Source organism: Phodopus roborovskii, unplaced genomic scaffold (assembly GCF_943737965.1).
Source record: "Phodopus roborovskii unplaced genomic scaffold, PHOROB, whole genome shotgun sequence".
NCBI lineage: Eukaryota > Metazoa > Chordata > Mammalia > Rodentia > Cricetidae > Phodopus > Phodopus roborovskii.
In genome coordinates, this window is record NW_026126550.1 from 1645668 (window position 1) to 1717756 (window position 72089).

Consider the following 72089-nt stretch of genomic DNA (forward strand, 5'->3'; position numbering starts at 1 on the left):
GGGGCATCTAGAAAACAAATTGTTGCAGCAGACATCCTTTCTGGCTCTTAAAGTCTTTTTGTTACCCTCTTTATGTTCACTGAGTCTCAACTGTAAGGGTTGTGTTGCAGATGTATCACCTGGGGTTGTGTGGCCGTCAGTTATACTCTGAAATTTGACCAGTTGAGGCTCTCTGTAAAAGACTTCGGCAAAAGAGGCTTCTTTGATACGGATCAAGCTACACATAACTGTAGGTGTAACTATTCAGAATACAGTTAGGGCCTATACTGGTTTAGGAAAGTGATAGTACTATTCAGACCTCAGGAGCCACAGGCAGTTGGCTACATTCACATTACCAGGCATAATTTCCCTCTTGAGATCTTACATCCAATCAGATAGCTGATGATTTGGTTATTGCCAAGATTTAAGTGCCACTCTTGTACTTCAGACAGTACTTTCCATTTTCATATTTATTCTTAAATCCATAAGCATAAGAGACCTTCCATCTTTTAGTATCTTCAAGTTTTTCCTTCAGTGTTATGAAGTTTTTGTTGTAGAGGTTTTCCACCTTCCTGGTTAGGTTTATTCCTCAGTTATTTGGGATTTTTGAAGCTCTTATGAATATTACCAACTTCCCACCCCAAGATTCTTTCAATGAATTCACTACCAGTATGTAGAAAAGCCCCCCCCTACATTAATGGTCACCACAAAAAAACAATCTATTGTTTTGTTATCCTTATCTGGTTCTGGTATCAAGTTCATGTTAGGCTTGAAGAATTTTAAAATGTATTTTTCTTACGCTGAGCATGGTGGCACATGCCTATAATCCTGGCACTGGCACTTAAGACAAATGCAAGAAAACTGCTCCAAATGTAAGATTTGCCAGGTCTATATGGTGGGACACACGATACTTTGAGCCACATAATGAAACCTCCTCTCAAAAACAGAAAAAAAAAAAAAAAAAAAAAAAAAAAAACCAACCAACCAAACGCTTGGCACAGTGACTATCCATGGAAAGGGGGTACAGTGTGACTTGTCAGTCATGCATATAGTATGCAAGGATCAGACGGCCATTGGTGACACTAATACACAGACTTTGTTTCTGCTATGAATATTCAAAATCCTAACAGTTACTTTTACATAGTCAATTTTTTTTTCTAAGTGGTTCTACTACATCACTAGAAGTTAGCACTTTTACCCAACTATATCCATGACTTAAATTTTCTCTGTTCCCAGAAGTGTATGTACATTTTGCTGTTGCATGTTATGATGTTTAGGGTTTTTTGTTTGTTTGTTTTTGTGTCAATGTGACACAAAGCTAGTCACCAGAGAACAGTGAACCATAGTTGGGGAAAATGACCCTACCAGACTGGCCTGTAGGCAAATCATAGAGCATTTCCTTGATTAATGATTGATGTGGTTCGGTCCAGCCCACCAAGGGTGGTATCATCCCTGGGCAGATAGTCCTGAGTCAAAGCCATGGGGTCAAGCCTGTGAGTGTGTTCCTCAAGGCCTCTGCTTCAGTTCCTGCCCTGACTTCCCTTCACGAAGGACCAGGAGCTGTGAGGTGGGATAAACCCTTTCCTCAAGTTGTTTTTGGTCATAGTCTTTTTTCACAGCAGCAGAGAGCTAAGACAAGTATGACTTATCCTACAAGTGTCAAGCAGACTCTGTCAGCTGTAGGTGGTGCTGTTCTCCCAGATCTTTAATTAAAGGGTTGCTCAAGTTTCTCAGCACCTTTTACTTCACGTATTTTGCAGGTCAACATCTGGTGCCTGCTGTATGGGATTCCTATCTCCTCAATGGCCTGCCTCCAACCCCTTGTGAGATGATGCATGTGCCTGAAATTCTAGATACAAGAGGCTGACACAGAAGGATGGTGAGTTCAAATTCAGCCAAAATTATGCAGTGAGATCTCACCTCATGAGAAATACAAAGAGCAAAGGGCAGAAATATAAAAATATACAACGCTCCTTTCTTCTGAAATGTGTTCCACAGAGGATTTTTTTTTTTTCTCAGTAAGACTGACTGCCAATCTACTTCCCTCAAGTTCTTGCCTAAAACACTGCAAACTTCAGGTTAGCAAACAAGAAAGAACAAGTCTCTTGGTCTGGTAAGCATCTCTAAAACTCCATCATTAAGATGAGACAGCTGATGTGGTCATTGTAGCCATTACTGTAGCAGAAACTTACCTGCTACACAGCCTTTTCCTCTCCCAGAGCCGGAAGCTGAGAGGGCAACAGGTTTCCTCAGCCCTTCTGTCCCCACTCCATGCCTCATACCCTCCCAACAGCCACTGCTCTCCAGTCACTACCATCCTACCCCTCTAGAGAGAGACAAGACTGAGGGGCTGCTATTCGGGTTATCTCTGCAATGCCATTATTTCCCATCTCAAAGTCCCAAAGAAGGAAAATGTTGATCTCAAGTGTGAAAATTCTTAAAGCAATCAGGAACTCTTTCCAGATCCAAGACATCCATGAGCTTAAGAAAAAGAATGAGCACATAATGATTTAGTTGGCTTTCTCTTTTAATCAAAAACATACTTTGTTACAGAGTTCTCAAGAAAGTTTCAACTTTTTTTTTTTTTTTTTTTTTTTTTTTTTTTAAGCCACAGACTTCAACCAGGCAAAAGTATATAGAAAGGAAGTAACTGGTGCTTCAGCTGACCAGGTTTTTCCTAAAAGCACAAGCTGAGTGACCCCAGAGGAGCAGAGAGCTGGAAGTACCTCCACCAAATCTGTCCCCAACCCCGCAGCCACTTCTGCAGTACACCAGTTTTTATCCCCTCTAGGCAGCCATGCTTTTCTCTTAAGTCACATGTCCGATGCATTGAACAAAAAAATCCTCCATTTGGAGGAAGTTTGCCAACTCCATGTTTAGTTTTTGAACCACTCCAAACCTGTGAGCCCTTCTACCAATGACAAGCAGCCTTAGCAAGAGCAGCTGGTTTCATCCCTCTTCACCAGCTACCACAGAGCCAGCCTCTACCAGGACTCCCCAAGCCCCCACCCCCGAGCCCACCCCCTAGAAAGGTTCCCAGGTCCTTAAAAATAACAAACTCAGTTATACTCATCCAAGCAGGCTGGAAGAGAACTCTCTGAAAGGAATGATCCAGCCAAAAGTTATCTAATCAAAAGGATATAAAAGAGGCAAAAGTAAAGTGAATCATTCACTGATACTGTTTTCCATAGCATCAATTAAAATATTGATAGAATTCTGAAAACCTTCCTGTTCTGAGCAGAGAAGAGTTAAGCAACTCAAGATCCAAAGGAAGGACCTCTAATATCACTAGGCATTAACAACAGTGTTTCAATCTATTAGGAGGACAGTGTCACACACACACCAACTTCAGAGTCAGAATGTCATGACTTAGAAGAGCCTTTAGACAGGCCTCAACAGAGATGATGGCAAAATGAAATGAAGGCCCCCCCACCCCGGGTGTTTATGTTTTACACTGTACTTACTGCAGCCCCTAAGGTGGTGCTAGGCCTTTGGTTAAAAGTAAGTCGTAAGGACATATGTAACTACTTGTCCACAGAAGAACAGATAATGAAAGATCAAGCCTAGTCTCACTGAGTAACAGAGAAATAAGCAAGAACCCCCCTCAAACAGCAGAACACAGGTACAGAGCGAATGCCATACTGCTACAAGGTGGGCAAGGTCACTTAGAAGCCTGAGCTGGCAGGACAGTCCAACCCCTCATTTCACAGGTGAGGCAGCTGAGGCCTAAGAAGGGAAACGACTTGCCAAGAACATACTAAATCATGAATAAAAGTGCCACCATCTGAGTCCAGAGCCACACGTTTTCAGTTGAACAGGATCATGAACTCTGAACCTACTGAAAAAAAAATCTTAAACTGTGAACACAGAGAAATGATTGTCTTCACCACAATTCTCTTCAATCCTTCCCACATTACAAAAGCAATAAAAAGCTTCATCCATTCATTTCAGTCCAATGGTAAAATCCCTGAAAACATCAGTCATTACATTAGCTACTCCTTGGGACACGGTATTAGACTCTCAATTCTCATAAAGGCACCTATAGGTAAGAAGTATCTATAGAGGAAGGTGGCCAGAGTGAGGGTCACCAGGACACAAAACAAACAAGGATGTTTTCTAAAGAAGTTGTGTGTGGTTTATTGGTGACGCTAGAAAACAGTACAGCTTTTCTGAGTGAATTAAATGGAAACCAATCTTTTCAAAAACACTGGAGGCTATGAGGTTCTGAGTATGACTTAATTCTTTCCACAACAACAATGTAAAACTCATCAAGAAGCAATCAAATCAATGCTAAATAGCAACATACCAAAGTCCTTTTCAACCCTAACAGGACCATGTCCTGGGTAAACACTAATAATGTGGTTCCCTCGACTAAGTAGTTAGAAACAAAGGATTTGAAAACACTAAGAAGAGGCACACTAACAAACCACTAAAGAACTGGTAGCTGTCAAAAAGGAAGATTAGGAAAACTCAAAATGAAAACATCAAAACTACAGCAATCTTGGGCATTTAAGAAAGGCTACATAGTGCTTTCTATCTCAGAGGCCCAGTGTCCACAGAGACAGGAGAAAGAAAAAAAAAAAAAAAAAAAAAAAAAAGAAATAGTATATCCAGTATATTCTGATTTCCTAATAGTTCCCACCAATAAATGGCTAATTTTTAAAAAACGTTTTACTGCTTCATAAGGCAAGATGATGAAAACTTTCATTCTTCAGTAACACCAGATAAACCATCTCGCCGCATGGAAAGTGCTAGGGCGGAGGCTCTGCCAAGGACATGCTATGAATAAGGCCACTGGCTTTTTACACACTTCTTAACATATCACAAGAGAAGAAACTGCTTGTTATTAGAAGGAAAAATGGCAAAGGTTTGAGCAGGAGACTGCCAGCCTTTCTTTATGACCATGCAAAGGAGGATTTCAGGGGCTATGTACAGATCACTATGAACAGATGAGTTCGTCTGTGTGCACATGTGTGCACGTGTGTGTGTGTGTGTGTGCGCGCGCGCGTGTGTGATACCTGCTAGTTTCTACCAGGCCCCACATATGAGAATGTTCCTTGAAAGGATTCATGTAGTAATCTAACCCACATCCTTACTACTTTATCATTAAATAAAATGACAATGATGAAGACAGCAACCTATGGGAAACTACCAAAAAAGAACTCTGGCCAACTCCAAATAAAACTGCTCCTTCTAAGAGGTCTCAATTAATGGGACAACAAATTTTAAAAAAACAAAACAAAACAAAAAAAAAAAACAAACAAAAAACCTGAGTGACAGTTACTAGCAGACCAGGAGCAAATACATTTAACCTCTACAGATACTTCACAAGCATTTCAGAAAGATTCCCTTCTCCATACTGTAAAACCTCTGAGCTTACTTTGCCTTCAAAGCTGCTAATATAAACCCTGCTGTTCCCCACAAAACTGGATTTTTAACTTTGAAATACAGCATAGCCAATCATATGTTGCTGGATTTTCCAGGCATGGCCCCTAAGCCAGCTAATCCTATCTGTGAACCTGCACTGTTTACAGGGACAATGGGTTAGGACAATACAAAAAGATGGTGTTTGTGGAAAGCAAGTGCATGGCAGTGGTTTATCATCATCTTTGTATAGCAGGGGCAGTAAAGTAGAACAATTAAGGTAAACTCTATCCCACAAAAGAATCTACTTCCAAGCAAATAAAGGCAATACCATTAAGGATTCCCTTTAATCATGCACAGAAAGGCACAAGACGAAAGTAGAATGGGTTTTAAACTGGGTGGGCCTACCTCATCTGTCACTCAGCTTCTAGTCCAATTCGATCTTAGAAGACTCAAGCTATGAATCAGAGACCACCACCCAGAACCATACCCACATTGCAATCAGACTCTGAGAACTACAGAAACTACTTTATCCTCAAATGGACACAAATTTTTTAAGCTTAGGGAAGTTTTCTAAAGTCTTACTCATCAAAGATGGCAACTTCTAAAGAACAAAAGGAAACACAGTTTATAAAGGCATAGAACAGTCAAATTACAAACATTATCAATAACTACAAGTAAATTGTATGGCTCTTAGTAAGAAAACCAAGACAGGTGGCTTGGCTCTGAACAGATACTTCTTAGCAAATACTTCCCACATACTTAATGAAGATGATTAAACATGGAAATGTTTCCATAAGTAGAAAAGGAAGCATCAAGTTGTACCACTGCATGGACAATGTTCTAGTCAGATAACCTGGATTTCAAAAAGTCTGTTATACTAAAACTCTTCTTCCCTGTCACACCTATTCCCCATCCATAGTAAAAGGGATCTAAAGACAAACATTTCTAGAGAAGGTATCTTTTTATAATTCTGCCAATACAACACCTTAAAAAATTTACCTTAAACTTCTACAGACAGTAAAAGTATCTGTAAGTATTTAAGAACTGGTAAAGAAGCTATTTAAAAAGACAAGGTGTGTAAGTTGGACTGAGATTTCCACTCCTATCATAGCAGCATTCAGTGGCTTCTGGAACCCTCTGAAGCAAGCTGCGGGGACTTGTTGATTACTTCAGCACAAAGACTGCTAGGCAAGGGTTTCCGGAGCCCAAATGCCTACTGCACTGTAAAATTCACAGAACTCTCAGAGCAAAGAATAAAAGCATCTCAATGATCTTGATTTTATTCACACTATTCATCCCAGGTCTATTTTTTGCTACAGTAAAACAAAAGTTCAAAAAATATCCAACTCTACACATGATACATAATGTACATGGGAAAGTCCTGGTAGAGTGTGAGGGGAAAACCAGAGCTGTACAATCCAACTGGCTGTTGCCTGTCATTTAGTAGAAGGTGTCTTGCCACTGAGATTGGACTCAAAAGTGCAAAAGGAAAGCATTTTAAAAACAAACCTAGAATTCAACTTTGCATATTGAGACTCAGTTTTATTTACGCTACTAACTAGGTAAAAAGTATACATGTTGTGTCTGTGGTACAGTCAACGCATCTGCAACTTTTCTACTTAAGTCTCTATACAAAGTCACTGCCGACTGATCGATGATGTCAAACAAAGGGCTTAGAATAACCAAAAGGTATAAAAAAGTTTGCAGTCTTGCCCCAAGATACAAAAACTGAATTTTAAACAATGTCAAAACATACATGATTTAAACAGTATATGAAAAAAAGTCACACATCAAATCAAGTACAAAAATATCCAAACTACCTATTACGAACTGCAATGTTTCCATTATTCTGCACAGTATTTAACATAGAATTCAGCAGTTTCCAAAATATTCATTATTTTAGTTGAAGCACTGCCATCTTGCAGAACAGTGAGGCGTTAGGCAGAGCAACACTGCTTTAGTGTTTTTATAAATACAAAACCTTCTCCCTGTGAATTAAGGGAAAGAAATCCGCCCCCCTAGGCTTTTTTTTTTTATATTAATAGCCAACCATATGCCTAGAAATATAAAAGAATTCATCTACTGTTTAACAGGGCAAAAGTACACATCTTGATAATGGTCATCCATTAGGGCTAAAAAATGTAATTTTAAATGGCATTTCTTTGACTGATAATTGTAAGGAATTGTCACTAATGCACACAGATTAGTGTTTTGTCTTGGGGAAAAAAACCCTGAAGTCTGCAAGGCAGTATGAATTTAATTCACCTTCACTGTTTAACTTGCAAAAAACCATTCTGGATAAAAGGTTGATAAAAGACTTTTAAAACATAGTGAAGTTGCTTTCAGTAAAACTGACTCACCCATGTGGCACTTGAACACAGTGTGTTCAACAATAACTTGCTCACTAAGTAACAGGTGAGCTAACTTTGAGAACTTCTCAGCCTTAAAATCAGCAACACTGAGTGTGCTCTGCAAAGGAACACAACAGCATCTGTGTGTAAGTAGCTCACACACACCTAAGGGGCTGAGTTCCCAGCACTGGATGACTCCTTCATACATAACAACCCGTGAAGATTTAGTAAGAAATGGTTCTTCCTGATCTTCCAAGCTCTGAGCCATGCCTGAAAAGTTCTAAAATAGAAAAAAAAAGTTTCAATTCAGTTTCTGTCTGCTAAGAGCAAGGCAGCAAACACATCTTTCAACCCTTTATGAAAAGACAGAGCAGAACAAATATGCAATAGATCTTCAGATTATAAACAGGATTATATTTCATAGTCCACCATCCTGAAAATGGCTAGGGCATCCATGGTGAGAGCTCTCAGTCTAAAGGTTGTGGGTCTGCAATGGGCATGGTGTGAAGCACTTCATCAAGGAGCTGGAGAGCACGGTGGAGGTGGATCTCGATCCAGCATGGTGTTTCCTTGATGCTCTGTCTTGGGTAATCCGGGCCCCAGCCTTTCACAAAGCTCATCCTGAGTATGCACAAGCGACGGAGGTCATCTACACCAATGCCGGCAGCAGCAGACAGACCTGACAGAAAAAGTGTGGGAAGTGTCAGGGAGCAGGACTATCTCTTCCCACCCTCCCTACACTCTGCCTTCCTTATGTGTTTTCCTCAGCATACGACTTCTCTGTCAGTGTCAAAAGTAACTGCAGGCCTAAACCTTATCAACAGGACTGAAAATTTGGTTAAGACAGTTCATATTCCACATATGTATTTTAACTACCAGAGACCAAATAAATTCCCACAATCTACCAATATTTCACCCGTTTTCCTCTTTAGAAGTAGAGATATAGGAGGAATAATCAACTTCTGTAATAGTCAGGGCATATCATGGTTCTAAGAACCACAGTGTCTAAACTGCCACACCAGAATAAGCCATGACTGATAATCAGACAGTCATCTACTTGGGCCCATTGAAACTTCTCAGTTGATTTGTGTCTGTCTCTTAGCTTTGAGATCATGGGGGTGGGGGATGTGAAGTGGGGGAGAGATATATAGATAGAAATAAGAAATGCAATGCTAATCTGACTTCCTAAGAAAACAGAACATGTTTGTCTATAACACTAAAACTATCAAATGGTTTAGATCCCCATCTTTTTTAAATGAATTAGTGGTTATGTCTTATATACACCTAAATGGTAAACTCCTGAAGATATGTCACAACAGACTCTGTATCTATTTTTTCAATCAGAACATACAGTCATATTTATCAGCATTACCATGAAACTAACGGGAGAAATTTGCAATGTGCTGTGGTGAAACCTGCAGGGCCAGTGCAGTTTCCTTAGCCAGTGTGATTTGCTTACCACACTGAAGAAGTTAAGAACAGGGGTTGAATGAATCACTAGTTATGCCTTCAGACGTGGAAGATGGGTGCCACGTGTTTCCATCATAAAAGTCTATAGTCGGGAGTTTAACTCTGCAGTAAAAAATTCCCATCAGTGTGAAGCCTGGCACAGTTCGATCTTACCCTAAAATTAAAAACTCTACCAGTTATAAATGCCACCCTCACTTAGTTCTCTGTGTTCAGCATACTGTTTCTAAATGGAGGTGTCTAATTCTGAAGCTGTGATAGCTGTTCCAATCAGCACAAAGCCTAACACTCAAGGATTTAAACCCCTGGCTGGTGAGGCAGCAACTATAAGCACTGACCAAGGAGAGGAGACTAAAGTATGACAACCCCCTTTATCAGCTAATGCAAACAGGATCCTATCCCAGGCAAAGAAAAATTACTACAGAAGAAAGGTTTTTACAAAATCAAATGTTATAACCCAGTAAAAAAAATTTTAATTTCTGTTATTCTTTAAAACAATTGATCAACTGAGTGAATCAAGATTAAAAGCCACTACTATTACACTTTGAACAGAAAAATAGAAAATAAACATACTGATTGCTGGAGCTATTCCACCTACGGATCCAGGACCAGGGATATTTCCTGCCACAGCTGCCGCCTGGGCAGCAGCTGCAGCTTGTGCAGTGGCTGCCTGCTGCTGCATCTGCCGGTGACACTGCCGCAAATCAAAGACCTTTTAAAAGAAAAAGTGTAAGTTTAATATATGAGTCCAGCACCAAAGATGACACTGGTCAAAGCCAACATGTAATATACCAACAACTCAGAATTCCATTTGCCTCTCACAAGAAATGCACTAATTGTGACCTTTGTAAATTTCAGGGCTTTTCCAAAGTATCCAGGTTTGATCTCAAAACTGATGCCCTCTTCTAGCCTGTCAACAAAGTCTCCAGACACTCATTTGGTACATAGACATGAAGACAAAGCACACAGACACATAATTTTTCAGAAGTTTTAAAAATCTTTATGCACACTGCACAGCTTAGAGACCATCAAGAGGCACAGCTCACTGCCTAGAAGGACCTATGTAGGCCAGCTGTTCCTACTTTGTGAAGAGACACTTCTCTGTCTCTAATGAACACGAAAGATATTGCCCATTCTTTCAGAGCCAAACTATTAAGTATTCTTTAGGGTAGAGGGAATAGCTTTGTATATCTGGCCAACATCTTTGACAATGCTTGCAATTTGGAAAAGAATAACAAACTGCATTGTCACTATATAGGAAAACATTCATATTTTAGTAATTACATTAGAAAGATTTTGTTTGTGTGTGTATGTTTCTGTGTGTGTCTGATCCCTGTTGCTAGAGTTACATGGGATGTGAGACACCTCATGTGGATGCTCAGAACTCAACTTGGCCCCATGGAAGCAACAAGCACTGAACCATGGAGCCATCTCTCCAGGCCCCAGACCCACATCTTTATGGGAAGCATACTTTAGCACCTATGGCACAGTATCAAAACTAAGGCTCCCTTTCAAAAGTTCCAGAGAAGAAAAAATTTTTTTAAAGGGTAAACCAAACAATTCCGAAAACATGGCTACTTTAAGTGACGGTTATATGGAATTTCATGAAAATTGTTTCTATTTTCAAGTTTTAAAATGTTTATAATTTACCACCAACAAATACATGTGCTGTTCTTAATGTCCTCAGAGCCTATCCATGAAATAGGAATATTAAATACACATATTTTCATAGGGGAACTATACAGCTTGCTTTTAATAGATGTTATTGCTTTGCTTTAGGCCTTCCTAATAGTCATTTTTTTTTTCACAATGAATTAAGGACAACTTAGTAAGTCATTTCTCCTCAAGAAGAGAAAGACTAACATAATAAATAAAGGCTCAGGGCACTTTACCTCCTTTTTTTGTGTAAGTACTGGGATGCTATTTCAATAATCAACAACTTACAGGTAACAAATCACCTCTTTACCAGAGAAAAAGCATTTCCATTTTAAATTTTACTTCCCAAAATAATACTCTTGCTGTGGAAAAGTCCAGAGAAAGAGTGCCAGGCTGTGAGAGAGAGGGGACCAGGAAAGGTAGGAGTAAGGCTGTGCACTGGATGGCTTTAGCTTCTGAACTGTGTAATTTGGCTCCTATTTAAAACATAACTAATTCTTTAAATGTGGAATGCAGATAACCCAAGTATGTACTACTCTATCACTGAAAACAAGAGCAATCAAAATGTACATAACTTTCTACTCAGTGATAATAGGTTTGGGACCAACTCCATAAATTTTCTGATGTTTAAACTGTCTTAACCATGGCATTTAAATGCAAATTATAAAGACACACAATAATACAATCTCTCCAAAGAACAAACTGTCCCTTAACATGGTGCCACTTTCTAAAAAACAAGAAGCAAAACCTTTCTTAATTGACACATCTGAAAACAGACCCAAAAGCACCCTTCCAGAAGACCTTGACAAAGCCAACTACTAGGATCAGAAATCTGGCAATGCCCAGAATAGAAATGCTACTTTCTGGAGTTCCCAAAAGTTTCTTGGACTCTCAACTTTTCCACTGGGTTTTTACAAGACGTTAGACGTTAGGAAGCAAGTTCAAACCTTTTCCTATCTGAATAGCTCTACACAAAACGGATTTTGAAGAAAGGAACTGATACACTTCTTACAGCAGTTTTAGGTTCACAGCAAAACTGAACAAAAAGTTCAGAATTCCCATCTTCACACACATCATTTTCATTTGTTGTGATCCATCGATCTACCCTAAGGTAAGCAATATGAACAAGTCAACACTTAACCTTTAGGGCTCTTGATAATGTACATTCTATAGGTTTGTTCACATTCATCACATCACATTGCTACCATTGTCACACATCACAGAGTATGTGTATGCATGTATGTGTGTAGGTAGGTAAGTGTGTAACACTGGGTGATTTCCTCAGATTCTCAATTTTTTTTTTTTTTTTTTAAAGTTTACGGAGACAGGGTTTCTGTGTGTAGCAGCCCTAGCTGGCTGTCCTGGAATTCACCTTGTAGACCAGGCTGGACTTGAACTCAAGGAGATCCGCCTGCCTCCACCTTTCTAGTGCTGAGTGGGACTAAAGGCGTGCACCACCATGCTAAGCTCTCTAGCTTATTTTTTGAAACAGTGTCTCTCACTGAGCCAAGTTATCTCTACTTCCTACCCTATAAACTAGTCTTAATAAAGTCCAAATTACCAACTGTTTTTACAAATCAAGTCTTTGATGGTTATCTAGGTTTAAGCCTCACATCTTATATATTTTTCATAGTTTTGTGTGATTTACATTACCCACATACAGTCACTTTTTAAAATGCCATCACTAATCAAGGATAATATACATAATTTGGGGAGGGGATGTAGCTGGGAAGGATAGGTCTCACTATGTAGTCCTGGCTAGCCTGGAACTCACTATGTAGACCACATTGGCCTGGAATTCAGAGATCTTCCTGCCTCAGCCTTCTAAGTGCTTGACTAAAGGTGTACATCACCATGCCTAGCCCATGTATAAATATTATTATCTAAACATAAGTTTAAAAAAGGCTCAGCACCCTTCCCTGCCAACCATGAGTCATTAAAATCAAATAATCTTCACATATGGGCATAGTTCAATTATGTTGTAAAATATCACATATATAACTGAATGCATAGTATACCAGTGGAATGAGTATTTCAAGAAACCACAAAAATGAAAACTAATGACATGAATCTGAAGATAAATAAATATGCTGCACCAGATACCTCAGCAAACGTGTTCCCATACATCATTCATGTACTATACTATTAAGACTGAAAAACAAAATTTTCAGTCAAGCTATAAAACATTTATAAGACCTGCATTGTTTACTGGCTTCACACAGTAAAACGTGTTCCCATAGATCATTCATGTACTATACTATTAAGACTGAAAAACAAAATTTTCAGTCAAGCTATGAAACATTTGTAAGACCTGCATTGTTTACTGGCTTCACACAGTAAATGGCTGTCTATATACACAGCAGATCTCTCTTAGTAGTGAATGGTAAAGTAAGTGCAACCATTGAAATGGAACCATCCTCCATTCACAATCACCTAAGTTGTTGGTTGTTGTAAATAATCTTTATAGCATAGATCCAAAACAGTATTTTTGACCCATCATAACTCCTAAGCTAATGAGCAACTTAATTATACTTTCATTTATTTATGATGTCTTCCGTAGTTACTCTCATGCAAGTTTATTACAAAGTCATTGCATAACATATGTGAGTATAACATCTTCAGTGTATTATCTTTCAATAAAGAGCCAAAATCTGAATTTTTTTCATTAAGGCTCAATTATATTCTGCATCAGCTTGAATTAACATCAGCCTGAAAGGAGAAACACACAATGGTGTAGTATGTACAACACCTGAGTATTAAGATTTCATAAAGGACTTACTAAGTTATCTGACCTAAAGATAGAAATCACAATATGGCGCTGGAATGGTGCGGTCCTTTAAGAACACTTGTTAGTCTTTCAGAGGACCAAGGTGTACCCACATGGTAGCTTTAAACCACCTGTAATCCCATTTCCAGGTAGACTCGACACCTTCCTTTGACCTCTGCAAATACTAGGAACATGTGCACACATACATACGCTGGCAAAACTAAAGAAATGTTAACAAAAAATATGCAGATGTTGGGAATAAATTAAACTTAATAGGTTTATAATGCTTTTCAACCTAGCTCCACATAAACAGCTTTTAGTTTTAAAAGCATCTACTGTTTCTTTGCCCCAATATGTACATATTTAAAAACAAACCTGATTCAGTATCAGAAATGCTAATAAAACTGCAATGGGATTCCATTTCATACCCACTAGTGCTAATGAAAAGCAGATAAACTGGAAACTTCACACACTTTAGGGGAATATGTGTTTTTTGTAAAAATGTTTTAGCAGATTGTCCTAGTTAGGGTGATAAAAGACCATGACCAAAGCAACTTGGGAAGTTGTTCCATGTAACAGTTCATTTTCAAAAACGAGGGCACAACTCAAGCAGGGCAGGAACCGGGAGGCAGAGGCTATGGAGGAGTGCTGCTTACTGGCTTGCTCCTCCTGGCTTGCTTAGCCTGCTTTCTTAGAGAACCCAGGACCACCAGCTCAGGAATGGCACCACCCACAATGGGCTGCTCCCCTCCTCCCTATCAATCACTAATTAAGAAAATACCCTACAGGCTTGAATGCAGCCAGATCTAAGGGAGGCATTTTCTCAGACACACCAGGCACACATGCAGCATACAGGCATTCAAACACACATAAAATGAAATATAAAAAAATAAACCCCGCCCCCACACCCCCCCTCAAGTGACAGAACAAGGCCACATAAAAAAAAAAAAAAAAAAAAAAAAAAAACTTGTTTCATTTACATTTTAAAAGCCAGTAAAAGCCAGGTAGGTGTATTAGGGCATACCTGTATCCCAGTGTTCGTGATTTAGAAGAAAAAAGATCAGGAATTCATGGCCATCTATTGCTACATAGCAAATTCAAGGCCAACATAGGATATATGAAAGTCTATCTCAAAAACCAAAAACACTAATGAATTTGTTTACCTTGTTTGAATTTAACAGGGAAGTGTCTCTCTGTGTGTACATTTCTCAGTGTGTAGCCACTTCCAGGGTTTCACAATATTTGTATACAATTCACTCTAGAAGCATCATCCCTGGTGAGAATCTACCTGGACAACAGTAACTTGAATATATCCCTTTTTCACTGCTGCCAAACCAATTAGCAAATAAGAAAGTATCAGTAGTTCAATTTAAGGTTCACTTACACCTGTCTAATAAATTATTCTCAAGAACATAAAATAGTTGTTAAAAAGAAAGAATTCTTTCCAGACATGGTAACTCTCACCTCTAAGCCTAGCACTCAGGAGGCAGAGGTAGGTGGATCTCTGTAGTTTGAGGCCAAACTATTCTACATAGTGAGTTCCAGGATAGTCAGAGCTACATAGTGAGACCCTGTGTAAACAAATAAATGACTTTTGAAATCTTGAACAGCTAATAGGACAAAGTAGAATGTTGCCGTAATGCCAAATTTTCTGTCCCACAAGTTACTATCTATACTTCATTGCAAAAATATTTAGATTAGAATAAAAATCTGTTCATTATGATGGAATACTAAAACGATTTACCAAAACTTAACCACAACTGTTCAATAAATGATCCAGGCTAGCCAAAAGAATCAAACTATCAACTAATAAGAAAGAAAGCCAAAAGAATCAAACTATCAACTAATAAGAAAGAAAGAAAGAAAGAAAGAAAGAAAGAAAGAAAGGAAGGAAGGAAGGAAGGAAGGAAGGAAGGAAGGAAGGAAGAAAACCTCACAGCAGACAGCTAAGACTGAAGGCAGAAGCTACCACTGCCAAGACTGTATGTAAGAGAGTAAAAAAGACAGGATCCAATTGTTCACAGTATGAAAAGGGACAATGGGCAAACTCTCAGGGCAACAACTAGGTATCTGAAAATGAATCAAGTACTAACGAAATAGTTTGACAGTCAGTTCAGATAGGAAGCAAATAGTACCCACAGCAGAGGTATCAAAGAAATGAGGCCAAGAGAATTTAATCCTGTGCATACTCAGATACAGGAACTAGATTTCCCCCCAAAAGACAAAGTTTCCCTACCTCCTAATTATAAGATGTGGTTCTAAAACGTGGATTCTAGTGGCAAACAAAATTGCCCTATAGGGAAAAGTAATGATAGGAAATGTATCTGATTGAATGTAACTGACCTCAAGCTCATAGGGAGCAGCACTATTAGGAGGTGTGGCTTTGTTGGAGGAAGTGTGTCACTGTGAGGGTGGGCTTTAAGGTCTCCTATGCTCAAGTGACAGTATAGACAGACTCCTTATTGTTGCCTGAGGATATAGATATAGAACTCTCAGCTCCTTTGCCAGCACCATGCCTAACTGCATGCCACCCACCAAGATGATAAGGAACCTCTGAACTAAAAAACAAACAAACAAACAAAACAAAAACAAAAACCAAAAAACCAAAGAAAACATTTAATTGGACTGGCTTACAAGAGTTGCTATGGTCATGGTGTCTCTTCACAGAAATAGCAACCCAAACTAATACAGAAAAAATTTGCCTATGAAACAAAATGAAGTAAAAATCATATAAATCCAATGCCACTAACAGATCAGACAGATTCTAGCATCCCATTAAACTGGATGTAGTGACTCAGGCCAGAGCAAGGCAGAGGGAAGAAGATCAGCAGCTCAAGACCAACCTTGGCTACTTAACAAGTGTAATGCCAGCCTGGGCTACATGAAACCCTGCCTCAAAACAAAACAAAGATTAATATAAATGACAAAATATAAAAATTCCTTGTAGAAAAGTTATAAAATATAAACAAATTTCGAATGGAGTATTCTATGAGCAAACTATACAATGATGGAAATGTTGTAAAATCACCCCATGCCAAAACTTTAACAAAGTGTGGGGGAGAAACAAAGACTGGTAAAACCACAGTTGTCAAGGTCCATAAGAACGTGGGAGTTCAACTAACATTTTGAGCAACAGTGGAAAAGCTACCATAAATGCTCTTCCCTGATAATGAAAGATGTAGGGAGCCGTCCCTGCATTCTCCATTACAAGATGGTGCCTGCATCCGGCTGGCGTTGAGAGTAAACAAGTCAGTGCGCAGGTGCAGGGTGATTTTCCCTCCCTTGGCCTCTGCCTCTCCCGTGGCGTTATATGGGCCGATGGGCTGCAGCCAATCAGGAGGTGACATGTCCGAGGCGAAGGTTGTAAACCTATATAAGGGTTGGGTTTTGGATGTTTGGGGTCTCCGCTCTGTAAGCTTATGCTCTCCCTCTCAAGATGCATTAAAGCTTTACTGCAGAAGGATCCTGAGTGTGCGCCATCTGGTAATGGAGAATGCAGGGACGGCTCCCTACAGAAATTGACGACTACTTATCCATCATCATAGAGCCCTCATCTAGTAGCTGATGGAAACAGAAGCAGACACCAACAGCTAAACACTGAGCCCAACTGGAATCCAGATGCAGAGAGGGAGGACAAGACCAGGCTACAGAAACCCACAGAGGCAGCTGACCTGAACAAGGAGGAGCTAATGGGCCCCCAGACTGATAGCTGGGAATCCAGCATGGGACTGACTCAGACCCCCTGAACATGGGTCTCTGTTAGAACGCCTGGGCAGTCTATGGGAACTCTGACAGTGGAACCAGGATGTATCCCTGTTGCACAGAAGGCCTTTGGGAGCATGTTCCCCATAGAGGAATACTCCCTTAACCTAGAGGCAGGAGGGAGGGCCTAGTCCCTACTCCAAATAACTTGACAGATTTAGATGACCCTTCCAGGAAGGCATTACCCTATATGTGAAGTGTGTGTGTGGGGGGGGGGGGGTGGAAGGGCAGGGGGATGAGATAGAAAGGGAACTGGGACTGATATGTAAAATAAGAAAAATAAGTAAATAAAAATCTAAAAGAAAAAAGAATGTGGGAGTTGTCATTTTCTCTATAGCTGGCATGTTTCTAAGCATCACAAAAAGGGCCAGGTGGTGGTTCACATGTATAATCAGAATTTCAAGGCCAAGCAGGGCTACACAGTTAAACACTGTATCCAACCAACCCTGACACCACACCAGGCACTCTTTGACTAAACTGTAACTGAAATGATACAGAGTCCTTTCAGAAGGACTCAACACAGTAATACCATGCATAACAGCTGATAAGGAAGGTGCTCAAAGGCTGAAAAATCTGAAATTGAAAATATACCTAAGCTCACTGGGCCTATTTTTGTCTTCCCCAAAGAATATATGTTAAAAATAAAATTGAGACGTGTTAAATATGTAATAATCAGTAAAAGCTATCTCCAGCTTCTTGGCATCTTAATTTTCAGTTTTATGAGGGGTTGAGGACATAGCTCAGTGGCAGAGCAGATGCCTAGCACTGAAAAAAAATATTCCATCCCTTGGAAAACTATTAACCTTAGAATTCAGAACTGTTTTCCATAAACCTTTAAACACATGCTAAAGTGAAATTCTAGAGTTTGATTTTCACCAATTTAGTGTAAAAGAATATGAGTTGGGAGGTTTCATTCAATATTTTCAAGAATCTGTGTATCACTCTAAATGACTTCACAGACTTGAAAACACTAGGACATAAAAGTAACCACAAAACTAAACAGCTGCTTACAATAATAAACAGATCTCCAGAAAATGTGTCTTATATTCAAAACACATGCATACTCTGTTGTAGTGGTACTTTTGTTTGTTGAAATACGGTATCATTAGGCAGCCAAGACTGATCTAAAATCTACCACGTATACAGCTCAGAATGGCTTTGAACTCACAATTCTCCTACCTCCTCCTACTGAATGTTCCCATCACAAGACTGTCTCACCACCTCTGATCAAAACATACCAACATAAGACAGATTTCCCCTCCTCTCACCTCCATTTTCAGGCTTCAAGCAACAAAGAGATTTTTAAGTGTAAGCATTCAAATATAAATGCAACTGACCTTTATATATGCACTTGGGTAGATCTTATGAACAGCATCGCCAGGTGCTCGCCCAGCTTCTCTGTCCAGGTAGTAACTCTGCACAAAGACTGCATGGTCACTAAGGCACCTGACCCAAACATCACCTTCACCTTTGCATTCCAGCTGCACACCTTTGCCTATGTGCAACCTTATGAAGGAAAGACAATTAATTACATTTCATCTTATTTATAGAAAGTTTTACTCAGGTACATAGCAAGAATAAAAAAAATATAATACCCAAATTTCATTTAACCCTTACAATTCAATGAGGTAAATTCTTTACTTTTAAAAAAGATTTTATTTTTATTTGTGCACATGTATGTGTGCATGTGCACACCTACGTGTTAGGGGAGGTGCCCATGCAGCTCAGAAGTCAGCATCAGATAGACTCCTTGGAGCTAGTTACAGGCAATTGTGGGTGGTGGGAACTGAACTCCAGTCCTCTAAAATAATAACAAATGCTTTAAATGACTGAGTCATCTCTCCAGCCACATATAATTTCCATAGTGTCCAAATCAACAGCCACTAACAACACACAGCTATTTAAAATACAATTAAAATTCAGCTATTCAATACATGAGCCATATTAAGTGTTCAAAAAACACGTGTGGCTAATGGTTACTGCATGGGATAGCACAGACAGAAGTCATAAAAACACAATGTAAATGCCTAAAATTGAAATGGAATGTTTACAATTTATGATGACTTTAATCCTTCATATTTAAGTCTCGTATACATAGAAAAATAATAATCTTGAAGAAAAGATACTGTACTATTCAATCTTTTTACTCTTTAAACATACCTTGCTCTCTCAATAGCCTCTGTCCTGTGAACATTGGAGAGTTGACCCAAGCAAAATCGATCTCCTCCAGAGGGATCCACATATCCATCCACAGTTACAATAGGGCAGCTTGAAGGAACCTTAAATGTCTCTCCTACCTGAACATCCATTTCAAAGTAAGCAATGGAACACCAATACTCAGGAGCTATAGGAAATACATTAAAAAAAAAAAAAAAAAAAAAAACCATCCATGTAATAAAAAATATAGGGAGGGAAGTACTTTCACCCATGAAACAAACCTAGACAAAGTTGAATAGACAAGGAATTAGTGAAGCACATAAAAGGATTGGATTAAAATAATGTAATACACTTAAAAAATAGTGATTCCATATCTTATTTGCAGCCAGTACTTACACCTTGACACTCTAAGGACCAAATGAACTGAGAATTTAAAGAACACAAGAAATCAGACTAGCTGGGCAGTAGTAGTGCACACCTTTAATCCTAACACTTGGGAGGCAGAAGCAGGGGGATCTCTACAAGTTCCAGGCCAGCCTTGTCTACAGAGTGGAAACCCTGCTTCAAAAAACCAACCCCCACAAAAAAAAAAAAAAAAAAAAAAAAAAGAAAGAAATCAGACTTTAAAATAAACTATTCTATCATGATAGTTCATTTGATTGCACATCTGTTCTGTTGTCTGAACTTTCCTTTTTAAAAAGTACACTAACCCTAAGATGTAGTCTATGTCTGATTTTACAGACCCTTAACTAGGACAAAATACCTAAACCAGCTGACATATTCCCACTTACACTTATGCACAGTTGTTTTACAGATTTTTAATTGTCTCTCAAACATCAAAGAGCCAATGTACATACATCCTACATGCACAAGGCATATTTTAGAAGTCATTTTAGTGAACCAGTACAGTCTATTCATTTGAATAACAATAATTTTAGATGGCTAGCAGAGGAGGAATGGGGAGGAGAGACAATACTCAGATTGCAAATACCATGATTTATTTCTGATTTTTGCTTCCATTATTTAAAAAAGTTCATATACATGTAATTTGTTTAACAGATATATACAAACATCTAGGGAATTATTTGCAAAGCAGCAAACAAAACTGTTCATAGTCCCTCACAAAGGTACCTAAGCAGGTACAGAGCAGGCAAATGAGCAAACAAATCAATATGGAACACAGGTCATGAACAACACTACAAAGATAATTAGAACAGATGAGGAAGACAGGGACTGGAGGATGGGGTAGAGGAGGAGGAACGTTATAAAACAGGACACTGGAAGAACACTTCAGCCTAGAAAGCTAAGGAACATTCTGTCTGATAACTCAAGACCTAAATGAAAGCCCTGTATTGGCTCAGAGGAAGAACTTCTGAGAGATTAGGAAGGGTGTTAAGGGTTTTGTCTGCAGATTTATTTCCATCAGGTGTTACAAATTCTGTATAATATGAACCAAAACTTTCAACAATCTGAAATGATACTTAGAATGATACAAACCAGCCTGCATTTCAAGTTCCTCCAGGAAAAAAAAATGAAGTAGTGACACCTAAAACTTAAAATAGAATACTCAGGAATCAAATTCTGAGGAGAAAACTTAACAGGAGTAGTGAACACACACCTTTACTCCCAGCACTCGGGAGGCAAAGGCAGGTGGATTTCTATGTGTTCAAGATCAGCCAGGTCTACAGAGTGAGTTCCAGGACAGCTGGGGCTATGTAGAGAAACTGTCTCCAACCCCCACCTCACCCCCCCAAAATAAAAGAAAAAAAAATTTAAATAAGCTAAAAAAGAAAAACATTTTACTGGACTGTGATATCAACTGACTGTCAACAGGACCTATACTCACCCAACAGACAAAGTTCTGGGAATGTGTGTAACAGCTTGGGTTAACCAAGACAGGAAGGCCCACTCTCAATGTGAATGGTGGCCATTGATCCATACAGACAGCCCCTTTGGGTGAACAAACAGGAAGACAGCAGAGCATAGATCCTGTTTCCTGACTGCAAATGCAATGTGACCCACTCCTAATCCTCCTGCGATAATGGCATCCCGACTATGTAAAACTGTACCCCAGCTGAAATTAAAACTGCCTTTGTTTTGTTTTGTTTTTTGAGACAGGGTTTCTCTGTGTAGCTTTGGAGCCTGTCCTGGAACTAGCTCTGTAGACCAGGCTGGCCTTGAACTCACAGAGATCCTCCTGCCTCTGCCTCCCGAGCACTGGGATTAAAGGTGTGCACCACCAACAACTGGCTTAACCCTGCCTTTTTTATATCACACACTTTCTCACAGTAACAAGTAAAACAGAGACACAGTAGCAAGAAACAGGACGGCGGCCCTGATACACTGGCCCTGATACACTCAACTGTGTGGTTCTTAAGTCTCTGAAACTAAGGGGGGATGGGGGAACTTAGATCTAGAGAAGCCCTAGAATGCTGTTAAGTAGAGCTAAGGGGATTATTCTGGTATGAGTTTGGAAAAGGAGAATGCAGAGAAATTCGGACAGTGGAGGCCAGGTGTTTTATCTGAAACTAGGTAAAGGTCATTCCTATTAGAGCCTGTCTAGACTCTGGCTGGATTCTGCCTGCGTTCTGGAAAATTGAGTGAGACCAAACTTGTAATGGGCTAATGTGCTAGGTGGATGAGATCTCAAAACTGATGATTTTATCCGTGTCATAGTTACTGCTCATGGCTCTCATCTGGGTCTAAAGAAAAAACAAAAACTGGAGCAGGAAAATATGAAAATATGCTGCAGTTGGGCAACAACAACATGAATTTGAACTTGCAGACAAGTGTCAGCAGCAGTAGTCAGTAGTCACCAAAGACATCTGTCACTCACTTCTCTGCAATGGTGAGCTATATTCTCACCTGTGAGCCAAAATAAACCCTTTCTTCCTTAAGTTGCTTTTTTCAGGTACTTTGTCAGAGCAATGGGAGTAGCTAATACATAAAAATACCTAATTGCTTGGCAAAAATCTGTCAAGCAATTGAGCACTTTCCAATGAGGAATTAATACGGCACACAAAGGCATGTGAATGAGGTCAGCCTGGGCTGCATAGTGAGTTCCAGGCCAGCCTAGGCTATACAGGGAGACTGTGTCTTAAAAATACTTTTTAACAGCAATCCAGTCAAATCAGTACAAATGTAATTCTATAAATATATTTGTTTAGGAAATAAAATATGCCTAAATGATTGCTTACAACACCAGTTTTGACATTTGTGAATATTCTTTTGGTTCAAGACAGTTTCTCAGAGATCAGCCTGCTTCTGCCCACTTAATGTTGGAATTAAAGGCGTGGGCCACTACCATCCATCTGTGAAGCTATAGTAAAAATCTTTTTTTTTTTTTAGATTTATTTATTAGTATTTTGTATGTTTGTCTGCATATATGTGTGTTTATCATGTGTGCAGAGCCCACAGAGGCCACAACAGAGCACCAGACCACCTTGCACTGCAGTTATAGATGGGTAAGAGCTGCTACATGGATGCTGATGAGAGCAGCTAGCCACTGCTCCTGACTGCTGGACCATCTCCCCAGCCCCCTGTAAGTAAAAATCCTTAATGAAGGAATCATATCATGTCACAAATAATTAACAGTCAGCAAACAAGCACTTTCACCCACCTTAGTAGCCATCTCACTAGCCTCTTCCTGGCTTTTTAAGAGACAGGTTTGAAGCTATTCTACTTAAGCTTAGTTTCATTCTGCTGCATATTTATGTATTCAATGCAGAAACCTGACAATTCTGTACTTAGTATCTCATTTTAAAACACAATTTTTACTTTCTTTCATACAGTGTGTCCTCTCTATGTCTCTTTACCTCTTTTTTCTTCCCTTCCCCCTTCCTCCCCTTTCTAATAAAACTTCTCACTCAAAAACAAAAAAAAAGAATTAAATATAATTTATGTGTGACTATCAGCTACTTTTAAACAGCTGATTAAGTCATAATGAATACTACACTGAGTTTAGTTGCTCTGTAATATAATCCCCTGGCATACATGTACATAAAAATCTACATATAGGGAATCAATATTGAAATATACTTACCTGGATGATTGGAAATGGGAGGCTGGAATGCAAGTTCATTGTGAACTGGCCCTAAAGAAAATATAATAAAAATCCTGTTTTATTATTAAAAGTTTTCCAATGCCAAAATGTTTAATAAACTTTAAATATAAATATCAAAAGCCTTAAGACTTGTCTATATCAAGTTTAGCCATGTCCAAAAATTTAAAAGCTTATTTCCTGAATTTTTTTTGTGATACTAATAGCTAACTTTGAAGTGTTATTGATGAATACTATTTAACAATTTACAAGGTTATACATGTAATATTTAATGCAGATTATAAATTATTCATGTAACACACCAGTATAATTTACAATGCATTTATAATGATTTAAATTGCTAATCTATTCTAAAAATAAGTGCTTATGCTTATTAAGTTAGGAGTATTTGTATATTGGAGCGATAGCTATCATAATTGAAAGTTTATTATTTGTTAACACATTGGACTAAAACCCTTACTGAATTACTAAACTCACTTCTTACAATGTTGTTTCAAGCAGATAAAATTACAATCCTGAGGCTTAATAAGTTTAAATAAGTGACCAGCAATCATAGCACAAACCCAAAACCCTACACACTGGTCCAGGCAGTCATTCTCTGAACATTTGGAAAGATAGTAATGTAACTGATACGTAACAATACGTAACAACATATCTCACACACACAAACACGCATACCCATTTATATGAATGGAAGGAAATAATAAAAGTGAATATGCCCAGGTTATAAGATTTTAAGGAGCTTATCATTTATGCCTTTTTTACATTTCCAATATTTTTGGTACTATTAATCTTAAAATGAAAGGAAAAGGGATTTTATATTTACGTGTGTGTGTGTGTGTGTGTGTGTGTGTGTGTATTCTTTTTTTTTTTTTTTTTCATCAACAATGTTCCTATTCTGTCTGAAACTGGACTGTCTGTAGAGTATCCTTCCCAATCACACCTACATGGAGAATTAATAGGTTCAGCCCCTAAGTATCTATAGTATCTACTGCATTGATTCTATGGTGATGGAAACCTTGAGATCACAGTACTCAAGGGCTTCAGTAGACTGTGGGTGGATAACACACAAGACCTAAAACCACACAGAAAACAAACAAATGGATGGAAATCAATGTGGTGTTTATGAACCATCGGCAACAGAGAAATGAATGTGCTTAGTGAACTTTAGTGCAAAAGAAACTATTTACAAAAAAAAAACAAAACTGAAAAAGTAAACAGCACTCATTATTTAATGAAAATAAATTGTAAGATGAGTAAAAGATGCAAAACCATTTTTTAAGAAAACAGAAATCAAAGTTCTAGCTAGAAAAGAAAAAGGCCCTGCTTACAATGAAAACGAGAGCTTACAGTAATGTCCAGGATGGGGCGGCATAGGCGGGTGGTGCTGAAGATGGCCGTTTTGGTGGTGAGGCAAATTAGGTGTGTATGGTGCAGTCCTACTTCCAGTCCAGGTGGTAGTGCTGTCTAAAAATTAAGGCCCATATGCATTAATTTGCTTTTATAAAGGCTGCCTGTTTTTTTCTCAACTACTCAAAGGATTTTAAAAAGCATGTACATACTATGATGGTAAGTAGCTGGCTGACCAGTAAATCCGTTCTGCTGCTGTCCTGGCTGAGGCCCTGAAGCTATCTGCAACAGTCCTTCACTATGGCTGCCTGCCAGAATACTGGCCGGCTGACCTAGAGAAATAAGAAGACATTAACATGGCACATGCAAGTTTATGCTCTTATACAAAAATGAAGGTCTAATTATGTCTAGTAATCCACAATTATAAAGGTGGGCCAAAAGTGGAGCTCACCCATTGCCTATCAAATAAAAAAGCTAAAAGCGTTTAAGAAACCTTCAGAATTGCTCAAGTTACCCTTTTCTTAAGAAATGTTTTCCTGGGGCTGGAGAGGTGGCTCAGCAGTTAAGAGCACTTCCAGAATGATTCCCATCACTCACATGGTGGCTCACAACCATCTATAACTTCAGTTTTGGGGAATATAATGCCCTCACACAGACATACATACATATAGGTAAAACACCAATGCACATGAAATGAAATTTTTTAAAAAGGAATGTTTTCCTAATGTTAATGGCCTCTTTCTTCACAGATCCTCTTCAAATGCTAAGGAACACACTACCTGTCTAGGCTATCACAACAGCTTTAGAAGCATTGGTTCAATCCCCAGGTATTTTACCTGAGACCACTCTGGACTTTCCTGATTTGTATCCCCAAAACCCAGAAAAGAAAATGTTGACAACAGAAAGTTAATTAACATGGCACTGGTGCTGGTAATGGCAGGACAATGGCGTATAACAACAACAACAAAACACAGGAGGTTAAGTATTTTAAATGGGATAGGATGGCAAGGGTAACAAGTGAACATAAAACAACTAGCTCCACTGCTGAACTTGGTAAAAAAACAAAAAGCTCTATTTTGAATCTCTTCAAGTCCTTTTAAAAACATCAGAACCATGTCAAGAATGTCACTGTATGCCCAGATTTGTATTAAATCAGCTGCTCCTTCTGTAATGCACCAACAAAATGGTTTCATTTGGCTCCTATTCTGTTCAAAATATATTCCATTATGTTTTATTATCTGCCATTTATCGGGTTTATTTTATAAGTGGAAAAAGGCTATTTCTTAAAGCAAGCATTAGGTCATGTTTATCCCATTTGGAAAACACTGGAATGTTTTTACTATTATTTGTCAATGACACTTTTCTCTTAAATAGAGTGCAATCAGATGAAGATACTTAAAGTCACTACAATCTAAGCATCAAGAGGAACTTGCCAGGCACAGTGGGTATGGCCTCAATCACAGCAGGAAGAAAGCTAAGCAAGAAGAACTCAAGGCCAGCTCAGCTGGGTTATAATGTAATATTTTTGCCTCAAAGTAAACAAACAAGAAAATAAAAATTTCTCCTCCCTACACAGCATAAATCCTTAAAACAAGGCCCTGCAAAACCACAGCACTCATTTATACTAAGAACTACCACAGACTCAGGAAAAGCAGATTTAAACAATGTAAAATCAGCTCATGTAAAATAACCTTCCCATTCCTCTATTTTAATCTAGTTTCTTTTCTTTCCTTTAACTCTTATCCACATATATTTTTAGAAACAAAGAAAAATTTCACTGCATGTTCTAAAATCTACAATATCTACTTTAAAAAGTATTAAGACAGAATTGGATATATTTCATTCACATCTTTTTCTGGCCTTCCAGCATACTCCCTGCAGGGCGGGGAGGAAAAAGTCAAAACAAAGTCACTTTGGAAATAACTTAACAAAGCTCAATATTCACAGAATACAAACACAAGTGCTTGCCTGGGCTCAGCAGCCATTTACACTTTTATTTCCCATCTCCACCACTTCTGTCAGCTGTACTCCAAGTGAGCAAATAGATGCACAATAGGTGTCATGCTGCATACATGTAATCCCAGCATTTCAGAGGCTGATACAGGAACACCAGGAGTCCAAAGCCCTCCTGGCTTATGGAGTGAAATCTTGCCTCAACCTCCTTTGCCCCTTCAAACCTACATACATACACATACATGTCATATGTGCCCACAATTTATCTGTGCTAAGATTGTGACCACTACAGTGGTGGAATGGACTAATGGAAAATTCTGGAAACAATTCAGGGGTCAGGCACATAGTTCAATAGTAAAGTGCTTGCCTATCATGGCTTGGATACCCAGCATTAGGGAAAGGGGTCAGGGGGTGAGAGCAAAACAATTTCAGAAATAAATCTTCTATTTACCTCAAAGATTAAAATTTCAATGTTGAGTCTAAATTGATACTAACATAGATACTACATTGTAGGTAGTAACAAATATCAATTTGTATCAGTCAACAATCTCTTGACAATACAGATTTTAAAATAATGCTCTTAGTAATTAAATGAATCAATACTATTTGTATGCTCTACAATGTTTAAATTTATAAACAGTAATAATAATTGGGGGCTAGGAAGATGTCTCAGTGGATAAGGCACTTGCCCTGCAAGCATGCAACCCTCAGCTCTAATTCCCAGAATCCACATAAAGCTGGACAGACACAATAGTGTGAATCTGTAATTCCTCCTATGAAATGGGAGGAAGAGACTAGAACCCCCAGCCTATCAGACAAGCTAGCCTGGCATATGTAACTGAAAACAATATGAAACTCTGACTCAAACAAGCTAGACAGAAAGGACCAAAGAGTCTGTCCTCTGACTTCTACATGAATACTACAACATACACATCACACATACATCATACACGTTAATTTTTTTAATTTTTAAAATAAGCAAGCAAATTACTTGTGAACAGGTGGCTGTTCAATCTTTGGTATTGTAAAATTAAATAAATAAATAACAACATAAATTGTCTTTATTAGGCTCTGAGAAAAACAGATCCTGGGCTGGGGGTGTAGTTCAGTGGTCAAGGATTTTTCTGGCATGGGAGAGGTTCTAGTTTCAACTGGTATGACCAAGAATTAAAGACAGGAAAAGAAGGAACACAGACTGAGAACCTCCTATGACATAGTGGAAAAGGTAAATCTTTACCACAAGAATCCTTTTCAAGGATGTGGATGTTAGCTTTATACTGAAACTGGTTAAAATACTTAATGTCTACCTGGGGGCAATAAATATTAAAAGCAAGTTTGTTTAAAAGCCCCTTTTCCAAGTAGTCGTAATAGGAAATTGAGAAGATTATTATAAAGTTACCCTCTCAGATAAAATAATGGTCTAAAAGAAAGGTTTCAACTGCATCAACACAGATTTTTTTATAAACATCTTGGTTCAAAGCTGTTTGTTGGACCAGTGAGATGGCACAATAGGAAAAGGTTCTTGCTACACAAGGTCAGTGACCTGAGTTTGGTACTCAGAACCCATGTAAAGATGGAAGGAGAGAATTGACTCCACAAAGTTGTCCACTATTCTCCACAAACATACAGTGGCCCGCATGCACACACACACACATATGCACGCTCACGCACACACAATTACACACTCACACATACAATAATAAAAAAATTACCTCGACAAGTACTTAAATATTTCTCTAAAATCTATCTAAAGAATATAGGAAACTTCTTACTTATGCATGTAATAGCAAATAACATCTCAAATTACGATTATAACCAAAGTCCTTACATTTGACTGCACATCAACATTAGAAACTTTAAATAAACTGCAAACACCATTTTCTCCAGAATGAATTCACATACCAATTTAACATGTTTACCTACATTTACAGCCTGAGTGATGGCTCAGGAGTGAGAATCCACCTAGTATGCATTTGGCCCCAATACCATACCCAGCACCAGAAAAGACCACAACAGCTTAAATATTTACTTACTTGGGTTTCTCCAAGTGATTACACATAAATATTCAATGTTTAGGAAAACTTCCGACTACATCAGACTGCATAACTCACTTGTGGAAGCCACAGGAATGTTGGGGAAGTTGGTGGTACTGGTAGCATTAGACTCAGACGGGGCTAACAGAGCTGGGGCGCTGTATGTCTCCGTTGATGCACGATTACTTGGTGGATGTTGGATGGTCTGAATTGAATGTCCTTCAGTGGGTAAGGATGGCTGTCCCTCAAAGTCATGAACGTATTCATCCTTCACTAACATACTTGGTGGAGCTATACATTTAAAAAAAAAAAACATTTTTTTATATTCTTCTACAAACACATATACAAATAATATAACAGCATCTAAGATCAACTAAGGTATAAATAATTCAAATTCAGAAATTTTTCTTATTACAGATAAGCATACATTTTATCAGCTATAGCTAATTTAGAGATTTCTATCAATTTGACTCACTGAAATTTGAAGAGATATTCTTCAATTTCATGACAAGCATAGAAGTACATCTAAATAGGTAAAAACAAAATGCCTGGCAAAATGTTCACTCAACTGTGAAAACCAAGTACTCCTCACGGCACACTGAGACTGAATACTGAGCTCTACCTTTCTGAACTCCACAATGTAGACATGGGTGGGACCTGAAAGGCACTCAATGCCAAGACCCAGTATTATTTAACATATTATTTGAAATTGCTATCCTGAAATGTCCCTTTAAAAGATCAAACTGAAGCCAAATGTAGGGTTTTTGCCTGTAATTCAGCATTCAGGAAGCAGGCCATGAACATCCCAAGTCATCAAAAAAATTTTTCTATTTGGAATTTCAACCTATGTAGAAATGTTTGATAAGAATACTCAATAATTAAATTTTTTTCAGTTTAAGGAGCAATTCTAGTGTCTAGGCCATGTAAATGGTACCTTTAATAAAACAGGGGTCGATTTGCTTTGCTCTATTTTTTTTTTAAAGTGAAACTGAACTGTATTCCTATCAGTTCTGAACAGAGAACCTTCTCGAATAGTCTTAACCCACCATTTTGGGTTCTTCTGTCTATTTTTAGTAAAACCATCATTTACTCTTTCTGAACTAATGCTTATAACTACTCTAAAGCTTTACAATCAATTGAATTCTAGTATTAGGTATCTTCTTAGAGATGTCAAGTTAAGGCCACAAAGACATTCTCTTCAAGTGAAAAACTAGTGTCATTTTCCTTATCCAGTTTTTCAGTGAAGCGTGACTTCTAACAATAGAAATATTCCATATTTGCTCAGGCTTTTGTATACAACATTTTTTGACTTCTGAAACATGAAAATATTTGTAAAACTCCTATGTGGAGTGGAGAGATGGTTCAGCAGTTAAGAGAACTGCTTGCTTATACCTAGTTTGGTTCCCAGCATCCCATGTCAAATGGCTCAAAACCTTCTATCACTCTAGGTCCAGGGGACCCAATACACCTTTGGTCTCCATGGCACCAGCACATGTGCACACACCACACAGGGACACAAAAACATATACACAATCACAATAAATAAATAAAGTAACTTCTACATGAACCAATACAATAAAAAAAGATGCTTAACACATTATCATGTATCAGTATGATTGCAAGATATAACTGGTATAATAGTGGCACAAATGTTTTGGGAGTAACCAGTCATTTTTTAAATTGGATTTAAGGCCCGGGTATGAGATGAGTCCCATACCTGACATTGTTAAGCTAGCCAAAAACCTGAGACCAGATAGCTCATAGGCCCTAGAGAAAAACTTGACTATTATTCTACTAAAATAACAAAATTATTCCTAATGGCAAACTGCTATATTCATAGACCAGTGCATCATTCAGTCCTTATCAGAAGGGAATTAACAGACTCACAAATGGATAATGTGCAGAATGTGACTCTGGGGCACACAAAATGAGCATCCTAAATAAGATGTCTTCATCAAAACCCTCCCCTAAAGGCTCGAGGAACCCAAGTGAAGGCTGAAAGACTTTAAGAGCAAGAGATGGTAGATGGCCCCAAGAAAACAAGTGTCTTCCAGAAACAACAGGATAATGTACATATAAATTCAGAGACTGGGGCTGGAGAGATGGCTCAGCCATTAAAGGCTAGGCTCACAACCAAAAACATAAATTCAGAGACTGGCAACAAACATCAGACCTAAACAAGTTCAGACCAAACAAAAATCCTAGCACTGAGAGGAGGAAGCAGATAGGATTCTCCAATGGAGTATCACTGAGTATATCAACAACACTCCTTTCATTTTAATGGAATCTCTATCTAATGAACAATTAGGGTTTATTGTTGAAGTGACTGATATCTTTTTACCTACTGGCATTATCAATACAAAAGGAAACAACTGTGAAATTGACAGCTGCCTGGGTGATTGTGACACCCAGAAGAACCAACTGCTCTCTACTTTAAATAGCTAGGCCTAAATTTTCTTCCCTTCATATGTCAATTAAACTTTGCTAAACAGAAGTTTGGAACTTGGATTTTTCAGCTTTCCAAATCCTCACCTGTTTCCCGGTTTTTCCTGTCTGCTGCATATGTGTCTGCTTGCCCCCAATAAACACCTTTCTACAACCTGCTGGTTCTGTCTGCTGATGTCTGCACTGCCATCTGATGCACTTGACTTTTTCCTGTCTTTGAATTCTTTAACTGGCAGGGAAAAAGAACGTAATCAAGACACCCAGACTGTCCTTTTGGGACCTCACCTTGGGATTTCTTCTAAGGATCACAATTCATCAAGGGAGAACATGAAGAAAAAGTTCCCAGTGCTGACTTCAGCCCCTCCATCAGACACAGATGTCTCTATCCCCTTCACTGGGTGAAGAAGAGTCCTGCCTCTCCAGGAACCAAAGTGTCTGTGCACATCACTGAGAACATCTTTATAGGCAAACTCTGAGTTCCCAAGTTTAACCTTATGTCAACGCCCTTGGAAGCGACTCTGTAGTCAGACTAACCTGAGACAATGCACCTCAAGTCACATACCTCATAATGGTGGCGCATGCCTTTAATCTCAGCACTCAGGAGGCAGAGGCAGGCAGATCTTTGTGAGGCCAGCCTGGTCTACTCTACAGAGTGAGCTCCAGGACAGACAGGGCTACAGAGAAACTTTGTCTTGAAAAACTGGGGGGGGGGGGGGAGTCACACACCTCAGGAGTCTCCCATGATTACTAAGCTAAAGATACCAAGTCAGGATATGAACACACACTCAGTCACCCAGTCTCCTCCATCTCCCCATAGTCTTGAGTCACTTGAAGCAATAGTGTAATCCTTGTGATAAAATATCACTTGGAGTAGAAATGCTGTCTTTGTACATTAACCATTGGGTTAATTGTGACAGGAAGGATTAATCAACTTGTTTTTGATATTGCCCAGCTGTTTGCCAAGTATGAGCAATAAAGGTCATCACAGGACCTGCAACATCAACACTAATGCTGCAGAGACACAACCATCTCCATTTGAGTACATCAGAACAACATGGAGCTATGGACCACAGTAGTCATGTTTATTCTATTCCCAGCTATACAAAGGCTAGAGAGGCCAAATAGGAAGCTCCGTGTCCTCAGTGGGTAACAGGAGACCATTTTCCAACATCATAGTAATCCAGGGCTTTTTCAGTGGCCACTTGAGTAGGAACCAGAGGGCTTTCCATAAGTTGGTGAGTGCTATTCCGGGGGGGTGGGGGGGGACGGCGGCAGGAGCAGCTTCAAGAAGCACTGGATGAATACAATCAAAGACTGGCAAAGGGTCCACAGCAAAGGCTGTGATCCTGTCCATAACCAGGAGAACTGATCATTTCTGAAACAGTCCAACTCCAGTCAAGTCTAATAAGTTCAAGAAAGAAAGACCCCAAGCCTGTCATGCAAATATGAGGGCTGTGCCTAAAGGAGACACCACATTGGGGAAAGGGAATGTGATAGGGCTAAAAATTTAAGAGGAAGCTAGTTATGCTTTGGATTTTTTCATCAGCTGTGTTGGGTTGTCACCCCACATTTTATTCTTCAACTAATATGACACAGGAAGAAAGCATACCTTCCTTAGGCATGTGAGAGAAGACTTACCTCAAATGATCCAATTAAGTAAACGTCCCTCACAGGTGTGCCTAACCACTTGGGTTTTTAGTTAATTCCAGATATAATCAAGTTGACACTCTACCCCTTGTCAACATGACACACAATCAAATCTCATTATGCATGTTTAATTTAAAAATAAAAGCAATAACCAGGTCATAATTAGGCTTAATGTGATACGTTATCCCACTTAAAACCAAATGCATTACATATTTTAGAAAAGGTGGTAATGTTTTCTGAAGGACATTTTTATAATATCCCAAATACAATTAAGCACTGATATTATCTCAATTGAGGAGAATACAATTACCCTCTACTAAAAGATACACTACAGGATAAAGTAAAAGGAAACACAAATATAAGAACAAACACAATCTTAACAAATATGACAGAAACATTCATGTCAGTTATAAACCCCATTTCTGGTCACATGGCCTTAGAATTCAGTAGACCACTAGGGGTGATAGTGAGTGGTACTATTCCCTTTCCCACCCCTAAAGGACTGGACCCGTGAACCCTGGCTATGGGAGACATCATAGCATAATTTGATCCTGATTCAAAGCATATGCTAAAACCCTGCCCTAGCCCTCCAGGCTACTGTCACCTAACTGGCACTGCACTGTAACTGTGTCTTCAAAAGGCTGATCCATCCTACTATCAGGCCAGCTGCTCCAGGATGGTGGGTAACAAGGTAAGACAAGAGGATTCTGTGGCCATGGGCCCACTGTCACACTTCTCTGGCTGTGAAGTGAGTTCCTCAGACAGAAGTAATACTGTGTGGATAACATGATGGTCGATACAGCATTCTGTAAGTCTATAGATAGTAGTGTTTGCAGAAGCATTACATGCTGGAAACTGAAATTCATAACCAAAGTATCCATTCCAGTAAGGACAAAGTGCAACAGCCACCATGCTATTGGCTGGTCACCCCAATGAATGGTGCCATATCTGAGGGTCAGTGTTAATCTCTGCTGCTGGCAGATCTGACACTCAGCAACAGCTGTCGCCAGGTCAGCCTTGGTGAGTGGAGTCCATGTTATCTCATCTACACAGCCTCCATCTCTGCCACATGGCCACTGTGTTCATGAGCCATTGGGCAATGACAGGGATGGCTCGGAAAAGAGGTTAACTGTCCACAGAACAGTTCATCCTATCCACCTGATTACTGAACTCCTCTTCTGATGTCACCTTTTGATGAACATTACATAGAACACAAGTATCCAAGTATCTCCATATTTGTTGCCCAAAGAGAGTGATTCACATCTTCCTCAAATGTCTTTCTCACCAATTTTCTAACCATGCTCTTTCCAACTCCCCGACTATCCCATCAAACAATTGGCTACAACTAATGCATCAATAAACACTGGTGTATCTGACCATTTCTCCTCCAAAGCAAAACTACAACTATGTGTAATGTCTGCAGTTCTGCCCACTGTGAGGATTTTCTTTCACTGGCATCTCCTGGGTGGTATCTGTATAACATACCAAACCATCAGGAAATCATGACTAGACTTCTCTTATCCAACCATTCATAAGGCACACCCCTGAGCCCTGAAGACATCTGAACAAGAGTAGAAACCATAGGCATTTGGACAATGTCCTCGTGTAATTTGCTTATACCCTCAGGAGCTGCTCACTTCCATTTGATAATGGATTGCTACTGTGCACATCCTACTTTAGGGCTTGGTGGATCAGACAACACCTAGTTTATGATGTACAGCTCAGGTCACAATGGTAACACTGTGGCCCACTGTCAAATATTCAGTTTCCCCTAAGGCAAAGATCTGACTCTCAGAGAGAGTCTGAAGATGAAAGTAAAACTTTGCTCTAAAATCCTAAGGATCTCCTCTGTGACTCCCCTAGAGGAGTCTGTCAAACCCTCCAAACAGCATCCCATCTGCAACTGACACCTGATTGCATGGTCCAAGTGGCAGAGCAGCCTACATAACAGTCTGGACCTGTTGAAGAGCTTCACTTCTTCCAGGCCCTACTCAAAGCTAGCAGCCTTCCAAGTCATTTGGTATATGGGCCAGAGTAGCACAATTAAGTGAGGAATGTATTGTCTCCAGAATTCAAATAGGACTACTAAACACTGTGCTTCTTTCTTGGTGGTAGAAGGGGCCAGGTGTAATAACTCATTCTTAATCTTAATACCACTGAACTAAAAGTTTCACTGAAGGCCCTTAAATTAAGCTTGTATTTATTTCACATTCTCTGATGTGCATATGTGTTACCAACGAATCCAAAGTTGCCTCCTGCTCACTTGATTCAATCACCACAATGTCATCAATGTAACAGACCAGTGGGATATTCTGTGGAAGAAACAGATGATCAAGAGCCCTCAAACTAAGTTTTGACACAGGGCTAGAGCATTAATACATCCTTGAGGTCAAACTGTCAAGGTATACTTCTGGCTTTGCCGAATGAAAGCATATTGCTTCTGATGATCCTGATGGCCAGATACCTGGAAAAAGCCATCTACTAGATTAATATCTGCATACCATATACCAGGAGATGTGTTCGTCTGTTCAAGTAAGGACACCACATCTGGTATAACAGCTGCAATCAGTCACTACTTGGTTAAGTTTTCAACAGTCAACTCTCCTCCTCCACAATCCATCTGCATTCTGCACAGATGTAATTGGAAAGTTAAAAGGAAATATAGCATGCCACCCTTGATCTTTCAAATTCAATATTATGAAGGCTTTGGTTTGATTTTTCTACAATGTGAACTCTATGGCTGCTGAAGAGGAAATCTTCCAAGGAACACTTATAAATCTTCAGGCTATGCATATCTGGAGCTGGTCCCACTAAGTTCATTCTTTTCTTTGGCCACTGTACTTTGAGATATTAGAAGTTGGTTAATTTTATCCACAAGCTCATTTTTTGTCATTGTCAATTTATGCAGAAATGCTAGAAGCAACCAGCCAGCATCATTATTTTCCTTATTATTCCACAAATTGTCAAAAGTTTTATATACAGATCCAGTGAGGATGGTGTACCAAAAACCAGAGGCCTTGAACCAGACCAATGACTCATTGCAATGGATAAATGGATGGGACACACAGTCAGGCTGATGGGACACACAGAAGCCTCCAGTGCCATCAGGATGGAGAGGTGACAAAGAGGCAGTAGGGAAGGAGTGAAGATTTTGCTGTTTCAGGTGTGGGGTTTTTGTTCTGTTTTGATTTAATGGGTTTCTTTCTTTTTGCTCTTGCTTTTGTTTGCTTGCTTATTTTGTTTTGTTTTCTTTCATGGGGGGGGCAACAGGGATAAGGGAGTTATTTGGCAGAACAGAATTGAGGTACATGATATGAAGCCTCCAAAGTTTCAATAAAGAAGTTTAAAAAAAGTTTTATATACAGAATCACTAAATTCCCTTTCCATACAGCAAGACTTTTCAATATTTCTAACCATGGGTTTTGAGAGTTCTCAACACTACCAGGAGAATCTTTAATAATTGTAGGTGTTGGAACATTGCCAAGCCTGTTCCACATACTTAACAAAGTCCTCCTTACAATTGTTTCCCTAGGACCACAAACTGTTATAAGTCAGAGTTCTCTAAAGGAACAGAACTAACAGAATGACTGGGGGGAAAGGGGGTAGCTGGATATATATGGCTTTATCAGAGTGGCTCACAGGCTGTGGTCAAGCTAGTCCAACAATGGCCATCCTCCAAAGGAAAATTCAAGAATCCAGTAGGTGTTCAATCCACAAGGTTCAATGAGTCAGCTGGTCTTCAGTATACATGACTGGAATCTCCAAGAAATAGGCTCTAATACCAGTGAAGCAATGAACTTGCCAGCAAGAGTGAGGCCAACCAAATCTAAAGTTTTCTTTTTCTCTTCTTCCATGTTTTTTAATAAATCTGTGGTCCAGATTTAAGGTCAGTCTTCCAACCTCAAGTGATCTAGATATAAGATGGTTCATCCTACCTCAAATGGTCCAATTAACTAAAAGTCTCTCACAAGTGTGTCCAACTGCTTGTGTTTTTAGTTAATTATAAATGTAGACAAGTTGATAACTAAGAATAGCCAGCATGGATACCAAATTGTAAAGTACTTCTCTTTCTGGGTTTATATTCAACAAATTCATTTACTAAAAAGAGTATGTACTAAATACACATGTTCTACATACTGTTTTAACAAATGGAATGGATATATCAATAAAAACAAATACGGCTTGCTCCATGGAGCCTAAGTTCTTTATGACACTTTTCTATTGTTTAATATTTCATAGCACACCAACATTACTCCAACTCCTAGTTGAGCATGATCCTTGATCTCTAAGGATCTCTCTAAGTTAATGTCTCCTAACCTGGAGAAGTAAAGATAATCTCACCTACCACAGAAAAGCATTAAGTGGACAATGTAACACAATAATTACTGTGGTAGTCAGAATAGAAATGGTCCCTCATAGGCTCATGTATTTGAATGCTTGGTCATTAGAGAGTGACACTACTTGAGAGGGATTAGGAGGTATGGTCTTGTTGGAATAAGTGTAGCTTTGTTAGAGAAAGTGTTTCACTGGATGACCTCTGGGGTTTCAAAAGCTCAAGCCAGGTCAAATATTGTTCTCTTCCTGCTGCTTTTGGATTCTAAGCTACCATGAATGCCTGCATGGTGCCATGGTCCTCATCATGAGGATAATGGACTAAACCTTTTAAACTATAAGCAATCTCCAATAATAAAAGTTGCCATGGCCGTGGCTTCTCCTCACAGCAACAGAACACTGACTAAGACACTCATGAATCACTTAGCTCAGTACCTTACACAAAATGAGCATGCAGTAATTGTTAGATATTTTGAAGAATATGTTTAGTTATAAGATAAAGTTTTGTATGAGAGGTAAAAATTAAATTCTCCATAGGTGACAAAGAATAAACTTAAGTCACAGGGCATTCTGTCACTGCCACAGGCAAGCCACTTCCCCGATAGCATGCCACTCTCTTGCTAACTTTTTCTTTCCTCCAAAAGACTGAACTGTGAATAGAAGAAACATGCCACATTTTTCTTAACATCCCTAAACCTTAGTACAGTACCAGGCAATAAAAAACCCACTAAGTATTTGTAAAATGAATACATGGAACACCATGGCCACAGAGTTTCAAAGAGATGAGCTATGCTAGAAATGACAACCACAAGATCCCAACGACAATGACAAGTAAAGGGAAGTGTTTCATTTTTCTCAACTTTTCATTACCTAGGCTACTATTATTTTTCTTGTCCAACTCAAAAATGAAATGTGAAAAATCTGTTTTCCAAGCAAATAAGCCAGGCAAGAGTCTCTACAAAACTACCACTAGAGGGATCCACAAGGCCTTAGTGTCCCTGAAGGAAGAATCCACACAATCCCTATGGGGGACCTCTCAACCACCCATGTAGGAATTCTGAAATTATTCCTACAGTTTCCTAAACCCTAATTTCCACTGAGTAAATGTATTAGTTCTTAAAAATTATGAATGGAAAATGGTAACAATACAAAGGACATTTGTTTACAAGGTATCCTGTGTTGGCAGAGGCAGAACTTTCAGCAACCCTAAAGCTACTATTTCCAGACATCACAGCTCCCACCACCATCAACCACAGTTCTCAGAAAACTGTAAGCCAGAATAACAGCATGCTTCTATTAGCAGGCATTTGGAAGAAAAGTTGAAACTAAAGCCAAACAGCCTATTACAAAATTTTAAAGTCATATGGTTATCTCCGACCCACCTCTAAGATCCTAAAGAATGAAACATACTACTACTAGCTGTCTGCAGAAGAGCTCACTGTTTACGATGAATCTGGTATCAGAGCATCTCTACAAAATGTTATTTTTTTTCAGATTTTAGTCTGTTAATAGGTTCTAGTTTATCAGAGCTAAAGATTTAAAGAATTCCATTTTCCTATATACCAAAACCCCAAAATTAAAAACCAAGATTTTCACACTTCAAAACATTTTAGCCTTTTGTTTCATTGAAATACTTTTTAAAATATTAATATGCATAATTTTAAAACATCATCAGTATTATCACTCATGAAAGTAAATCAGAGTGAAAATTGGAATAGATATTTTTGTAAGATATGGTACACACAATTCCAAATTATCACACTCCATGGTTACTGAGATCCATTTTAACTGGCTGATTTTCTTACAAAGAGTTGTTTCTTTGTCAATTAAAAACCTGTTAATGGGTGGTGGTGGTGCAGGTCTTTAATCCCAGCAAAGGCAGACAGATCTCCTGAGTTTGAGGCCAGCCTGGTCTACAGAGTGAGTTCTAGGGCAACCAGGACTACACAGAGAAACCTTGTCCCCAAAAACAAATGATCAAACAAACAAAACCCTGTTAAAACTGAACAGTAATTAGACTGTGTCCTCGTGTATTCATCTATCACACTTAAGAGAATTTTAGCTCACAGGTAGCAATTCAAACCCAAAGAGTCCAGGACAATTTAAATCTATCATTAGGGAGCTCCAGAGATGGTTCAGCAATTAAGAACACTTGCTGTTCTTTTAGATGACCCAGGCTCAATTCCCAGCACCCACAGAAGTAGCTCACAGGTATCTGTAACTTTGCTGTCAGGGGATTTGATGTCCCTTCTGACCTCCAGAGGCACCAGACATACACGGGAGACAGAAATGCATGCAGGCAAAACACTCAAATGCATAAAACAAATAAATTGAATAAGCCCAGTTTTAAATGTTAATGTGCATCTCCCTACAAAATTCACATGTTCAGAGTAGCAATTATTTTCTTGTTAGTGTCACTAGCTCCTATACAAACCACTTGTTTGAGAACAAAAAACAAACAAGACATGATAAAAGAAAATAGAAAGTTACAAGAAACCAGGTACTTACCATTACTCTGCAGTGTTAATCCTGAGAGATCTTTTTTTTTTTTAAGGGAAAGAAAATGAAACAAAAATCATTATCATGAAAACTTATCTTCCATTACATATAGAACATCAATTTAAGCCAGAAATTGCAAAACTTCATGAGCCATTTCAACTTAAAAGTAGGGTAAATCCTAGCTATATATGTTGTTTAAATTTATAATACTTCCCACCTTTTTTTTTAACAACAATGTACAAAGTAGGCAAAGTATCAATTTTATATACTCAGTTCTAAAAGTCAAAAAACACAAATTTATTCCCAAATTTGTTCAGACTTAAGTATTTTCATTTCATTTAAATTATCTGAATCTTGAGCAAAGCATGATAGTGCATACCTCTAATTCCACTGCCCAAGAGGCTGAAGTAGTAGGGTCAAGATTCATCCTTGGCTACATAGCCAGCTCTTGGCCGGCCTGGGACATGAGACTTTGTCTAAAATAAAATTTTAATTCTGATTCTTTAACTTTATTTGAAGTCTTGCATTAATTTTCAAATACAAGCTTTAAATTAGAAAAAAAGACCTATTACTAGGGTCTTTTCCCTTAATATATCTACAAAGGTTCTGCAATGACAGTCAACTTACCAATTCCAGGTGAAACAACTCGTTCATAGTGATATGGATTCACACAGACACTATCACATTTTAAGTCAAATGCATACTGGCAATATTTAACATGTTTTAGTTCATTCTTGTGTAGATCAGGCCACCTCCATAGACGGGCATATATGACATGAGGAAACCCTTTCCGACCAGCCACCTGGGAAAAGAAACAATCACTGATTAAGTATCGGTTTTGTTTTATACATTACACAAAGAACTTAATCTACGTCCTCATTTAATCTTCAAATTCTACAAAGTCAGCAACTGTGATACTGCAAAACATACACATGGTTTGGCTCATATTTCCTTTCATACAACTAAAATCTTTAAAACTGTATCTTTTTTCTGAGATATGACTTGCCTGAAGGCTACAGCTCCCAAGTATCATCAGAATGGAGGTTGGTCACAGGAAAGACTAAGGCAGAAAGAGGAGGCTGGAACTTTAGCCACAACCTCTGTAGAAGGGAAACGGGCCATTATGTAGAGCTGATCACAAGCAATGACTTAAAATTGTATCTAGGTAATGAAACCTGGATTGGAAAAACAAAGAACAGTGTTTGGGAACTTTGGGGTAGCTGAGCATGTAGAGGTCCCTTGAAGTTGGTCTACCTGGAGAGGACATGGAGGTTTACTATGCCTATGCAGCTTTCAATCTGCACCCTTTGCAATAATCCTTCATAACGGCAAACAAGGTTTCCTCAGTTATGGGAGATGTTTGAGTAAATTAAGTGCACTGTGGGTGGGACTGTGGGAACCCTTTATAGGCAACAGAAAGCACAGGTAAACAACCAGATGATTATGATTGGCATCTTCGAGTAGACTGGGTCAGAACTGAACTGAAGTAGAGGATGCTCAGGAACATTACCTGCAGACATGCTTATTTATTTACCGAGATAAAAGAAACCTTCATGCCTTTTAAGGTCACCAGAGATACGTAGAGCGTACAGTGGGAAAAACTGGTTTGAGAGTCTCACTCCCCACCTACCTCCACTGCCAGTGTCAGATTATAACCATCATTCCATAGATGAGAAATCCAAAGTTCAAAATAACTAGAGCAAAGGAGTACACACCTGTAATCTCAGCACTCAGGAAGCTGAGGTGGAAAAATCCTCAAGTTCCAGGTCAGGCTAAGATACAAAGAGTACATAACCTGGCCATGGTCACACAACCGAGCAAGAGTTTGAACCAGTTCAATTTCTAGGTCTGCACTCAGGTTTTTTAAATGCAAAAAAGTATGATTTTTGTCATAAACTATGCCTAAAATGTAGAGATAAACTTTTAAAATTCTAACACCCCATTTCTATACTTCTTTATACAAATGATACTGCTTTACAAGAAAAAAAAAAAGTGACCAAAGAATGTTTCATACCAATGGAAAATACAACATGCAGAAATTACAGGAGTCCAAAAAGGTTGGCAGATATGGGGAGTGTGACCTAAGTGATGAATGCCAAAGTGCTACAGGTATTTCTCAAGATATGGGGCTTCTCATTTATTTTTCAAATTTTCTTCATTGAATTGTTTTTGAATAAGAATATTTTTAAAAAACGCTATTAAGATCCATCTTTGGAGTTTTCTCCCACATACTCTCATCACACATACACACACACACCAGCAATAGATGCACAGTATGTCAAGAGGCAGAGTTATGGAGCTTGACAGATGGCCCAGCATTAAGAATACCTGGAGCTCTATTAGGAGGAGCACAGGTGGATCCCAGCATCTGGGAATGCTCTTCCGGCCTTTGTACATACACATGTACAGATATATACATAATAAAAAGAAATCTTTAAATATATGAAATAAATATACAAACAGATGGAACTCGTGTTAAATTAGCAGTAAATTAGGGGGAAATTTAGAAATATCTATTTCTCTTCCACCACAGAAGACACACAAGACTATAAGACTAACCTGAAGCCGTCCATCCAGTGTTCTCTGTATGGTGACACATTTGCTAGGATGAGCTCCATTTGTAGTTATAGCTGTTATTAATGAATCCAATTCATCTTTTTTCTCTTTCAGCTTCTTTACCAAACTTTCAATTGCTCTTTTTGCAAATGTTTCGCTTTCTCCACCTTGTCTATGACACATCAAACTATGTACAATGCTCAGACAGGCGTCATTACTTGTCGGTGTATTTGTTATAGACATATTGTCCATTTGTTCAAGTTTGTTCTTTTAAATCAAACTCTCCAGTTTCTGGAGTAATTCTGATCTTGTGAAGGCAGTGAAAACCAATGGCCAGTGCTGCAAGAAGAGCTGCCCGACATCTGGTGAACAGGGTAATCTAAGAGAGAGGGGGAGAGAGAGAGAGAGAGAACAATGTATTTCACAAGGGCAAAAAAAAAAAAAAAAAACCCGAAAAAACTTCCACTTAAGTCAAAGGGCTCAGTGCTCATAGTTTCAAAAATGTTCAAAGTTTGAAACAGGTTAACTATAAAATGTAGCCAGTTTTGATAACCCCAAATCATTTTTTTTTTAAAATCAGCCCTTCTCACTAATGCAAAGACACACTAAATCGAGTCTTTCCAAAAGTAACATTACCCCAAACCTTTCCTTAGTTATTTCTGTACCCTTTCTATTTTCTACGCCACTGCTGCAATTTTGAGCCTTCTTGAAATTCATGTTAATCATTGGTATTTAACATTTACTTCCTTTAGAGCAGTGGTTCTTAACCTTCCTAGTGCTACAATGGTTTTAATTCAGTTCCTCGTGTTGTGGTGGCCCCCAATCATAAAATTACTTTGTTGCTACTTCATATGCTACTGTTAGGAATTGTAATGTAAACATCTAATATGTAGGATGCCTGATATAGACCCACAATGAAAGGGTCATTCATCCCTTAGAAGTCCCCAACACCTTGCAGTCCTTGACTGTGGTGGTTTGAATAAGAGCGACCTGATAGACGCTTATATTTATATACTTGGTCCCCAACTGGTAAAACTGTTTGTTAAGGACCAGAAGATGTGAACTTGTTGAAGGTGTGTCACTGGGAATGGGCCATGAGGTTTCCACTTAGTGTTCTCTTGTTTTTCCCACAACCAGTCCCTTCCCCAACACACACACACACACCACCTGTCATAGAACAAATTTAAGCTTGCAAGCAAGCTTATTTATAGCCCACAATTAGTGTGAATTTGTGTCAATGTATAATTTAAGTATTTGCATTAATTTGTATTAATATTAGAGGTCATTCTTTGTTAAACTTAAGTTGTTTGGGCCATGACAATATTGCAAAGGTTGTTTTAATTATAAGTTTCTTTGAATACAAAAATAACAGTTTTCTTAAAAACAGCCTTTTCATATCTTGGACTTTGTTGTATTTCTTGGATCATAAGGATCTTAAATATAATTTAGAAGTTTCTTACAAGAAAATAATATTGGCAGGGATATGTAAGTGTATTGCTGTATTATATGGCTTTGGATTATGGAAATGTGATAGGCATGGGCAAATACTGACATGATATAAATAAAACTGTATGTTCTAATTAAAGTTCCAGCAATATACATGATCCTTCTATAAAATGGGCATAATATCTGTCCTGCCCACACTATATAGACTACCTGATTAATAAAATGCAACAATGTATATAAAAGCAAAGTAGGAGCCATAATTGGCCAAAACAGCCTATCTACATTTTCAAAAGCTCTAGGTAGAGATTAGTAGGCATGTATCAAAAAGTATTCTCTCAGACCAAAGTCCCATTTCTGTAACAACTCAGGGCACCTCCTCTAATGGCTTGAAATTAAAATACAATCTATACATTTGAAGAAATACAACTACTTCCTAACTTTAGATAAAGGAGGAAAAGACTCAAATAGTAAAATCTGCATTTCAATGTATTACACACCAATCAGAAAGTGTAAATAAAGAATTTAAGAGCCAGAATGTAGCTCAGCAGAATATATTTTTAACATGGGGTAAACTCTGGAACCCAATTCTTTTTTAAGGAGTTAAGATGCTTGCACTTTATATAGCCTCATTAACATGAGTTACCTATCCAGATGTCTTAAGACAAACATGTTGGCACATGTTGGTAACACTGATTTTCCTCAAATGGTGAAAATAAAGCTCCAAAGAAAAAGTTTCAATTTAAAAAAATTGAATTGCTATAATTGAACTATACACTAATTATGTTTTCCTATGGGAAATTTTAGGACATTTTCAAGTCATGTAAGACGAAAAGAAAACTAACTCTTCACTGCCTCTTGTGGAAAGCTCTCTCTTAGACCCCCAGCTACAAAAACCTCTCACAAAAATCTCTACAACATCCTTTAAAGAGCATTGCTAACTTGGTAAGAACTACTAACTTTGCCTGGGTGTAGTGGTACACACCAGTGGCCCCAGCTAAGATAGGAAACCACCTAGCCACAGTTTCTCAAACCGTAAGTTGTGATCCCACCTGGGGGGGCCTGTAATTAAATGTGGAAGTCACAAAAAGAAAAAATAAAAAAATAAAAATAAACCAACAACAACAGTAGTAAGAGGCTTCTGAGTCCACACAGACACAATAAACTCAAGGTGTTTCTGGCTCTCCATACTCAATGTGTGACTTCAAAGCAGCCAGCCAGATTGTGGACAACTGTTATCAACTGTGGGTTCTTATTGCAGTCTCCAGCTCTTACTAAATGGTTTACAGAGGACAGAGGACAAAGACTTAAGACTTCCCTACTAGTATTCTTCAGCATGTATCAAGTTAGTGTAACTTCAGATTACATTATATTAGAATGTTTGATTTTAAAAACTGTCAGTTGCGTGGCTAACCTGAGTTTTTCTTTTACTTGCTTATTGAATTTGGGTTTAGGGTTAGGATTAAACTTCCAACAATTTTGAGATGGCTCTAAACATACGTTCTTCCAACTTGTACTGTGTATGCATGGGAAGCAGTGTTCTCAGCACTGTTGATCACAGGATCAAAACACTGACCAATTCTGGAAAATGGTGAAGATGTTCTATGTCTAGCAGCATCAAATATTCAGCAAAGATTTAATTCTTTATGTAAAAAAAAAAAACAACAAACATTCTTCCTATTAGTACACATTTACTTTGATCTTCAATAAATGGTAAATTTTATGTATAGCAAAAAAATTTTAAGTATGTTTTATTAGTAAATGTTTGTTTTATATATGTATTTTATATGCTTATATATCCAAATCAAATAAAAATGAAAAGCTTTTTTTTTTTTTTTTTTTTTTTTTAAGAGAAAAAATTTCTCTTAGCTGTCCTGGAACTCATTCTGTAGACCAGGCTAGTCTTGAACTGAGAGACTGTCTCTCCTGAGTGCTGGGATCTAAGGTTTGAGATAGTGGTGAAATGTGCACCTATGTTATATGAAGTAGTGAGTTCAATCCCTACAGCATGTGTGTGCACAGCAAATCTAGAAAACCCAAGAATATTACCAAACTAAAGAACTAAAAACAGGTATGAAGTGAATGGAACAACAGAAAGCTCCTATGTCAAGTTATAGTTATAACAGACTCCCCAAATACCTACAGTTTACAGATTTATTTTGCTTAAGTTCTTCAGTTATCACAAATCATATGGTAGTCCTATCTACTGCCCTATTTGGAGACTGACAGAAGCACTATCTTTCCAGGTTAAGGAGCAGAAGGGAAAGGACAGCTCACACATTATCTTTTAAAGGTTATTACTTCTCCTTGCTTTTGATAGGCCAAAGTCACATGGCCATTCCAGTGATTCCCAGCAGGGATAAGGGATGTTTGGTCTCTGGTCATAACACCTGTAATGTGCCTGATACCTCACATCAGAAGTCGAGCAGGGTCAGGCCTGGTTAGTGTTAATTGGGAGTTTTTGATGGTCACAGATGGAAGGAGGAAGTAAAAAGCAGAATACTAGCGGTCGTCTAACAGTAAAGGGTTGGTCATTATTAAACATCCTTCAAAAGAACAAAACAAATGACCCAGTCCAAAAGGACAAGTTTCTGGGCTAAGAACCCTAGGCTATCACAAATTTAAAGAAGAGGGAGTAATAAAGGGGAAAAGAAGCTAATTCCATTACATGCTGGGAGAGCCATCAGAATACTTGGTGGAATAGTACTGTCTACACACATCAAAATGGAATTGCCAGGCTAAACAGGAGTGGGGGAACAGAGAAAACAAAACAGAAAAAGAGTCAAATATTTTGTCTAGAGCAGGCTTACATTAGGAAAGAAGAGGAGTAAAAGCAACAGACTGTGGCAAAAAGACTTCCAGAGCTAGGAATGTAGTTCCATAGCAACACCAACACCAGGTTTGGGGGGAGAGGATAGAAGGGACAAAGGGAACTACATTACATATACCAACCATATAATTTTCTAGAAGTTATGTGTTTTGGTGAGTGATTATAAAACCAATACTTAGTATGAAAATATTTTTAGAAAAAAAATCAAGAGGTTTGCTTTTTCGCAGAGGTGATAGTACTGGCTTACTGAGATGTGACTAGGAAGAAATTCTAAATATAAACTTCACAAACAAGTAAAACAATTGTTCAGGCTTAACTCAACTCCCTGGAACAAGTTACAGCCTAAATGCTACACTGACATTGACATTCCTCTGAGAGTAGCTAAAACATCCAAAAGCATTAAGAATACAACCAATGCAACAAAAAGTATTTGTACAGTAACTTCTAAGGCGAACCATGAGACAATAGGGACATATGCGTTTACTCAAAGTCTTAGATTTAAATGTTTTTCATGACACCAGCTTTAAATAATCAGTGAGCAGTGGTGGCTCACACTTTTAATCCCAGCAAGCAGGAGGTAGATGGATCTCTGTGAGTTTGAGGCCAGCCTGGTCTACAGAGTTAGTTCCAGGACAGCCAGGGCTATCAGAGAGGAAACCCTATCTCAGGTGTGTGGGGAGGGGTGGGGGGGTTCGGGGAGGGGACAGGGACGACCAAAAACAAAAGAACTATTAGCACACTCTGAAGTTAAGCACAATATTGTGCATGCATGTAATCTCAGCACTTGAGAGGCTGGGACAGAAGGATTGCCATAAATTCAAAGTCCGTCTGGACTACTGAATAAGCTCTTGTCTGGGGGAGAGGGAGGTGTTAAACACCTTCTGTTTAGTAAGTTAAAATTGTAGTTTAACATGGTGGCACACACCTGTAATCCCAAACCTCAGGAGTTGAAGGCAAAAGCACTGAAAGTTCATAACCAACCTGGGCTACACAGAGAGCTTGTTTAAATATGCTGTTTAAAAGGGATGAATAAACACTATAGCGGGCATCTACTTCATCTGCCAGCATATACTTCCTTTTTTGCAATGGTAGTCTGGTTTTCCAGGAAAAAAAATCTTACTTAGGCAAGTGAGAACATTCCCAACCAGAGTATACAGACCCAAACCCTGGCCACACTGTCATCTAAGGGACAGAAAATATCCAAGTCAGTGACATAACTTCTGGTGGAAATCGCAGAGGGAGTGTTAGAAAAGAAAATGAGCCCCGAGAAGGGACTAGGGATGAGCTTCGTTGATAGACTGCCTGCCTAGCAAGATACCCTGGCTTGATCCCCAGGACCATGTAAGCAAGGCATTGTATCACATGCCTAACACTAGAGCTGAGGCAGGCTGCAAACCCGACATCTATGTCTCTAAAAAACGAAGAAGGGCAGGGAGTCCCTTTTATGCTGGGCCTAATGCTGAGAATAGTTAACCTGAGAATGTAACAGAAAAGAACAGAAAATCTGATCTAAAAGGCAATGTTGACAAGAGTGGTCGAGACCCTAAATTCAGCAATCTGAGGTCAGACCTATGAGGTCCCTTCTTACCTATATCTGACTGTTACTTGTTCCTGAATACACAAGAACTGAACAAAATTTACATTAGTAGCCATCTCAGAAATATCAACCCAAAACATATGAATAATATATTCCCCACTGGCAATCTAGTGAAAATGAAGAACTAGTTAACTTTAAAAAATTTAAAAACCTGTCAAACTGTTTTCTGATTCCCTTCATTTATACAGTGACTATTTTATGATATTAATTTTAATATGTTATATCAATATTTTCATGTTACAAATTAAAACAAGTAAAATTTTAAGTAAATTTCAATTCATTTTCAACAGGTCCACTAGTGTTAACCTAACTAACTATTATGAAAAATATTTTTTTCTAGAACACAAAAATTAGTAATAAGAATGACACTATTTTACATCTGTGCAGATTGTCTAGATTAACTGAAGACAGCTGCATTCTCTTACCCTCTTTAGCACTCAATCTGCTGTGAATTTTAAAGTACAGGAAGAAAATGTGACAGAAATATGTGTAACTGGAAAGAATATTTTAATACCCTTCTCAGATAATAATGGATATTTATCTTTTATTCAATGCCAAACGAAACAAATGGAGATTACTTAAGTGGAATTTGAAGTCTGAGGTTCTGGGTTTGTTGTATAAAAACCCACCGTGTTGGAGCTAGAGAGGTGGATTAGTCTGTATGAACATGAGAACCTGAATTTGCATCCCAAACCCATACCAAGAAAAAAAGGGGGGGGGGGGCTGGGCATGGTAGCCATGCTTCTAATACCAATGTTGGGAAGTAAAAACAGACATATCTCTGGAGCTGATACGAACAAACTCAAGGGGAAGAAAAAAAAAAAAAAAAGCAGCAGCAAAGTGGACCACTCCTAATAAACTGCAGCCAAGACAATTATCTGCTTCACCAAGAGCCTACAGACAATACACAGAAGTACACACACACACAGGAACCTGCATACAATACACAGAAGCACCTGCCTGCTTTCGGCACAGCAGTCTATCTACATCTAACTCTGTTAAGATTTTAGAACATTAAGAATTGGTCATTTAGGAAAACACTGGCACAGTGAGTTATTCAGATTTTCCAAATATTGAACCATTTTCTTACAGAGTATTTTACTACCTGTAGTTTATTGTTTTGACACAGGGTCAAACAGTAGCCCTGGCTGAACTCACTATGTAGAACAGACTGACCTCAAACCCACCACAATCGTCTTGCCTTTGTCTCCTGCATGCTAGGATTGCAGGCACAACAAAGATCAGGTAGAATACATGTATTTTTTAAAAAACACATTCATTCCTTAAAAATCACAAACAGTATCACTAGGAAAAAAAGATTAGGAAACTAGCAAAAGCACAAGGACAGACCCAGGTTTTCCAAAATTCTAATTTTCATTTGAAAGATTCAACTTTATCACTGACAATTAAGTTATTTTCCTTAAAGTGGTGGGCTCATTTCATTAATTTTCACCAGATAGCTAGATCTAATGATGGTAGCATATCTACAGGCATTCTGTGAAGTGAAAATAAAAAGGATACATTTCTAAAGCAGCATCCAGCCTGCAGCTCAGTCACATAAGTGATTTTCCTAGACATGAGCAGTTCACTTGGACATGCAAAAATGCTTAAAACACACTTCCTATTTAATCACCCAAAATAAAGACTATTTAAAAGCTAAAAATGTTTACTTCTTCACCAAGGGCATTCTTAAGTGATTTTTTTTTCAAATGTTGAACATGTATCTGGATGTGAATAACACAAAGAAACTGTCCTAATTAATTTATGCCAAGGAGCCACAAGTCTATCCACTACTGTTTCTGTACTACAGTACAACTGGAACATAAAGACCAAATGATGTCTCTGCCTTATTATGAAAATTGTTTTGAGCTCATGACCTCTTTAATAAAAAGATCGTGGGGCTTCCCAGAAGTCTACAGAGCATATTTTGGGAACCACTATTTCAAAAGATTAGAAAGGAAGCTGAATTTTAATACCTGGCAACTGGGAAGAGAAGACTGTATTGGATTCCACAGAAGTTCAAAGAGACTCTAGCAGGTGGAGGCACAAGTCTCTAGTGCTGTCAATTCTACAGAGAATTGGTCTAATTTACAGATTACCAAAAATACAGCATGACAAATTACACCATGAATAAATACACTTAACTGAAGTCTAAAATCAAAGTGGGTCCTTTTTTTGGTTGTTTTGTTTGAGACAGGGTTTCTCTATAGCTTTGGAGTCTGTCCTAGAACTCACTCTGGTAGACCAGGCTGGCCTCAAACTCAATGAAATCCACCTGCCTCTGTCTCCCAAGTACTGGGACTAGAGGTATCACTTTAATACCTACATACATACAATTATTCTTTCAACTAAGTTTCTTCTGTTTGTTTGTTTGTGAAAAGAAAGATGTCAGTATGCAGCTATGGCTGGCCTGGAACTCAGAGAGAGCCTCCTGCCTCTGCCACTCAAATGCTGAGACTGTACCGCCATCCCAGTCTTCAGCTGATCTTAACAGAGTCTAGAACAATAGATGCAGTTAGTGTCTTTAACAATTCCTGGCTTCAGCTGGTTCATTGAGTACTAGTTCTGTCAACTGACACAATGACTGTCCACCATACTAACTAGTCAGCCAATTACCACTAATCAATACCCTTAATTCAGTTCAGAATGTATGAATATATTTTTGAGCCAGGTATGGGACACAAATGTGTAATTCCACTACTCAAGAGGCTGAGGGAGGATGACCTGAAATTCAAGGCCATGTGGCAGGGCCTTATCTGAAAATTTACACATACAACAACACACAAGCATATATACACACATTTATCCTGTGCTGTATACATTCATTCATATTTATAGAAATCATGTCTTACTAGGAGAACAATTACTTATCAGTAGTGGTACTTTCTATTTAATAAGAGCTCTATTCAAAACATGTGAGTTAGAATTTCGCAGGTTCCGAATAAAACACTCCAAAGTATTGATGATCAAAAGGTATAAACAAATACAGGAATTAGTATAAATAACCAAAACCTTCACAATGGGAGGGGGGCTTTTTCCCTAATAACTCTTCCCATTCTGAATTGAATAAGGGTGGTGTGTGTGTGTGTGTGTGTGTGTGTGTGTGTGTGAGTTAGGGAGCAAAAAAAAAAAAAAAAAAAAGAAAAAAAGAAAAAAGAAAAAAGAGAAAAGAAAAAAAGAAAAAGAAAAGAAAGAACTTATATTTTTATAAATAGTTCTTCCAAAGACAAGAGATGCAGCTACCTTTATAGACCAGCACTCTGGAATGACTTCAGGTGGAGTAAATAAAGCAGAGGGGCTGATGACATAGCTTGGTGGCACAGCACTAGTCTAACCAAGTGCCAGGCCCTAAATTCAATCACCAGCTGCAAGACAGAAAAACATTAAAAAAAAAAAAAAAAAAAAAAAAAAAGAACATGTGCCCAAATGATCTCTCTACAGAACTGCAAACTAGTTGGGCTAGCTGAGCAACTTTCTCACAATGCATAAATTAAACTCCCAACTGTCCAGGTTTAATCAATGCAACTTTCCCAGTAAAGTCATGGATAGAAAACTGTCACTTCCAAGCAGACTAACCCTAAACATGACTTATTCCAGGGCTGAAGGAATGGCCACACAGTTAAGAGCACACACTATCTCTTCCAGAGACACTGGAGCTTGGTTCTTTTCTCAGCACCCACTTAGGGCATGTGGCTTTCTTAGTCACCAGCAGAGAGGCACACATACATATAGTTAAAAAGTACTAAGGGGCTGGAGAGATGGCTCAGCAGTTAAGAACACTGGTTGTTCTTCCAGAGGACCTGGATTCAATTCCCAGCACCCACATGGTGGCTCACAACCATCTGTACCTCCAATTTCAGAGATCCAATACCCTCTTCTTGGGCCTCCACAGACAGCAAGTATGCAGGTGTTGCAGTCATACAAATAGGCAAAACACCCACATACATAAAATATATTTTTAGTTAATAAAAATATATCTTTAAAAAATAAATCAAATTTCATTGGGACTTTAGATGCTAATTTAGAGACCAATTTCATAATCAAAAAATGCAGCTTCCTAAAAGTTGTTACTAACAATACAAATGAACTGAAAAGCAAAGAAGCAGGGTGGGGAGCAGCAATAGGGTTGGAAAGGAGAGGAAGGCAGATTTAAAAGCAAAACCAACATGGCAAGACCTTCAGAAGACCCACTAAATTAAACTTGCAATGGTTACCGCCTGCATGTATGTAACCGGTGCATTAAAAAGAATGTAAAGCTGAATGAACATGGGACCACCGGCCTGTAATCATTTTACTCAGTAGGCAGAGGCAGCAGGATCACCCAAAGTTCAAGGCCAGCTCGCCTACAAAGTGTGACCCTGTCCCCCAAACAAACAAAAAAAGAGTGAGTGATGTAAAGTCTACATGAAACAGATTTAAAAAGACCAGAAGGCTCAACTACTGTGCTTTTCTAAGCTGCCATCACAACTCAACTAAAATTTCTGTGGGTATTAGTCAGGCATCGGTATTTTGTAAAACTCTCCAAGAAATCTCAATGCTCAAGGAAGACTGAAAACCACTACCCAAAACCTTGGAATTAAAAAGCAGTGAAAAGAACTGGGAGGGCATGGCTAAGTGGCAGAACACTTCCCTAACACTCATGAGACCTAAATTCCATCCCAGCAACAGTGGAGCCCTAGGGCAATTAAAAAGGGGGAGGGGGAGACAAGTTTTCCAAACTGGAGAAAAAAATTCCTATTTAAAGAATGAATAATAAAATTCTGTCCTTGTATGAAAAGAGACTTAGAATCATCTTCAAATTGATTAATACAATAATCTTTAGCAACTATCTGACCTATGAACTTTACCAATTATAGGCATCTGATCACCAACCATTTTCCTTTTATATAAGCACCACCTATTCCGTTCCTTAACTACCCCAGTCCTCATTCCCTTTCATATTCAAAATAAATCTTCCTGGATGCCAATTACACCACATAACAGTGTCAAGGTGACACAATCTAAAATATCTTGTTTCTGAGAAATTGGTACGCAGCCAAAATTTCCATTACCAAAATTACACATTTTAAAAAAGGGGGAAAAAATTCAACAATTCTGTGACACATTAGCATAAGTTGAGTACAAATACTAAGATGCCCCCAGTGTAATAAAAGTGGCTCATATGCATACTATTTACACATGCTTATCAGTTATCTGAATGTCTCATCTTAAGCAAGTGAATCTTCATCAACTGACAGGCAAAAAACAACATAAAACAAACATCTAAGTAGTCTGAGAAATCTATACTGCAGGTGACATTCTGGTTTAACTCCTTAACTTTCATTTAGCAAACAAAAACAATGAAACCATTAGTTTTACACATGACTATAGTTCATCTGAGTCACTCCTGCTCATGGCTTTAACAAAATACAATGGAGGGTAGGGGTAGCCACACATACAATGAAGCACTGAAAAAGCTATCACAGGATATTTAAAGAGACCTCACTCTGGATGAATGAAAAATGAAAAGAAAAACAAAACCACGGCATCAACTAGATGGGGACAAAACTGAAATAGGTAATATTTTAACATCAGAAAAAGATGTATGTTCTCACCAAAAGAGGCAAAACTTTAAACAAGCCCAAAAATGCATTTTAAATTTAACCAACTCTGCAGACTCTATAGAGTTAATTGCCCTAGTAGATGCTTGAGCCATGAACAGCTCAATTAGAAGAGTATTTGCCAATGTTGCTATAACTCTGGCTCAATGGGGGGGGGGGTGGTTTCTAATTGAGGTGAGGTGTGACTGGCGCAGGCAGTTTAATACTTGTTTCTTTTGTGTGTGTGTGTGTTGTGAGTGTGTGTAAAAGGGGAATCCAGAAACAAAATTCGCAAACAGAAATACTTTAACTAACAGCATAAATGAAACAGTGACTTTAGAAAAAACAAGTAACCCAGTGTAAGTACATATAAGAAGAACTGTTTCAGGAGCAAAGCCATTAGGAAAGCTCAGGTCCATATAAAATATATTCCAAATTACTTCCACTGACTTGCTTAGCAGAATTTTTATTAATTCTGTAAACACAATTTTAATTCTTTCCTCAAACTTAAGATTTACAATGGAAACATTTAGTCAAAATTATGAACTACTTCAATATGTATGTTTGTATGGAAGTAATATCTCTTTAAGGCAAACTCACTCAAAAGCCTAAGAAAGCAAAAAAAAAAAAAAAGTCAACATTATGTCAGTTCTCTTCAGAAAGGCTTTGTTTTAATTACAGCAATTTAAGCCTACATAATTCATCACATCAAGACCTGAAGCTACATGGGAATTAGTCTGCCGCTGTGCATGTCTGTAACAAGTTCACTGAAGAAAACAAAATCATGAGCGTGTGGGCACCTTGTCCCAATCTTGTATTCCAGCACTAAGAGGCTGAGAATGGATGGTTAGGAGTCCAGGAAGACTGGAAGGAGTAGGAAGCCATATACACTCATGACACTATTATGAATGAAGCATTAGGGAGAAACTATACTTTTAAAAATATCCTACCAATCATTTACACTTCAAAACAACATGCATTAATCCTATCAGATCTTCTCAATGGAGGCAAGAGTCTACAACAGTAGGGGAAAATTACTTTAGAACATCTTATATTACATTTCAGCTACAAGTACTTCAGGTCATAAATACTGTTAAATTTATGACATCTATAATAAAAATTATTCAAATGCGGTGCTTAGAATCGAATTGCTCTAATTACTTTGGGAATGTATACATTTCTGTACTTTCAGTTGGGTTCCATACAGTTTTGCCGTTCAGCACAAAGTCCTGAACCTAATTCCTAAAACTATCAAACAATCAAGCTGCTACTTTGAGGATGCTAAATCTGGCAAAATCCAAAGATTGTTAAAAAATTAACCGAGATTACAAGCCTGCAGAACATGAACTCAGGGTGCTCTAAATAACTCGCTCTTTTATCATGTTTCTTTATTTCTAAGTAAGTGACAATCCCACCTTAAATTAGCAAAACCTGATGGCACTGGGGGGAAAAGTAATTTGTAAATAAATTAACATGAAAAAAAATCAACTTTAACATTTTTTAAAGCTTACTCCGGCTTTCGTGGGGGCAGTGGGAAGGAGGTATCAATCAACAGGGCTTTTTAAAGCCTCCCTAACTCGCAAAGGAACCTTTCAAGTTAACTAAACACGCCCATGTCTTTGAAAATCTGGCTTGAGAAATCATAACAGCAGTTTGGGGTGCTGAAGCCAACGCCCTCCACCCTACACCAATTTCACGCTCTGTGCATGTAGCCCTAACAATAAAATAAACTACGCCTTTTATTAGGAGACACGTTTTATTAGGGGAGGGAGGTGGTTCAGTTAGGCGCTAAGAATGTTTCCCGCATGCCGCCATCACCCACGATACCCAAAAAGTAAACAAACCAAAGCTACAAACGTAAACTGAAGGGACACAAACAGGAAGAGAAAGTGGGGACAAAGAGAAAACAAACACTTGCTGCTGGGAAAAAGGCACCAGGACGGACAGACCGACCCGGGGTACCCCGGCCACAATTGAACTCTCGGCCGCCGGACGCCACGGCCCGGGCCGCGGCCAAACTCCTCCCGAACAACAAAGAGCGGCGGCGCGGACTGCGCTCGAGTTCCCGGGACGGCTCGCTTAACTGCGAGCGGAGTTGGGGCCCGGGACCTACGGGCGAGCACGCGGAGCTGGGGCGCGCGGGGAAGACCCACCCGAGCCTCGCCGGGCCCGCGCTCGCGCCGGTCGCCGCGGGAGCCCGCCCCGGGGCGGGGAAGCGCGGGCGCCGAGGCCCGGGCAGGGGGACCGCGCATTACCTGGGCTCCGCACCGCTCCGCGCCGTCGCTTCCCGGGTCCGGCCCGCGGCGTCCGGCCCAGGCGCCCCCTCTCCCCGCCGCGCCGCGCCGCGCCGAGGACCGCGCGGGCCGGGCCGCTGGAGCTCCGGAGCCGCCCCGCCGCGGGGGGCCTCGCTCGCGGGCGGCCGGCTCCCGTCACGCGCTCCCACCCCGGGGACGGCTGCGGAGCCGAGCGCGACGCGAAAAAGGCCTCCCGAGGACAGCGGGAGGGCGCAAACACAGGCTCCGCCACCCGAGCCGCTCCGTTACCGCAGCGGCGACGACGACCAGGGCCGTGTTGTTGCTGCCAACTTGTCGGAAGGACACTGAGCATGCGCGCGCGGAGACCACATCCGGGTAATTTCAGGGTTTGGCCCTTTTCCCCCCGCAGCGCTCCTTTCTCCCGGCTGCCCCCGCCTCCCGCCCAGATCAGGGAGGGTTCCAGTGCGCAGGCGCCCGCGGGCAGCAGCGGTCTGTGCACTATCCTAGTCCCAGCAGGGCAGGCCCAGGCTGTGTGCGCTGAGCGGTGGCGGTGCAGAGTTGCTGTTTCGCGGGGACAGTTTAAAGAGAACCCAAGCAGCGTGGGACAGGTCGGGAGAAGCGATGTGTAGCGCTGCCGGGTTGGGTTGGGTTTTTGAAGACCTTGGTGGACACAACTGCACTAACTGCAGGTGTTTGTAGCAGTTGACTTTGGAGGGGGCATGTTGGGGGGAGGGGAGCGTCTGTCCCTTTCATCCCACTAACCCGGAATCGAGCTCTGATGGTTAAACTTGAAGGCGCACAGGACAGCCGAAGAATCACACTTGCAGAGGCCTTGGCCGGTATGGCCAAATAGTGAGCACTTAGAAAAGAGAAAAATTTCAAGTTAGAGGCGACCTTCGAGATTTATTGTACACCTGCAGAGTAGATTATGCGAACTGGGACTTGTGGCCCAGTTTCAGAATTTAACACAATACATAACAAAAGTCAAAATTCTCTCCTAATAGTTAGGTGGCCAGATACCTAAAACCTCCAGGGCAACCTAAGGGGACAATTAAAAATTTGCTGTCTATGTACAAAGCCTTGTTTCCATCCGAGCACCACACCACAAAAAGTCAAAACAAAGGTTGATCCTTCGGGGGCAAAAGGCTCATCTCTTGATTTTGACTTTCTAATTGTTTTCTAATTTTATTAATCTCATACTGATTAGAACACAGGCCTACCATATGCTCCCTGGCTTTGATTCATAGCATGTGCGTGCAATCCCAGCACTTGGGAGGCAGAGGCAGGGGGATTGCCAGCCTGGTAGGTCTACATAGCAAATTTCAGACCAGGAACTAAAATAGAGTGAGACCCTATCTCAAAGATAATTAATTTAGACGTCCCGGAAACATAAATTATATGTTGCCTTTTTGTTTCATTTTTTACCAGCCTGGAAATACTTCCATCAGGATTCCTTCAAGACAAGCTATTGGACCGTTCTGAGTCATTTCTTAAGTCCTGTGCGGTTCACACTCTGCCCCTTCCTTCCACAGTCTGTACCATCCCAACCTGGTTCAGAACTCTTCAACCAGAAAGCCCCTGAGACTGTCATCTGCAACTGGTCTTCTCTTACCCCTGAGGTGTAAGAAGGCTTTTCAAGACTATTCAGAAAATTAATTTCCAGATCCTATATTACCATGTGTACTGTTTTCTGAAGTTCCTCATCTCAACAAAGCAGTTGAGGGCAACATTTCCTTTCAAAACTGTCCTCACACCTTACAAAAGTCAAAATTATTTCACATTATTAAGGTGGCCCAATATATATAAAACCCCAGGATAAACCAAAGGGACTGGGGATTTGAATCCAAAGGGATTCAAAAATTGGTGTCTGCAATGAGAAAATGTATTACTTAGATGAATCAATAGTAAATTCCTTTGCAAATCCAATACTTTGCTGTCATCAAAATTGAAGGGTGAAGTACAAATTGGACTCTGTAGGTTAAAAAAAGAAGAGGAGGAGATGAAGTTGGGAGAGGGATAGGAGGATTGGGGGAGTTCTGGGGCTACTGTAGGGAAGGCCAGGGTAGATAAGATCTATATACAGTGAAACTCCCCAAGAATACAATTGAAAGATGGAAGGAAGATCTTTCAGCTGGCAGATTGGTTGTAGATCAATCCCTGAGTCCTTGGGAATATCATGGCTACCATCAAACTTTTGTGTCAGGTATGGATGTCTGCATAATATGTTACCACAAGTTTAGAGGGTTAATGCAGTGCATACTCACTGTCTGTTCCCAGTCTGTTCCCTAGCCACAACTCAGCTAGGTCCTCTGCAAAGCAAGGTTCCCTACACCCCAGCCTCTTGGCTCCTTGGCCTTTGCCCTAACTCAGCCATGAACTGCTGTGGTGTTATTTATGGGAGTCTTATCAAATTGTATACCTTCACAATTACAGTTTCAAACAGCTGATACTCATATCACTACCTCCTGGTTCAGATCATTCTCTGAACCATGTCAAGCTCTCAAGGATTTTCAGCTCCGGCCTCTGCCTTCTCAAACCCTTGCCTAGTTCTAGCTTCTGGCCAGCCATTATAGTCACTCTTGCACTTACCCTCAGCCCCTTGTTTTTCTCCCCCTTTTGTTGAGTTCAGCAAAAAAACCACAATCATGATTCAAGCTGGCTGTCCATTAGGACCCAAGCATCTGAATATAGCTATAGAAAAACACAATACTTATCTCCATTTTCATTTTATCTCTGTGAACCTCAGGTTCCTACCTCCCACCTCCATTTTTTGTAGATTTCATTCTTTCTCTGTCTTCCAAACTATACATCTTCCTCTTCAAGGAATAACCTTGCTTTCTATTTCATTGAGGACATTGAAGCAATGAGCCACAAGTCACATCTACCCTAATCTACATACCAGCCCTGTCTCTGCCTTGCCCCTCGTTACACAATTAGATTTCCACATGCCCAGCTATTGTGTGAGAGACTTTTCCTGGTGAGAAATGACATACATATCTACTCACCACAGAAAGGGATCCCAGGAATGGCCAACGTAACTATTGCACACAATCCAACATGGTGAACCAATGAGTTTGTGTTGGGGTTGCTAACTGGAGTATGGATGAAAGGTTACTCTCAGGAGCAGGGATGACTCAAAATGCAGCTGCTTCTGGAAAAGTCCAACCCCCCCCCCAACACCAGTGATGACTCACAAAAGCTGCAACCCTGGAACTCTCTGCCCAGCTTGCAAGCAGCTCAACAACTCCCCAAAATTCCTTCTCTGCAGCTCAGCTGGTCATAGCACCCTTCTCCAGTACTTGTATTCTCTTCTATAAAGCTGGGAAGGGGCCTTCAAGAATTTTCCAAGTAGGAGAATTAAAAGGGACTGTGGGAAGCAGTAGTAGAGGGACTAGTAGGATCCATGTGATTTGAATAGGGAAACTGGAGAAGGGGAGCAGGGTATTAATTGAGGAAGGAAGGTCCATACAGAAAGAGAGGGAAGAAGGAGGGTAAAATAGCACTAAGGATTGTAGTGAGATAGTCCTTCTGTAGCACTGACCACGCCCATTGGGGGGTGGAGCCATGGGCGGAAGTGACCTGTGGAAGGAGGTTGGAGGGGGCCAGGAAGGCGCTCTCTTTCTGGCGTGACTCGGACAGGAGAGGATCGGGTTGAATTTCCTGGTGTTCATCTGTCTAGGTTGTAAGTTATTTCTCCCTGAATAAACATCTATTCGGCCTATTTGTTTATCCTGATCCTTATTTACCGCGATATCTGGTGTCAGAAGTGGGATAGGAGACAAATATAGAAGACTGCTTGACCTTGCCAAGTCAGGGTAAGACAGCCATTCTTCCTCCCTGCTGTTGTTGTGGTCTGTCAAGTTCTCTTGGCCTTAGCCAAATCTGGGTGTACCAACGTCGCTGTGAGACCTAGGGTGACTGTTCAGGTGGCTTGCTGTTTCTGTCCTTGCTGCACCTTTTGGAAGTTGTCCATCCCCATTTCCTGTCTACTCTAGTATTGTTAATTTCCTTCTCAGGTCTTGATGAGGTTGAAGATTAAACTATCACAACTATTATTCTCTCTTCCTAGTTAGATATATTAGGTACTAGACTTATGTTTTCCAGCTTAGGACAACTCTATTGTAAACTCCATTATGCCCTCACCCTAGGACTAGATATGTAGGTCATTTTGTTCTCAATTTTCCTTTTCTTGGAGCACACTTGTTATTCACTGTTTTGTATATAGTTTTGTATTAAGCCTAAATCTTTTCTTTAGACTAAAAGGGGAATTGTAGTGAGATAGTCCTTCTGTAGCACTGACCACGCCCATTGGGGGTGGAGCCATGGGTGGAAGTGACCTGTGGAAGGAGGTTGGAGGGGGCCAGGAAGGCGCTCTTTCTGGCATGACTCGGACAGGAGAGGATCGGGTTGAATTTCCTGGTGTTCATCTGTCTAGGTTGTAAGTTATTTCTCCCTGAATAAACATCTATTCGGCCTATTTGTTTATCCTGATCCTTATTTACCGCGATAAAGGATGCCTTCAAACGCCACATGGAATCACTATTAGTTATTTAAACATAAATATACCAATAAGTTTATGTATATACATATATAATTTAATGAAGTTTTCCCACTTGAGTTGACAGTGTACCCCTCCCTCACACACCCCAAGAATCTTAAACTAACAAAAACTCTTAATGACAAGTATGTGAAACCTTTCAAGTTGTTGGTCCAAGAGACTCCCAAAACAATACAGGCTATTGCTGTTGCTCCTGGTTACCTCCCAGAGGTTGAAGGTTAATTGCTATTGCAGAAGACATCACACACTTCAGGTACAACCCAGAAGATATGAGCTGGATTTGATCTGAAAGCCTCTTCTCTGAGGTCTAGCTTTCATAGTCTCAGAAGGTGCTGTGCAAGCTTCCAAAGGTAGAAAGCAACCAGCTGTGACTTCTATGAGCCACAGCATCAACCAGCATGGCATGATAACTATTAAGAGTGCAATTGTGGCACTTGGGTCTTGGAGGTAAGCAACAGCTGTCTAATTGTATCTGAGGCATGATCAACAGGAGGGAAATCATGCCTAGTACTGGAAACCCAGCCAATTACCCAGGGCCAGTGAGATCATGGATCTTAGAGGAGACCCTCATACCAACACTCTGCCAACCAGCATAATCCATACCTGCATCTAAATATGTATTCTTATACCCAAAGGTTAGTGTTGCTCCCACCCTTCATCAAAAACAAAAATCATCTCTTTATAATAGACAAAGACCATTACAGAAAACCACAACCAGTCAAAATGCAGAAAACAAGTGATCATAGAATACTAGCCCCATTTGACATATCTGTGACATAACTCCTGCATCTAAAGCTCTGGGAACATTGAGGAAGAGGGAGTGGAAAGATTGCAAGAGCCAGAAACCAAGAAGGCTGCTGTGAGATTGTGTCTCCTAGAAATAGTAGGGAAACTTCACCAATGATACTTGAACAATATGGCTGCCTAAACAAGACCTGAACATGGATAGCACCAAAAAACAAGCTCACATGGAAGGTGAACATCACTGGGCCCCACCCCTAGGCAATGAATGTTGAGAGCAGGGAAATAGTCTTCCCTAGGGATAAGTCTCTTAATTGGTTATCCAAGTGGTCAGCCCTGAAATCATAACATTCAGGGAATATTATATGATCTGGCCAAGTTGTATTTATTTATTTAAGCGTATATATGTATACATACATACAGCAAAGAAAACTATGCCATGAATTCAAAAGAGAGCAATGAAAGGGCATGTGGGGATGGTTAGGACAAAAGAGAAGGGGGAAATGATGTAATTTTAATTTTTTTAAAAAGCAAATAAAAGGAATCTTCCGAGTTTCCACTTTCCTAGACAGGTGAGCTTTATTTTACCACCTGAGTCACACGAGCCTCCTCCCTCCTATTGGGGGAAATGTTTGAATTCAGAAGAAGCTGCTACATATACTGGCTGAAGCTAGCTCCCTAGTAAAGGTAGCAGGTCCCAATCCCTTCTTACCTAATCCAAGTCATCTGCCACCTGCACTCAGACCATTCCCTCTTTTCTGTATTATTAGTGTTTCCTTCTCTGCTGGTCACTCCATAAGGCTACAAACAGCCATTCTTTTTCCAGTCCTACAAGGCCTTCTCTTTGCCCCATTTACACTTTCAGCTACCATGTGTCTGCTTCATTTGCTACCAGACTCCTACAAGAGTGTTCCACGTAATAATACTGTGGTCCTAGTTCTCCTATTCTTCAGTGGCATACATAGAATATAATACTTTTCCTATAAAGTACAAAAACTAGTAATATAATGTGTTAAAACTAGTACATATGAGCTGGGGAGACGCCTAAGAACCCAGCGCCTACATAAAAAGCCAGCCATGGTTGTATATTCTTGTAATCCATCACTGGAAAGGAGGAGACAAAAATATCCCCAGGGCTTACTCTGCAGCCAAATTAGCATAATTGTTGAGCTGCAGTTCCAGTGAGAGACCCTTTCTCCAAAAATGAGGTGGGCAGCTCCTGAGGAAAGTCAACAAGATTGACCTCTGGTCACCACATACAGGTTCACAGATGTGCACATATAGCTCTATACACAAACATCTGCAAACACAAGCATACATACAAGACTACACACATGAAGTCATAGATGAACCTTATTTTTGTCAGTTGGAGCTGGAATGATAGGTCTTCCATCCTCCCTTCAGCTAGTCCCATCATGCTTCACTCCTTACCACTTTATCAAAGCAACTTGTGTCAAGGTTAATAATGAGCTTCATTTTGCCTAAATCCAATGGTTAAGTCCCATCTTGACATATTTCTTTTTATGACAGCTGATGCAGCTAATCACTGGGTTGGAAGACCTGTTTTGGGTTTGTTTGTTTGTTTTTGTTTTCCCAGCCTATTGGTTTCCATGGTCTGTCTTTTCCTGTCATTTTGCTTGTTCCACCAAGTCCTTCAAACCATTTGAATTGAGTGGCCCCAGGCTCATTCCTTAAATTGCATTTTTTTAAAAATCTGTGTGTTTTTTCAGTGATCTCATCCAGTCTCTTGACTTTCAGTACTTTTGCAGCTATATGATGTCATCGCATGATGACATCTGTCAGATTTTTATCCCCAGCTCACCCTTTTATCTGAATTCCAGATTGTGGTTGTCTGCCACGTCTCAAACTTCACATATCACAAACTGGACATTATTCTCCCTCACACCATAACCTCATACATGATTCAGTCTCTGTATTGTTCTTCCCCCTTCTCAACAAAATAGCTAGAAATATCACTGCCAGTCAAACATAGTGGCACACCCCCTGTTATCCCATCAATCAGGGGACTGGAGAGCTGAATAGTGAGATAGTCACAGAGAGAGTAGGGGCTGCTTCTATGTGTGCACCTCTGTGGTAAAGCGCCTGTCCACCACACACAAGGCCATAAGTTTGATCCTCAGTACCAAAATGAATAGCAAAACCTCAATTCATGTCTTCATTAATATTCCTCAGTTAGTTCAGAATAAACAAATCTACATCCTTCTCAGAGTTCTGTAAGATTGGCACCACTACCCCCTGATCATTGTCTCTCTACTCTCACCTTTCATCCATCCATCAGTCTGCTCCAACCTTCCTGGTAGAAGACACCACACTTATTCTCTCTGAACAGGCTGTGTCCTCTGCCTGGTACACATTTCGCCCAGAGACCTACATTTCTAACTCCTTGTCTCTTCTGATTGGTCAAAAGTCACTTTTTCAATGGGGTCCACCATGATTTTTCTAAAATCACAACCACTCTTTTCCTTTCCTTTTTTTTTTTTTTTCCTGTCATGCTGGGAGTCAGCCCCTGAAAATGCTAGGCCAGCAATTTATCACTAACCTATAGCCCCAGTCTTAACTCTACTATCACCCTGTTCTCTCTTTTCCCATAGCATTTACCTTGTTTATTGGTTGTCTGTCATTCCTCTAGAGCACAAGCTCCATAAGGACAAATACTTAGCTGTAGTACTCGCTAATGTTTTCATGTATCATGTGTGTTTCAGGGACATGCATACACATACCATTGCATGAGTATAGAGGTCAAAGATAGCTCAGGCTACTGGGCTTGGTGGCAAGTGTCCTGACTCACTGAGAAATCTCTCCAATAACTCTATACTTTAATTCTAAGGGTATATATCAAAATTTGTTCATCAAGCATGGTAACAAATGATGGTAATTCTAGAATTTGGGAGGCTGACTCAGGAGTATTGTAAATTCAAGGCCATTTTGAGCTACATATAGCTAGTTCTGGATTACACAGAGAGACCCTGTAGTTTTGTTTTTAAAGTAGTATTTTACATCATTTGTATCAATTAAGTATTAGTGGTGATATGAATGATAAATGTCCCCCACAGACTTATGTATTTTAACTCGGTACATGGTTGGTGGTACTGTTTAGTGGTGGCGCTTTAGCTGGTACAGCCTTGATGGAGGAAGTACATCACAGTGGGCAAGCTTGCAGAGTTTGTAGCCTCATCCCAGTTCCAATTCACTCTGCTTCCTGTGTGGTTAAAGATGTGATCTCTCAGCATCCTGCTCTGATGATTACTGCCATACCTACCCCACCATTATGAATGCTACCTCTGAAAGTGAACCCACCCCTAAAGAAATTTCTTCTGTAAGTTTCTTTTCATCATGGTGTTATATCACAGTGACAGAGAAGTAACTAATACACATTGTAGTCATTATACAATCAGGATAGGTTTTCTTCCTCGGCATGGTGGCACACACCTTTGATCCCAGCACTTGGAAGGCAGAAGCAGGTGGGTCTTTGTGAGTTTGAGGCCAACCTGACCTATACAAGTTCCAGGCCAGCTGGAGGCTACATAGAGAGATCCTGACTCAAGAAAGAAACAACAAAATGATGGGTTTCCTTAACCTTAAGAGACTCTGAGACTCCATTTTATAAAGATTTTCTTAAATCATAGAGAAATATTATAGGTGGATCAATACAAGACTTTCCAGCCTAAAATATTACATTAAAATTCTCAGAAATGAGTGTAATGCAAATACAAGATCAGAGACCAAACAGTGGTCTAACATTTCTTTTAAAGAAAAGCTTGTTTCTTGTATTTTTTGATGGATGGGAGATGCTTTATGATATGTAGATTCCCCTGGATATACGTAAGGAATGATGTAACAGTCTTATTTTTAAAATGCCAATACTTATAATATGACAGAAATAATAAAGCTTACCATCATTTAAAGTTATGATGAAATACTGTAGATATGACCTTTAAAAGTACAAGAAACACAGTTTCTCAAATTTCTTTTATGAGTCTAGCAAGGAAGTCATTTTGAAGACTGATGTCCCAAAGCACTCACAGGGAACCAAGCCACCACTTTGCAGGACTCTCCTGAGTGGGCCATCTCTATTCCTATCCCCATCTCTGACCTGTATAGATAGAGGCTTCAAACAAAGTGTTGTGTTCCTGCTGTTCGGTGATATTTTGTTCATGATCTAATGAATTAAGCTTGCCTGACGATCAGAGTGCAAAGCTAGCTACACCAGTTAGCCATAAAGGCAGGTAGTGATGGCACATACTTTTAATCCCAGCAGCCACACTAGTTAGCCATAGAGGGCAAGCAATGGTGCTGTACACCTTTAATCCCAGCACTCAGAAGACAGAGGCAGACAGATCTCTGTTCAAGGCCACCCTGAGCTACGCAAGATTGATCCAGTCTGAAAGAGAAATAGAGCTCACACAAAGGTGATCTCAGCATTTCAATTCCACACCTTCAATCCCAGCACTAGAGAGGAATATAAGGCAGGGGAGACAGGAGCTCAGTGCAGTCTGAGGTATGGTAGATCAGTGCAGGCTGAGCAGGCCCTTTCAGTCTGAGCACTGGTAGAGGTGAGAACTCTCTAGTGGCTGGCCACTTTGCTTCTCTGACCTTCAGCTTTAATCCCAATATATGTTTCTGGGTTTTTATTATTAAGAACAATTAGAATTCCTGCTACACTGCTGTCATTTATGGGGTCCTCCATCTCCTAGGAACAGCAGCTTTCCCAGGAGAGAGGACTATGGACCTCCCGCCCCTCCATGAGGATAGACAGAGCCCCTGTAGTGCCACCCAGCGGAGGAAGCAGCAAAAGTGAACTATGCCATGGAAGACAGCCTATCTAACTTCAAGCACATATTTTAATGTTAGCCCGATTGTTTTTGAGACAGAGTTATGTATGGAGCCCAGGCTGGCACTGAGCTTAAGATCTGCCTGTCTCACCCTCACACATGCTGCGATGATGAGCCTACGCTACCACGCCTAGCCCTTTATAACCCCAGTGTGCCCGTCAGTGATTAACAGTGATTAGCCTAAAGGCAAGTGTTTTAGTAATCTTTGACTTCATGTCCAGGAAGTGGTTTCTGAGGGTGACTTGGATCCACATTTGACCACCAAGCCATTTGTTCTTTTGCTGTTTGAGAGGAGAAAAGAAACTGAGACATGGGTGGGGCTCAGGCTCCATCTTTACTGCTTCTTTCTAAAAGTCTGTAACAGCAGCTGTCCAAGCTGGATCCAGCAGGACCTTCATCGGCAGCTGCGGACAGAATCCCAAGGGGGGAAAGAGGTGGAGCAGGAAGGAAGGAATTAGGAGGGGAGGGGGAAAACCCACAGTCCATCTTTGTCTGGCAGCAACCCTCAAAATTCCCAAGAGGCCACTGACAGCACTGACTGGGAGAGATGGCGGCACCAACATTGAGTTAGGGGCCCAGCCCCTTCACTAGTGAATTGAATGTCACACTTGGTGCCTACTATGTGCCAAATATTGAGAGTCAGAGATGAATCTACCAATCAACATTCTGGAACAGCTCCAGGGCTTGTGGGTGACCGGGGAATGTTGGGATGATTCTGAAGGTGTAGGAGTGTAATACCGAGAGGGGGCGGGGAGAGAAATCTAGAAAGCTTTAGAAAAAGCCATTCTTCAGCTGAGTTTTATGAAATAGTCATTGGCTGGCAGGAAAGAGTGGGGATTTTCAAAGCAAAGGGAACAGACTTAGAAATTTGCTGGTATGTTTGTGTGAAGTGGTTTTTAAAAATCAATATGCAGCGACAGATATACTTGCTCAGGTAAACAAAGCCAGAAAACTATTTATAAAAGATTATGCAATAGGTAACATGATATGGTAAATAGATACTAGTGTTTATCAAAAAGAAACTATTTGAATAAATTATGGTACATCCATACAACAGACTGTATATTCCAGAGGTATGATGCCCACTGAAACGGGGATGATAGTGAGAATGGTATGCTTGCATTTATGCTTTAAAGAGGGAGAAATAGAAATAGAGTGTTTACCACATGTAGTAAGAGCAGAGCTGATGTTAGTTGGGTGGAAGGACATTTTTCACTGTTGAATTTCTTTTGAAGCCATGTAAATGTGTTACCTGGTTGAAACTGAGATTTAAACTTGATTCAAACTTGAAATTCAAAATTCAACATGCCTGGAACCTAGACTCTCTGGGACTCATTCTCAATTCTATCCTTTGTGGGGGGCTCTAGGACCATATGGTATTCCCCCTGCTACAGACAAACCAGACTGCAAATTCCTTGAGGCTCTACTTTCTCAGGATCTTATACCAGCTTGAATACTGCAAGTGTCCCACAGTGTTCGTTCAAGCACAGGGAGAGGACAGATAGCAGATGAACCTAGGAAAATAAATTTGAAGCAGAACATGAAAAAAAAGTCATAGGGCCACATATGTTTGACTTTTTATAGTTTTTATTGAGATAAAGTTTGGATACTGAAATCTTTTTTCCAGTAGACAATTTAATCTTTTTCTGTAGATGCATGTGTCATGCAACTGACACCACCACAACCAAGTTTTAAAGCACCAAATCCCTCTAAAAGGTCCATCATGCCATCCTTATCCTCAGGCTCTTTTGATGGTATGGGTTTTTTCTAGAAGTTCCCATAAGTAGAATCTCATGCATGCAGCCTTTTACATAGGGATTCTTTCACTGTACTGCTATGTGTGTGAATAAAGGGCAATCCTGTCCTTTACACTGTTCAACATACTCCATTGTATGGCTGTAAAGTCCAGAGACACTGAAGTCAGTTAATAGGTTAGAGGTCATCAGGGCAGAGAGGGAGCTGAGAAGCATTGGATCTCTTGTGGGGATAGTAGAAATGTTCTAGAATTAGATAACGCTGATGATTATACAACATTGCAGATATATTAAGACACTGAATTGAATACTCAAAGGGTTAAAATGGTGAATTCTGTGTTATATAAATTTTATCTGAAAATTACATTTTAAGCAAACACTGTAAGAGTACTTACTAAGCAAATCATCTTTGGAGGCCAGCTGGCCTGGATTCAAGCTGGAATTTCATTCCAGACTAGTCTCTGGAACTACAACAAAGGAGTCTGTCTCAATTCCTTCTGAAACCCATCTCACAGAGCTGTGGTAAAACCCAAGAGATAGAACTCTGGTTAGCCAATTCATTTGAGGACCAACTAACAAAGGCCTAGTCAGTGCTGGCTACTTGTTCAACTGCCCACACCTGCCATATGTTACACTTGGTCCAACGTGAAGCAAGCACAGTAGTCCATCAGCAAGCGATAAAACTCAGCGAAAGTTCAGAGTGCAACAGGCCTGCAGGTATAGGCTTCCAACCCCAGCCACTTGGGAAGCTGAGGCAGGAAGAACATAGATGTGAAGCCAACATTGACTACAGAAAAAGTCTAATTCAAGTCCATCATAGATATATTGAGCAACATATCAAGGCATTGTATCAAAATGAAAAGTAAAGGCTAGGGCCTGACATAGTAGCACTCACTTGTAATCACAGCTCTTAGGAGACAGAGACAGGAGGATTAGTATGAATTTCAGGCTAGCCTGGTCTACATATTGAGTTTGAACTCAGCTTGCTCTTTATAGTGAGTTATAGGCCCCGGGGCAATATAGTTTCACCTCAAAGACAAACCTAACTTGGACAAGGACCTCCATCGTTCAGTCTTCTACTACAAAAAAAGTTAAAATAACTTGTACACTTACACTTACCATCGAGTGACATCCTGACTGTTTTTTTTCAAAAATATTAATATTTAAAAGACACAAAGACCAAAGAAAAGGTTCCTCTATGTCCAGATCAAGGAGGCTAACAGACATGCCCCCCTTCTTTTCTACACAGGATATTATGGAATAGAGATTAAATAGTGATACTCAACAAAATTTATTTTGTGGGCTTTTTGGTGTGCGCGTGTGTGTGCGCGTGTGCGTGTGCGTGCGCATACGTGCTCGCGCATGCATGTGTGTTGGGTGCTACCCTTCATTACAAATAGCTGTAGCCTGAAGCCAGACCTTAGAGGGCCTTGGAGGGGGTCTTAAAAACATTTCTGCATCTTTAATCTAAGCACACACAGTTTGAGAACCTTGAGGGCGGGTTTGAGTCAGTTGACTGTGAGGCCTAGCTGGAGGAAGAACTTCCTAACACGTGAAATTGGCATCTAACTCTCGATGTCACAGGCACACAAGAGTATATTACAGGAAAGGAGTGCCAGAAAATGCCAAGTTCATCAAAAGCAGAAAAAAATAAGTGTTAGCAGTCACTGTGGCATCATTGAATGATAAAAGTTTCTTCTAATTAATATTTGTGTTGTATATTTTTAGCTTTCAGTCTTGAGGGGGTAACTAAACAATGTCAAATTCTTTTCATATTTAACATTTTCATTTTTAATTAATTGTATGGGTGTGTGTCCGCATGTGAGAACATGTGCCAGAGGCACTGAATGCCTCTGGAGTTGGAGTTGCAGGTGGTTATGAACCCTGACATGGGTGCTGAGGTTCAAACTTCTGTCCTCTCCAAGAGCAGTACACGTCCTTATGTGCACAACCATCTTTCCAGCCCTATTTGAGTCATATTTTTCAAATATTATTCTTGAATAGATACTTGAGGAAAATAATCAATTTTACATAGGATCCAAATCAGTTTTTAGAAGCCCCAGGTTAATGTAATGTCACTTTCAGAGCTAGGAGTTGGGCTCAGCAGACAGGTGCCAGAGGGGAGGATGTTCAGGCATTTGAGCAGATGGTGCTTTCATCTCCTTGTGAAAGATTGGAGGAATGAGGAATGGGTCTATGACTCAGCTTCCTTCAAAGAGGTGATCTGCAGAACCCTTGCCTCCCTGAGGCTTCCTGAACACAATCACCACCACCCTGAGATTTTCCTGTTCCTTTATCTTTGCAAGTGCTGGCTGTCGCCTGTCCACGTTAACCTCTTCTCCTTTTCCATGACTGATTTTGGTTTCCCTGGTATTTCCAACCAGTTGCATATAGTGGCTGCCTGGGAACTACCCCTTTTCTTCCTTGACTCTGGTTGCTACTGCCCTCACCATCCAGGCAGCTTTCTGGGCAGGGTAAACATCTGATGGGAGATTTCCTTCTATATGTATGTTTCTTTTATTGGTTGATGAATAAAACATGGATTGGCCAGTAGAGACAGGAAAATAGCCAAGGCTAGGAGATAAGAATGCTAGGGAGAGAGGCAGAAAGGCACCACGAAGAGATGCTATGTAGAGACCGAGAGGATAGGATGCGCCAGGCTTTCTCTGGTAAGATAAGGCCATGTAGAAATACATAGGTTAGTAGTTATGGGCTAATAAGAAGCCCTAGCCATCAGCCAACATTTGTATAATTAATATAATGTCCATGTGTTTATTTGGGACAAAGCAGCTGTGGGACCAGGTAGGACAGAAACCTCCATCTTCACACATCTTCAACCAAGAAGTAAAAGGACAGACAGCTCCAGATACCCTCCCACAACAACCTAAAAGCTGGTTCCCAAGTCATCTCCTACCTGGTTCAACAGTATCACTGGTCTTCTTTTAAAAAGATGCCTTTGGGACCTGAAGAGATAGCTTAGTGGGTAAAGTACTCGAGGCCCATGTAATGCCAGATACAACAACACATCTCTGTAACTCCAGCACTCCTACAATGAGACAGGAGTGGGGAAGGGTCCTCATCCTTTCATGGACCATTTAGCCTAACTATAAAGTGCTAAACAAGACACCCTGTCTCAAATAGGGCAGGTGAGCCACCTGCAGTTGTACTGTCCCTGCAGTCACCATGACACATGTGTCATACACATGAAAACACACATACAACACACATACTCCCTCCCCCCTCTGTTTTAGAAAGAAAGATGCTGTAGGCAAATTCTTCTCTGAGGCCTGGCCCTCCTTGCTAAGCAGTCAGGCAAGTAGCATTGCTAAAGAATTGTAAAGTTCATCTGAACTTGCTTGAACTTGTCCAGAGCTATACCAGTTAGTTAGAATGTGGTCAAGACTTTGGTTAACCACAGTCCACCAAAGTTCTTTGGAAAATGTTCTCTCCTTACTTGTGCCCTGGGAAGGTAAACTTCAAATAGGATTCTTAAGCCAAGGCTAAGATCACGGTGGACAGTCACTAGCCTACTAGGATCTGGGATGAGGAAGTGTGCCTCCCTTCCTCCCCTCCCCATTTTTCCAAATATAGTTTGTCCACAAAGTGGGGTCTGCCTCCCCCCAGTGACTCCATCTCACTAATCTCATCCAAGCAGCCATGAGCCTGTGACTTTTACTGTCCTGTGTATTTACATCACACTTAATTAGGAGACAGTAGCACAACATCTTTGGGTTATAAATGATCTTTCAAATGGACAAGGCATTAAAAATCCTGGCTCTGTATAGCTCTTTGCTCCTGGGCAAGTTACTAGACATATCTGAACCTTAGTTAAATCATCTATGTAAGTAGTGTTGTAACATGTTTAATCTTTTCTCCTGACAAGTAAATTAAAGCTTACAGCCAATAACAATTTACCCAGAGCCCACCATTTGTCAGGCACTGCCTTGGATGGCAACATACTGATATGTAAGACAAATTCCTTGCCCTTAAGGAGCTTACGTTCTAGTGGGTGATACACATGATCAACATGTAGCTGATGGAGTGTTTACTTATGCTGCTCTTATTTTCTTCAAAAGATCACAGTGTATAATGAGGTTG

At 39.8% G+C, this 72089-nt stretch overlaps 1 protein-coding gene across 3 annotated transcripts; it reads right to left on the reverse strand.

Annotated features, from left to right (window-relative positions):
- Window positions 1-2488: 2488 nt before the first annotated feature.
- On the reverse strand, window positions 2489-56178 carry Smad4 (SMAD family member 4). Of its 3 annotated transcripts, XM_051201256.1 has the most exons (12): window positions 56086-56178; window positions 42385-42760; window positions 40453-40627; window positions 39835-39864; window positions 28981-29193; window positions 25129-25248; window positions 24917-25033; window positions 23549-23599; window positions 19510-19693; window positions 18687-18855; window positions 9738-9876; window positions 2489-8376 (listed from the first exon to the last, which is right to left on the reverse strand). In XM_051201256.1, the coding sequence occupies exons 2-12, from the start codon at window positions 42631-42633 to the stop codon at window positions 8165-8167; spliced, it is 1659 nt and encodes a 552-aa protein (XP_051057213.1). In that variant the 5' UTR covers window positions 42634-42760; window positions 56086-56178; the 3' UTR covers window positions 2489-8164. The 3 variants fall into 3 exon arrangements, with proteins under 3 accessions (XP_051057213.1, XP_051057214.1, XP_051057215.1); XM_051201257.1 differs by lacking the exon at window positions 24917-25033; XM_051201258.1 differs by lacking the exons at window positions 24917-25033; window positions 25129-25248.
- Window positions 56179-72089: the final 15911 nt, after the last annotated feature.

Bases quoted from the DNA above. Each gene is read 5' to 3' on its own strand.
- Smad4 (XM_051201256.1), bottom strand. From the start codon at position 42,633: ATGGACAATATGTCTATAACAAATACACCGACAAGTAATGACGCCTGT. The intron at 39,865-40,452 runs GTAAGTTGACTG...AAAAAAAAAAAG, and splicing joins AGTTGTTTCACCTGGAATTG to ATCTCTCAGGATTAACACTG. The intron at 8,377-9,737 runs GTATGTTTATTT...TTTTTCTGTCAG, and splicing joins TGGAATAGCTCCAGCAATCA to GTCTGTCTGCTGCTGCCGGC.